The sequence below is a fragment of the Phoxinus phoxinus genome (genome assembly GCF_949152265.1).
Source record: "Phoxinus phoxinus genome assembly, chromosome: 3".
Taxonomy (NCBI): Eukaryota; Metazoa; Chordata; class Actinopteri; order Cypriniformes; family Leuciscidae; genus Phoxinus; species Phoxinus phoxinus.
This window is the reverse complement of record NC_136878.1, coordinates 1,888,662-1,960,750: the sequence shown is the minus strand read 5'-3', so window position 1 is coordinate 1,960,750 and position 72,089 is coordinate 1,888,662. Positions and strand designations below refer to the sequence as shown.

Genomic DNA, 72,089 nt, shown 5'->3' with positions numbered 1-72,089 from the left:
AGCAGACATAAGGAAGTACTGGACTTACAGAGAAGAACTTACCTGTTCCGATGGGTTACTCTTCAAGAACTGGAGAATAGTAGTTCCACAAAGCTTGAGAGCAGACATGCTTAAAAGAGTTCATGAATCACATCTTGGCACTTAGGCCTTTTTTGGCCGTTATGCGGTTTATGAACACTTAATCTACTTGTGGTTGTTTTAAAATAAACATTCCTGCGCGACAGAAATCCATGTCCGCGCGCGTCTGTGCATGTTTCCTAGCGACTGCAGCGCGCGCACATCTGAGCACACCGAAACGCTATTGAGCTATGAAAACATGATGAAACAAAAGTTTGTACATAATACAAATAAACGTATTTTTATTCATTATTTGCTTCTATTGTATTCCAATTTTTTGGCCTTCAAACACCTTAAAATGCACATATGTAGGTCCGAGAAATCCAAAATTTCTCGGGGGAGCATGCCCGCGAACCCCCCTAAGCTGCCTAACGACCCACCCTGTTTTATAAACAAACGCCCCTGCCTGCAGAACTGTATAGCACGGGGAATAAACTGTACCGTCTTTGATTGTGTGTCAGTATCCCCACCCCGCCGCCGCCGCCAGCACCCCCTGTCGAAAATGACTTCCCGCGCGCCTGCTGTAACGCCAATTAGGGACAAGGAAGAACAGGTCAAAAGGTCGAGATGGGGAAGACTGATTAGACCACCAAAGCTCTATTCTCCATGAAAGCATTAAAGAGAAGTTAAAGAAGAAAGAGATGTTTATAGTTAATGGGTTATGACATCAAGACTGATTTAAGTTATAGCGTGTAATTGAGAAAATAATTATAATAGTAAATGTGTTGTTTAAACTTTTCTTTAAGGGGATTTATTTCTTAAGAGGGGAGATGTGATATATGGGAATTGTATTATTATTCCTTACCTGAGGATGGCGCTCTCCGTCTAAAGACATGGTGGGTTGTAACCTGTAAAAGGGGAGAATAACAAAGTTCAGTAAAGATACCAGTCGCATGAAACCTGTGTCTCCGTGTATCATTCTAAACGTGAATCCAATAAACATCACAGTTATAGTTAACTTGAAAAAAAAAAAATGGTTTAGTTTTTTTTGTTAACTATAACACCCCCTGGTAAGATGTTTTGTATACAGATTTTTTAGAATGTAATTACTTGAAATAAATAAATTAAACATTATCTGAAATAAAATAAAATATTAAAACTTAAACTTTCAGCTAGTTGGGGGAATGTTTCTCATTTTTCTCTGTACTAAACTATTTAGTTAAACTAACTAAATAACTAAAACTGAAATAAAAATAATAATAAAAGACATACTATAACTAATAAAAACGCACAACACAATAATCAAACAGAAAATTAAAATGGAAAATAAAAAAACTAGCATCTCAATTATATTAAAATAACAGTGTGTAACACGTTTTGTTTCAACATCTGTAACTTTTCTGTATTCATCTGCTGAAAATTAAATTCCATAAATGTTTGTTTAAAATGTTAATTTGTTAACACTTTTCAATAAGGTCTCATTAATTATTTTGGTTAATGCATTAACTAACATTACAGGTTTTTACATTCACTAGGACACATTTCTCTATACTTAGGTTACTTTTTCAAAACTCTTCACAAAGTTCTCCTAACCAACTTTCAGCTTCACAACAGTTAATTTCAAGGCAAGGCAAGGCAAGTTTATTTATATGGCACATTTCATACACAATGGTAATTCAAAGTGCTTTACATAGAAGAAATTAAAATAATCAAAATAAATGAGAATATTTAAAACAGTTTAGAATAAAAAATTAAATTAAATACAGTGCAAACAGTCGGACGCACAGTAGCACAGTGCTCATTCAGTAAATGCAAAGCTAAACAGAAGTGTTTTGAGTCTGGATTTGAATGTGGCTACTGTAGGAGCACACCTGATCTCTTCTGGAAGCTGGTTCCAGCATAATAGCTAAAAGCGGACTCTCCTTGCTTTGAGTGAACCCTTGGTATTTCTAGTTGATGTGATCCTAATGATCTGAGTGATCTGTTGGGTTTATATTCAGTGAGCATATCTGCAATGTATTGAGGTCCTAGGCCATTAAATGATTTATATACCATTAATAATACTTTATAATCAATCCTAAATGTGACTGGGAGCCAGTGTAAAGACCTGAGGACTGGTGTGATATGTTCATATTTTCTGGTTCTGCTCAGGATCCTGGCGGCAGCGTTCTGTACGAGCTGCAACTGTCTTGTGGTCTTTTTGGGAAGGCCAGTAAGGAGTCCATTACAGTAATCCACCCTGCTGGTGATGAAAGCATGCACAATTTTCTCTAAGTCCTGACTGGAAACAAAGCCTCTAATTCTTGCAATATTTTTCAGATGATAGTATGCTGATTTAGTTATTGCTTTGACATGACTACTGAAGCTAAGGTCTGACTCTAGAGACACACCAAGATTCCTGACTTGATTTTTAGTTGTTTGACCTCTAGAGTTAAGGTATGCATTCACCTTGAGAACTTCATCTTTGTTTCCAAACGCAATGACTTCAGTTTTGTCTTTGTTTAACTGAAGAAAGTTTTGGCACATCCAACTGTTGACTTCATCAATGCATTGGAACAGGGAGTCAATGGGGCTGTAATCGTTAGGCGATAGGGCTAAGTAGATCTGTGTGTCGTCTGCATAGCTGTGGTAAGAGATTTGGTTCTTTCTCATTATTTGGCTCATTGGGAGCATGTACAGGTTGAATAGGAGTGGCGCAAGAATTGAGCCTTGAGGAACTCCGCATGTCATGGATGTCCACTCAGACTTATGGTCTCCTATACTCACATAATAACCTCTCTCTTCTAAGTATGACCTGAACCATTTTAGGACTATCCCAGAAAGCCCCACCCAGTTTTCCAGCCTGTCAAGAAGTATGTTGTGATCGACAGTGTCAAAAGCAGCACTGAGGTCGAGTAGCACCAGCACTGATATTTTGCCTGTATCAGTATTTAAGCGAATATCGTTAATTATCTTTATGAGCGCTGTCTCTGTGCTGTGATGCGATCGGAAACCAGATTGAAAATTGTCAAAGTATCCATTCGAGCTTAAGAATTTGTTCAGCTGATTGAAAACAACTTTTTCAATGATCTTGCCAATGAAAGGAAGATTTGAGATCGGTCTATAATTGCTTAATATAGTCTTATCCAGATTGCTCTTTTTCAGGAGTGGTTTGACAACTGCAGTTTTCAGGGAGTTTGGAAAACTTCCAGAGAGAAGTGAGTAATTTACCACTTCTAGGAGATCTGCTTCTAAGCCGTTTAACACACTTTTGAAGAAAGATGTGGGAAGAGCGTCAAGGGCGCAGGTTGATGTTTTAAGGTGCTGTACGGTTTCTTCCAAAATGTTGCCATCAATTTCTTTGAAATCAGACATAGTAACTACTTTCTCAGGTTGTGGTCTGATCTGTCTGACCCCAGTGCAACTCAGGGATGTGCTGATCACCTTTCTGATATTATTGATTTTCTCAGAGAAGAAAGAAGCGAACTCACTGCACTTGCTGTCTGAGAGCATTTCACTGGGAATCTGGCTCGGGGGGTTTGTCAGTCTCTCTACAGTAGCAAAAAAGAGTGCGTGTGTTGTTTAAGTTGCTGTTAATAATATTTGAGAAGAAAGTCTGTCTAGCTTTGCCTAGTTCCATATTGAAAGCATGGATGGTGTCTTTGTAGATGTTATAATGGACTACAAGTTTTGTCTTCCGCCACATGCGCTCTGCTTTTCTGCATTGTCTTTTCATATTTTGCACTGCTGTTGAGTTTCTCCAGGGTGCTTTTTGTCTACCACTCTTCCTGACTTTCACAGGAGCAATATCATCAATTACACTTTTAACTTTTGAGTTAAAAGAATCAAGGAGAAAATCAACAGAGTCAGCAGATATGCTTGGTGTTAAAGATATAGCCTTCATAAATAGTACACTAGTGTTCTCATTTAAGCATCTCTTCTTGACAGACACCGATCTAGCTTCAATGGCAGGAGAGATCAATATATCAAAGAAAATACAGAAATGATCAGACAGTGCTACATCCTTAATAACAATCGATGAAATGTGTAGACCCTTACTGATAAGTAAATCTAGAGTGTGTCCACGATTGTGTGTCGGTCCATGTACATGCTGAGTCAGATCAAAAGTTTTTAAAACAGTTTTGATTTCTTTTGCCATATTGTTTTCTGCATTGTCTATGTGGATGTTGAAATCTCCGGCAATAGCAAAACAGTCAAACTCTGAGGAAATGGTTGATAACAGTTCTGTAAAATCCTCAGCAAAGGCTGAAGAGTATTTTGGAGGCCTGTAAACAATGATTAGTAAAATGCGTGGAGCACCTCATTGACTAGAAGTGATTTATTTTTAAGTGAGCAGATGTTTAAGAGTGCTAACTTTACAGTCTTACTTTTTGTCCGCACAGCAGTCTTAGTTTGGCGTGTAATAGGCACCAGATTAGATGGGTTTGCTGTACGGCTTTTGAAGGCCTTAGACTTTCTATCATGTAATCGAACAGCAATAGAGAAAGATACAGGCACACAGGGTTCCCGCTTGTTCTGTAAACATTTGAGAAAGTTACTGTTATCATAGCGGGGACCCGACACATATCACTGAGAGCTGGTATCGGTTGTTTTTAGTTCACCTCGAGCAGAAGGAGGAGGGTGTGAGCCCTGTCGTTGTGGCAAGAGCCCGAAGAACTCTTGCAGGAGGAGGGGGAGGGCGAGCGGGGCCAGCTGGCTTTGGTGGATGTGGGGCCTGCCGTTTTTTGGTTGATATCTGGGGGCTTGCAAAAGAGTGGGATAGTTTGGTTCCAGCGTATACCAGTTTTTCCATTCTCTCTGAGTGTAACAAACTTGGCTTGCAACTCAAATAAACCAGCAGTTACTTAAAGTTCAGGACACTCACAGAGCATGAATGAATAATGAAAAAACTGAGTCATTACTTGAAATCAAACAAAGATAGGCCTAAACAGGTTGACCAACAAAGTATATTGATAACTCAATAGTCAAATCAGAGAGATGAACACTTATCCAATAGTCCTTGATCAAATAGTCCATGTATTGTCCTTGTGCGTGAATCCTTAATCCTTGAGCCCCAAAAAGTGAATCAAAAATGTCCAGAAAAAATGGTAATAATCCTCCAAAAGTGATGAAAATAGCAAAAAACCCAAGTCTCCCTTTGAACCTCAATGGGTTATAAATCCATGAACAATTTCAATGGAGAAAGCTATCCATACTAGTCTGCCTGGTTCAAACAGGTTCACCTCACATGTCTCTGGTTCCCCTCTGGCTTGGCCTTTTCTCTAAACAAGGCCTTCCTTCCTGCAAGGAGCTCTCCTGTCAAAATAAAAGTCCATTTTGCCAACCACAGGATGTTTCTGCACCAAACATAAAAGTCTTACATACAAAAGATAGAGAACTAGAGGCCTGACCCCAATTAAATCATACCCATACTTATTTTACCGTATTTTATCCTCATTCACATTTGTGAACTAAAGTATGTGTACTTCTCTTAGCCTTGATATAGAGGTGTCACATGAGAAGCACAGAAGTGGAGATGCTGGAGATAGAGATAGCATGTTTCACATCCAACATGCACTAAAACTACCAAAACACTTTATACATAACTCAAATCAAGCCATTCTTCCTGAACACTATGAGGTTTCCAACGAACATACACACTTTCTCAATCATAAAACACACACCTAAAAAACACTAACATCAGGAAGCATTTTCTTTTAATTTCTTCACAAAACAAGAATAACACTCTCTACTGCTTAGAATTCACTGCAATTTATGTTACTTGGTCATGTTTACATTACAGAACTAAATTATTCCCAAGTTTTTTAATACATTAAATACCTTATATATTAAATGTACATTAAATCATTTTACAGGTTTTTTTTCCAGTTGCTAACAAGCATTGTTCAATACTGAAGCCACATGTTCAAAACTCTTCATACAGTTTTGGCCAAACCTCCAAAACTCACTCAGACCAACAAAACACTTCATATATGTCTCAAAATAAGCTTGTTCCACCATAACACTGGCAACAATTCTCATTCAGAAAACATGCATTTCATTCAAAACACACTGACCTAAAAACACAGGGAGCATTTCATAAATCATGGACTTTATCTTTAAAGTTTGTATGATTTTTCACATAAATCAGTGTTTCATTATTGGATAAGAATAAGATCTTTTTACTGACTGTATTAAGGCATAAAGAATGAATGAGAAATGCAGCAATTCGTTTTTTTCTATATCTTTACATATATTAATTTACTTGAGGAAAAAGAAAAAGTTGAAACAAGAACAAGAAAGTCCTAAAGCAATAATAATTACAAACAAACAAACATCATGTCTAGTATAATGGCGTATGTGTGTAACCCCCCCACCCGGGTCCTTCTCACCCCGCTTCGTGCGTGTCTCGAACCCGGGTCTCCAGCATGAGTCAGGCGTTCTAACTAGGAGGCTAAAGACTGCAGCCTCTAGCGTCTGTCGCTAGAGTGCCTATTGAGATCAGAGGAGTGAGGTTTACTCGCACAGCGACTACTAGCTGGCCTCCGTTACACCCACCCCGCTAAACCTCACTCCCATCCGGGTCACGGCACCAATGTAACCCCTACACCCGGGTACTTCTCACCCCGCTTCGTGCGTGTCTCGAACCCGGGTCTCCGGCATGAGAGTCAGGCGTTCTAACAAGGAGGCTAAAGACTGCAACCTCTAGCCTCCGTTACATATGCAGTATTGGGTTCTCTCCGTGTTGATGTTTGTTTCCTCTGGGTTTATCCCACAATCCAAAGACATACAGGACAGGTGAACTGGAGACTCTAAGTGAGTGTGAATATGTGTGTGTGTGTGTGTGTGTGTGCGTCATGTTACAAGTATGCCTTTTTGTCAGGGTTCTGTCACTTTAATTAGTTTATTTCTTTTAGTGCTCGTTTCCGCTGCGATCAGTGGCGCGGATACAGTGTTTTCTCTTGTGGCTCGCGCACACCGCACTGTCTTCACTCGGATGCACGCTTCGTTCCGGTGAAATCACAAAATATAATGCACACAAACGTGTCCCTGCTTGATATACAACCACTGATGAGCATAATCTGTTTTGATGAGGAAAAAGAACAGTACGAATGCGGATTAGAAGCCAGAACCTCTGACACGCTTGAGGAAAGTTCAAGTTCAGCAGTTCAGCAGCTGCCAGTGTCTCTATAGCATGCAGTGTTTATCGTGCAATTTATACGCGAAAATTAGTTTTTACGTGCATATGATACGCACTTCATTGCGTGTAATACACACACATCCCACACCACTAATTCTACCCAAACGTATAATACACACGCACCCCACACCACTACCAAACCTACCCTAACCAACCCATGCGTATCCTATGCACGTAAAAACTAATTTTCGCGTATAATTTACACGATAAACACACTGCGTGCTAAAGAGACGCATTTAGTGTGATCGCGTCGCGACATCACAGTTGATGAACAGCAGCCGTTCCTCTTCGGGTCAGTCTAGTAGGCCTATTTTAATGCCAACTGCAAATCTTATATCAAGTAGGCTAGCAAACACCGTTGCCATTCAACAGCGAGTGTGACAACGTGTGCAAAATGTTTTAACGAAGTTCCAACACTTCTTTATACAAGGCTATACTGTGTGTGTTAAATATTTCTGCTCAGTGTCAGATATTTCTCTGCTTAAAGTAAAAGTCATAATATGTGAAGACAAAATGTTTATCTTAACTTAAGTGTTTTACATCAGTAGCCTATTAAAGTGACAGTGTTAAATATATTGTTGGACTGATTGAACTGAGTTTTGCTTAAAAAAGGATTATTTTTTTCTCTGTCTCTGAACTTTTGATATTGTGCTATAAGAGTGTTAATTTGTTGATTTGAGTAACACATTTGTGAATTGCTGTGCTTTTTGAAACAATATCCTTTTTTTAGCATTCAGGTGTATTTTAATCTCTTGAAGTGGGTTATTTTATATTTATGTTTTCCATTTACCTTCATTTATGATTATTTGATTTGTGATTACAGGAAACATTAGGTATATACAACACATTCACTTACAGCATTAATTTGCTCTTTACTACACTTTTTCATATGTTTTTTTAATTTTCAAACACTACAGTCTACACACAGTGTATTGCACACTACATACACACAGTGTATTGCACATCCGAGAATATGGAAAGAATTGGAAGAGAAATGCAGGGGCTCCATGAAACCACCCCTCATCGACCACCTCCTCTTCCCCAAGTATCACTAAGGCAGCCAATCCAGGCCACCCCATGGTTACCAGTAAAGCAGGACAAAAACCAACAGTATGAAATAAGCATGCCTGTTGATGTGATTATTGAAACTGTGTCCCAGCCGAATGATAACCCCCAACAGTCTGTCAGGCCGAAGACGAGGCAGCTAGCGGCACATACAGAGAACGTGCCCCTCTCTGCAGTGAGCTGGCACCAGTTGGGCACGTGCCCCAGCGGTTCTGTGCAACATCAGCCCTCAGCTCATGCCCAAGCCTCAGATAACCCATTCTATGGACTTCCAACCACCATGCACATGTCTTCAGTTAGCCCACACCGATCTAATGTGCCGACTGTTTCGTCCCGAACTAACATGAATGCCAATGTCACTACCATTCAGGCTTCACCAAACGTGGCCAACGGAATGCCAACTGACATGTCCCCTTCTCCAAATGACCCATACCTGACCCCAGTGTTGACTGCGCCGCCTAAAGCCTACATTTCTACTTATCAAGGTATGATGCAGGCACCCGATATGCACAATTCTCCATATAGCATGCACTCTCCTGCTGCAATGGCTGTTTCACCCCAAACCAACTTGCCTGGTCATCCAACAGCCACTCAGGTTCCTCCATCCTTCTTTTATGGTGTGCCACATGCCATGTACTCAAAACCACCTGACACACTCCAGCCCCGAGTGCCTCCTGTCTTGTCTGGAACCAACTTTTTGCAGAAAACAGACTCCGTTCAAACATACCGAAATTCCAATGATCGTCAGCACGCCTTACATTCTAACTGTGCCGTTGTGCCGTCCTCCTCACCTCCTGTATATGCTTCTATGACAGTGCCAGTGTCTCATGGTTCACATATGTATGCACAACAACCCATTTCAGTGCAAAGACCTCAGACTGCACCTCCGCATGTGGCTCATCAGCAAGACGCATACATCCATGCCTCTGCAATGAGCACGCCACGGACCAGCTTTACACAGACACATCAAGTTCGAAATGTGCTCGAAATCAGCGGTGGTCCGGATTGCAGGGTACTTATTGAAGACTGGATAAGAGAAATGCAGTACCTCCTTGATGCTGGAGGAATGCCCGCAAACCTGTCCTTTGCTACTGTAGTGCGACATTTGAGTGGTGAAGCCAGGAGGCTGGTTCTGAATCTCCCTCCTAATGAGCAGACTGCCGGCAGAGCTTTTGAAGAACTACGAGCTGAGTATAGTGATATGCAGACATCACTGGACCCATTAGCTGATTTCTATGAGAGATACCAGCCCGATCTCATCCCAAGGCGTCATATACTGACGCTTTGACAAATCGTCTACATCCAACGCACATGGCACCCTTTAGCGATTCAATACGAGACGCAGATAGAAATGGGCCAGAAGGCGCCTCCTAGCGGTCTAACCCTAACACTACCCCAGACCTAAACCCTACCATAACTGTGCGTGTCATATTGACGCTAAAGGGTGCCATGTGCGTTGGATGTAGACGATTTGTCAAAAGTGTCAGTATATGATGCCCTAGGATGAGAATGCGTTGGAGATACCAGCGCCCTGGTGAATCAGCGTGTTCATACGCGATTGCTCTGGAGGCCACTTTACGTTCGGTGGAAGATGCACAGTATGGGAGCCAGCCTTTACCAGACCGGGACGGCAAACTGACTTGTCAGTTCATGAGAGGATTGAGTGACGAAGAGGTTTTTCACAGGATAGCGCCAATGAAGCCTAGACTTCTAAGTTTTCGTGAACTTCAAGCGGAAATTCGTAACCTTGCTCGGGAGACAAGGAAGTTTCAGACACAGCCAAAGGCCAAAAAAACTTACACCCAGGCCCAGTTTACAGCAGTGAGTGGTAACCAGAGTGGTGAAAAGCCGAGAACAGAGAAAGGAAATGGGCAGAACACAGATCTTACTGAACTCACAGCCATGGTGAAGAAACTGATGGACAGTCAAGAGGATCAGATCAACAGGTTGACGCAGCTGGAGGCTAGAGTGGGAGCATCACCACGGACTGTGCTTCCTCCCACCCAGAGACCTCAAGAGAGTAATGACACTGCAGTAAGGGGCGTAGTGTACTATCGTTGTGGAAAACCAGGACACATCGCACGGTTGTGTCGGACAGTAATGACTGATGAGGCAGCCCAAGCTGAAAATGGAGCAGCGTCCAGGCAGGATTTAAATGCGTAGGGCCTGTGGTTACCGGGGCAACCACAGGCATGCAGCAGAGTCCCCAGCAACATGAAACGGGCAGGTCAAAACCAGCTGATACCCCGCTGGTAGGTCCCTGTAATGAAGGGGTGGTTGGAGTGAATGGAGAAATGTGTAAGGCTCTCATTGACTCTGGCTCTCAAGTAACTACAATTACTTATGAGTTCTGGCGACAACATCCTCTCCCTATGTACTCAGGAATTGCTGCCCTCAGACATCCCCATTGAAGGTGCCGCTGGCCAACCAGTATCTTATGTTGGTGTGCTTTGTATGAACCTCAAGTTTTACGGGAAGGGTCTATTCAAATGTTCCTGCTTTTGTTGTCCCTGTAACAGAGTACCGATCCAGTGTTCCATTGCTCATTGGGACTAATGTAATAAGGGTTTCCATGGTCAGATGTTATGGATGGAGAGCATGAACAAGATGGGAGTCAGTTGAAAGAGAATGTGAGTGAAAAGGAGAAGCATGGGGAGCAGACGCCGTTGGAAGTCTCCAATCCTGAGCGGCCAGAGAGGAGATATCCTGAGCGGAAAAGACGCCCACCAAACAGACTCTCCTTGGAGATACATGTCCTCCAAAATGAAAGTGACGAGGAGAAGGTAGAGAGAGGAAGGAAAGTGTAAGAAAAGGCCAGAGCAAAGAAGGAGCTCTACATTAGCAATACATATAAACACACACCCCACACAGACACTTTATAGAGAATCATAAGATTTAGACTTAGACTTAATTTTCGTTTTTTAGTGATGACTGGGACGGCATCATTTAAAGAGGGGGTGGATGTAGGGAAGATGTAAAATGTTTCGTTGTGTGAGTGAGCCCTTCTTCACATGGGTGGAGCTGTTGTTTAATTCAGTTACATTTCCTTGTGGAAAGATGATGCTGTGTGCTTTATAGTGGCTGATGCAGATAAAGAGCCAAATAAAAGAAAGCTTCACTGCTGTGACGACCACGATCTTGGTGTCCTCCTCATTCTTCAATCGCATAAACACAACGCAGAGACATTTGGGGGAGCACACCGACGAAGAGGGCTACATATATAAAAAATATAAAAATTGAAAAAAAAAAAAATGACCGGAAAAAAAACCATCATGTTATGCCAACCTTTTAGAGAGGGTGACTTATCACTAATCCAAGATATCAACATATTTTTACTAATAGTTAAGTAAAAAAGTCGTTGCTTTTTAATTTACATGTGACTTTAAATTACAATATTTGACTCAATTCAACAGCTTTATTATGTGACAGTCTCATAAACAACAGGTGTAATCTCCTGTGCATTTGAAGAAGAGAATGAAGGGGATTTATAAAGTGTGATATGTAAGCTGTGTAAGAGACTGTCTTCTTCCGAAAACCGAGCACATATGTCGTTTGTACATGCAGAGTATTACGACCTACTGTGACGTTTATAAAATGCAGCGCCCCCTAGCAGTCTTATAGTTTCAAGCAGTATTATATATATATATTCAGGAGGCCTATCTCCACTTGGTGTTTGTGAGTTTTTAAGATTTTAACTGTTGTCTAGGTCATAAATGGTTTAATAATTTATGATTACCATAACATGTGAATGCTCTTTATTTTCTAATAGTGAAAGTGAATTGGTGACTGTTTATTATCAATAACTTTTGTTTATAATCTTAACGATGGGGGGGTTGTAATATCTATGTGTTGTAATACCGTGACGTAATATCTATGTGCTGGTGATGTTTTCTCCTCTCTCTCTCTTTCATGCAGTAAGATAAAAATACATGTCATATTTTTATGGTTATACCTGGCCATACATTTGCACTTCCTGGGGCAGATTAGAGCTAAACGCTTCTTTTTTAGTGGAAATAAAAAAATACAATATCATGTGAAATATTGTAAGTATTTGTGGGTTTTATTAATTCAATTTTCAAAATGCTCCTCTCAAGAACACTGAGTGAATAAGAGAAACTGGTATGTAATGATGTGAAGTTGAGATGAACTAGATTTCAGTTCATATAATAGTGTAAAAATACATTCTGTATATTACGAAATGTTTTAAAATTACATTCATTTCGACAGTCAGTACAGTCTTAAAATTAAGAAATCAATGTCATTCACACTTTATACTGTTTTTTTAATGTTTATTGTTTCAGCATAAAACATTTTTAGTAAAGTGAATTGAATGTGGTGTTCATATAACTTCATAAACACACTGACACAGGCTCTGAGGGTTTGAATATTGAGTTTAATATTGAGGAATGAAACAGTTTTCAATAGTTCCTCTATACAGTATGGCAGATCATTGTGTGTCTGTTATTATATCAGACCGACTATTTTCCGCATGCGGTTGAAAGGGTTACGAAGGGTTCCAGAGGCTGACTTTCGGATTTAGCGTACTGGAATCCTTTCACAGTTTGGCAAATGTCTTCAGTCCCTCCACCAGGACATACCATCGCAAAAACGTGCTTATCATCTCCGACCTTCACCTGAGAGAGAGAGAGAGAGAGAGAGAGAGAGAGAAAGATAAAGCCTGTTCACATAAAGATCTAAACACATTCATTTTCCATGACAGCAATCATATTTCTACGAGTTCTGCTACAGTGACCATTGCAGAGTAGATTTGAGTGTCCAGTAATACTACAAAGTTGAGAAGGTCTGTTTAGGACACACTGTCACGGTTGGCTTGTTGATAGGAAACATACAAATTGTACCAGAAGTATTCCATAAAAAAAATACTCATTTACCTTGAGCAGATAGTGTCCACCACACTTTGGCTCAGACCTATAGGTCTTAGGAATGAAAACATCAAACTGGTCTCCAGTCTTCTTCTCCAAGTCTGACTTAATCTGAATAAACAAATGCACATTTTATATACATCTATATTATTATTATATTATTACTTTAAAAAGATTTCCTTTATTGGTCTAGTGAGGTACGTCTATCATTCAGATATCAGAAAACTCATGTGAAATGTTTTGTGACTTTAAGTGAAAAGTAAAACAGTTCTTTAAAAAATAAAACATAATTTCGCCAACACATTTTACAGCATCAAACTAGATCATTTTACTAGGCTGTGTTTTAACAAAAACTGCATTTACTACAAGAGTGATTTTCTGTCTCCTACCTGAATGCAGATCTTCTTCACCTCTTCAGTGACCGGCGCCTCTGGGGTCCATTCTTCTGCCTTTGCTGCAGTCATTGTGCTGGGGATCAAAGCTGGATAATAAACCGTATTATCAGGCAGTGTGTCTCACAGATTGATTCTGATCCACTATTTATGCAGCCAAAATCGCATGACGTCAGTCGTCATTGTAATTCCATGTGATCACATCAAGGAGACTGAATGAACAGGCGGAGTGTCACTTTGGGGTGTTGTGTAATATTCAGAAAAAACTGAACAGAAAAGAAGATATTCTGAAGAACATTGGGAACCAGTTGAACCAATATTAGTGCCAATTGTACAAAAATATAACTGACACTTTTTGTTTTATGTTCCACAGAAGGAGTCACACAACTTTGAAACAACATGCGTGCGACATGCGTGCGACAGAATTGATGAATAAATAAAAAAAGCAAACTTAAAAGAATCAGTGTTTTCAGATCATACATTTATAGAGTAAGAATTAAAAACTGTTTTTTTGTGTGTACAGATACAGTATGTGTGTGCGGATCATCTGATCATGATCTCCTGAAAGTGCGTATCTATACGACGAATGTTATTTCTCGTGCCATCTACACGCCAAAAATAGTTTTGTTAGGCAGTTTTTGCGTGCTTATAATACGCACTTTATGGCGTGTAATACGCACGCACTCCGCACCCCTAATCCTAGCCAAGCTTTTTCAGTGTGTAGCATATGCACGCAAAAAACAACAAAAAAATTTTTTTTGACGATTTGGCCTACTGAAAATTATATATATATATACAAACTTAAAGTTAATATTTTAAATATACTTTATATAGTATGTAATATCAATGTACTAGTGCTATACTATTTCAATACTGCTTGAAACTATAAGACTGCTAGGGGGCGCTGCATTTTATAAACGTCACAGTAGGTCGTAATGCTCTGCATGTACAAACGACATATGTGCTCGGTTTTCGGAAGAAGACAGTCTCTTACACAGCTTACATATCACACTTTATAAATCCCCTTCATTCTCTTCTTCAAATGCACAGGAGATTACACCTGTTGTTTATGAGACTGTCACATAATAAAGCTGTTGAATTGAGTCAAATATTGTAATTTAAAGTCACATGTAAATTAAAAAGCAACGACTTTTTTACTTAACTATTAGTAAAAATATGTTGATATCTTGGATTAGTGATAAGTCACCCTCTCTAAAAGGTTGGCATAACATGATGGTTTTTTTTTCCGGTCATTTTTTTTTTTGTTCAATTTTTATATTTTTTATATATGTAGCCCTCTTCGTCGGTGTGCTCCCCCAAATGTCTCTGCGTTGTGTTTATGCGATTGAAGAATGAGGAGGACACCAAGATCGTGGTCGTCACAGCAGTGAAGCTTTCTTTTATTTGGCTCTTTATCTGCATCAGCCACTATGTTTGTGTGGGGTGTGTGTTTATATGTATTGCTAATGTAGAGCTCCTTCTTTGCTCTGGCCTTTTCTTACACTTTCCTTCCTCTCTCTACCTTCTCCTCATCACTTTCATTTTGGAGGACATGTATCTCCAAGGAGAGTCTGTTTGGTGGGCGTCTTTTCCGCTCAGGATATCTCCTCTCTGGCCGCTCAGGATTGGAGACTTCCAACGGCGTCTGCTCCCCATGCTTCTCCTTTTCACTCACATTCTCTTTCAACTGACTCCCATCCTGTTCATGCTCTCCATCCATAACATCTGACCATGGAAACCCTTATTACATTAGTCCCAATGAGCAATGGAACACTGGATCGGTACTCTGTTACAGGGACAACAAAAGCAGGAACATTTGAATAGACCCTTCCCGTAAAACTTGAGGTTCACACAAAGCACACCAACATAAGATACTGGTTGGCCAGCGGCACCTTCAATGGGGATGTCTGAGGGCAGCAATTCCTGAGTACATAGGGAGAGGATGTTGTCGCCATAACTCATAAGTAATTGTAGTTACTTGAGAGCCAGAGTCAATGAGAGCCTTACACATTTCTCCATTCACTCCAACCACCCCTTCATTACAGGGACCTACCAGCGGGGTATCAGCTGGTTTTGACCTGCCCGTTTCATGTTGCTGGGGACTCTGCTGCATGCCTGTGGTTGCCCCGGTAACCACAGGCCCTACGCATTTAAATCCTGCCTGGACGCTGCTCCATTTTCAGCTTGGGCTGCCTCATCAGTCATTACTGTCCGACACAACCGTGCGATGTGTCCTGGTTTTCCACAACGATAGTACACTACGCCCCTTACTGCAGTGTCATTACTCTCTTGAGGTCTCTGGGTGGGAGGAAGCACAGTCCGTGGTGATGCTCCCACTCTAGCCTCCAGCTGCGTCAACCTGTTGATCTGATCCTCTTGACTGTCCATCAGTTTCTTCACCATGGCTGTGAGTTCAGTAAGATCTGTGTTCTGCCCATTTCCTTTCTCTGTTCTCGGCTTTTCACCACTCTGGTTACCACTCACTGCTGTAAACTGGGCCTGGGTGTAAGTTTTTTTGGCCTTTGGCTGTGTCTGAAACTTCCTTGTCTCCCGAGCAAGGTTACGAATTTCCGCTTGAAGATCACAAAAACTTAGAAGTCTAGGCTTCATCGGCACTATCCTGTGAAAAACCTCTTCGTCACTCAATCCTCTCATGAACTGACGAGTCAGTTTGCCGTCCCGGTCTGGTAAAGGCTGTCGCAACGATCATTTGTTATTAAATTAGGGGCCGCTAAGACGACACCATTCTCTCTACACAGACTTTAAACGCGAACCTGTGAGAAACGCTGATGGCGCTCACGTGCGCATTAAAAATTGGTTCTATAGTTATGTGTGTTTGAATATGTGCGCAGGTTTGGAATGACCTACAAACCAAGCCTAAACAAAGTAATGATGCCTTATAAAAATTTTATACAGAATTTTATTTTATTTAAATTTAATAACAAATGATCGTTGCGACAGAAGCGAATCAATCAAAACTAACTTTTGTACCATCTAACCTTGTACACTGCCAATTGTACCAAGACATCTTTTTGGCCCCAATGTTTCTGAGGTATCGGAGAAGATAATGAAGTTGTCAGAAGCCACATGACAACGGACTCCGGTTCCACGGGCACCACCTTTTAGGATACTACTGGCCATGTGACAGATTCTGATTTGAATGTGTTTTCGTCAGTTTTGAAAGCTGTGTGTTATCATTAGCAATACAAAATATTGTAACAAAGGTCCACTGGAGGTGAGCTTGAAGAAGACGTGTGCAGTTTTATTTAGCATAAACGTGAAAAAAATACAAAATTAAGAAATACCTGACTTGAAACTTGATTTGAAAACATGAACTAACAAAACTCAACAACAGCGGTTTACAGGAAACAATACAAGACAAGAAACTGTGGAAACATGAGCTCAATATATACAGAGAGGCTGAATCTGAAATCGCCCCCTAAACCCTCATTCACTCTTCCCTACGTTAGTCCACTAATACTGTTCACTTGAAGGAGTGAATGAAAACAAGTGAGCGAATTCGGACAGCCGTTGAGCGTAGCATCAGTTGTAGTCTACACTCGTTATTGCAGTGCATTGTGGGATTGAATAAGTGCACTCAATATAACTTCCACTATGGTTTCGGACACCATTACAAATGGCTGTCCCTTCATATAGCGCCCTATTTGAGGGTCTAGGGGGCGATTTCAGCCAGAGACTAAAGACTTGACAAGACACACCTGTGAACATGATTAAACAATGAACCAATGACAACATAGGACACATGACAAGGGGGGCACGTGGCAGGATCACACAGGGCAAGGGAATCACATGACAAGACAGGAAACATGACTGTGATTAAACTGCTAAATAAAACGTGAAACAAAAAACAGAACTAGACATTGACAGTGTTCTTGGATTTTGGGAAATGTGGTCATTAAATGCATTTTGTGGGAAAGCAATGTAATATGATTCACAGATTGATCCTGTTTCGCTGAATGTGTGAAGAGTTTTGGAAATGGAACAACAGATTATATGTTAGCAATGAAAATAAAAAATAAAAAAATACTGCCATTCCAAGCCAAGAAGGTTGAACTTTGTCGCCCTCTTGTGGACATCAAATGCTTTGTATCATTTCATCTTCACGTTTTGTCCTTTATATAGGCCTACATTATATATAATATATCATCCCAGCATCATTTATCTACTGCACATGTTGGTATGTTGTGCTGAGAAGTCAAATTCAAGTTGTGGTTCCCTCTCTGATTCAGATCCAGATTCATAGCTTAAAAATGTTTTTTGAATGTTTTTATGCAATTTTCCTATGTTCGTATTATTATTAACATTTTTTTATGGATTTTTTTTTTGGTTTTTATTGCCCCACTGTATTTTTCTAGTATTTATTACTACTTTGCCTCTTTTTTCAAAACTTTACACACAAATCCAAGAATTACACACTCAAAATGCATTTCTTGCTAAATGAAGCACTGCATTCAAAATATCACAAACACATCTCAAAAGCAAACATTTGTCTTACGTTGCAAACACCTTTGCCATAATATTATATTTTGGATATATCATATACACACAGTTATACAATATTTTAATCAACAATCATAGTTATAATTCAGTCTGTGATATGGTTGATCAGCTGCATTAAATCAAACAGTGAGGACTTTGCTGCCTAGTTTCAGAACGCTGCGCACCTCTGATATTTATCATTCATTATTTGTGCATTTGTATGGCCTGACGAATCTGCTCCACCAGATTGTCTCTGTTGTTTGTGATGTTTTTTCCAGCGACCTCCATCAGTTTTGTGATCATCTCAGCGCTGTAAGAACCTTGATAGGTCTTATATTTTTTCCTCCACTTCTCAATATCATCTGAAGAAACATTAACACACTTAAATCAGAACACAGTTGATATGTCAGTTTTATTCAGGACATTAAAGATCATAACTTGCCTCCACAGTTGACCACATTAAAGAGAGGGATGTGTATCACGGTTGGGGTGTTTTGGCCTTTGAACACATAGAAGTCCTTCGGTTTCTTTACGTCCTCTTCAGGAATGTTGACCTCAGGGAAAGGGATCTTTAGTTTCTTGGACGTCTCAGCAGCTTTAGTCACTGTCTGTGGTAGAAAAGCATCACATTATTGTTTGATTAAAAGGGTTGGACAGACTGTTATTAATAAATATGGTTAGATAAAAACCCATGCACTTATTTTAAAATTTTAGGACAAATTTTAGGTTAGTGTGACCATGGTCTCTATGAATGTCATGAGGGGGGAAAGCAGCATTATGTCCCTTTTTACAAGATATAATATAAGTGTCAGGTGTCCCCAGAATGTGTCTGAGGTTTCAGCTCAAAATACCCCACAGATCATATGCTATACCATGTTGTAATATGCTGATTTTTGAGTGAAAGGAAAATATGCTGTTTTTGTGCATGTATCTTTAAATGCAAATGAGCTGCCCCGCCCCTTCCAGAATAGGGCGGAGCCTGTACAGCTCCTGCAAAAAAAATCTAAACATCTGTTTGGTTTTGTTTATATCTCTATCGCAGTCACGCTCACGCGACATTGCAGTTCTCGTGAGTATTAAACTAAGTTCTCTTTCATGTCTCATTGCGCTACTGTTCGGACGCTCTTGCTTACTGCTCCGCGCTTTGCTCTATCGCTTTTATATTTTATCTCCTTTTATCACCTAATTTTAACTTCAGCAAATCAGCACAGTGCTCAAACTTGGATTACTACAAAAAAGCAGAATTATTTTATTCGACCAGCCTCCCACTGAAAGCTTACTTTCCAGGGAAGAGAAAACAACTGCCTACATTCATAAGGATAAGAGAAAATGCCTCTTCTGGAATCTACTTGCTGCACTAACTGCCACAGACTTTTACAAAGGATTGCAGTTCTTGAAGAAAGTTACTTGCGGGACCACCAAACCAGACGTAACACACAACAGAGCTCCGTCATGGACGCCCTCAGCATACAGCTGGTGAGTCTCATGAATCTAGTGCTCCTCGACAGGCCATACTGAGTGTAGAGAAACAAGCCGATCGACTTACAAATCGATGGCACAATCAGGGAGTGAGACCCAAAGGCACTCGAGACATCAGATTGTCACGAGTATCACATATTGCCGCAGTAGCATCCTCTACCCCAGATACGGCTCTGACAAGGATTGCAAACACTGGTCTCCTACCACCGCCTATACATCTTGAGAACAGATTTGAAGTATTAAAGTAACACCAAGTAGCTTTTGCTCTCGGGGTCCCCCTACAGTGGTGAAACAGTATTGTCTTCTACTACTGTCGTAAAATCTGTCATGGTTACAGCAGGGGATACATGTGCATTTGTTGACAAGCCGATACCCCCGAACTCTGCAGAAGGAGTTTTCACGTCTTGGGTTCAGACTGCCTGTGTTGCGTGTGAAATGTCTTCATCCCAGGTACAGTGGAATATATTTCAGCATATCATGTGAATATAATTTCAGGGGTTTTATGTTTTTCAAACGCCAAAAGATCGCGTAGCTCACGTTTACAAGCCAGCGTCAAGAATGTGATCGAACACAGAGATGTCTTATCAATCACAAGTTCAGTATGGCGTACCACAAGGCTCAGTACTAGGACCGCTGCTGTTCACTCTGTACATGCTACCATTAGGAGATATCATTAGGAAACATGGAATTAGCTTTCACTGTTATGCTGACGATACTCAGCTGTATATTTCTTCAAAACCTAACGAAACCTACCAATTCACAAAATTAACGGAATGCATAGCTGATATAAAAAATTGGATGACTAGTAATTTCCTACTACTAAATTCTGAAAAAACGGAGATTCTAATTATTGGACAGAAAACTTCCACACGTAATAACCTAGAGTACTGTCTAACACTTGATGGCTGCTCTGTTAAGTCTTCGTCGTCAGTTAGGAACATGGGTGTGATCTTTGATACCAATCTTTCATTTGAAAGTCACGTGTCTAGTATCTGTAAAACCGCATTTTTCCATCTTAAAAATATATCTAAATTACGCCATATGCTCTCATTGACAAATGCGGAACAATTAGTTCATGTGTTTATGACCTCAAGGCTAGATTATTGTAATGCTCTACTGGGTGGTTGCCCTGCACGCTTAATAAACAAACTACAGCTGGTCCAAAACGCAGCAGCTCGAGTTTTTACCAGAACCAGGAAGTATGACCATATTAGCCCCGTTCTGTCAACACTGCATTGGCTGCCTATTAAACATCGTATAAATTTTAAAATATCGCTGATTACTTACAAAGCACTAAATGGTTTAGCTCCGCAGTACTTGAGCGAGCTCTTAACGCATTATAGTCCTTCACGTCTATTGCGATCTCAAAATTCCGGCCAGTTGATAATACCTAGAATATCAAAATCGACTTCTGGCGGTAGATCCTTTTCCTATTTAGCACCAAACCTTTAGAACAATCTTCCTAACATTGTCCGGGAAGCAGACACACTCTGTCAGTTCAAAGCTAGAGACACATCTCTTTGACCTAGCATTCAATTAATGCATTATAGACTTCTATAACTCAATGTTAGGCTGCATAGATTAGGTCAGCCGGAACTGGGAACACTTCCCTTAAATCCTGATGTACTCGTTACATCATAAGAAGAATGGCATCTACGCTAATTTTAGTGTCTTTGTTTATCCCAAAGGTTTTGTGGAAATTTCGCGTATCTCCCCCGTAGTGATAAAATAAAATTCTGTATCAAATTTATAGGCAGGACAAGTAGTTTGTATAGGCTTGGTTTGTAGAGAATTACAAACATGCGCACATATATTCAAACGCACATAACTATAGAATTAATTCTTGATGCGCACGTGAACTACAACGGTGTCGTCTTAGCGGCCCCTAATTTAATAACAAATGATCCTTTCGACGGAAAATAACATTATTCAAGAACCGCTATACAGCCAAAACAATCTGTTACCTTAAATTATACGTTTATCTCTGTAAAGCAGCTTTGAAACAATCTACATTGTTAAAAGCGCTGTATAAATGAAGATGACTTGACTTGACAGAATCAGCCAGTAGCTAACACTGATGCTAACTGGCGCTCAAGGTCGAGCAGACAGTGGCACTCAGCTCAGAGCGCAGCCGAGCCCAGGACTCTGATAGTGGGTGACTCCATAGTCAGAAACATTAGTAGCAGGGACACAACTACGTGCTGCCTTCCACAAGCAACAACTTCTGATGTAAACAGGGAACTTGAGAACATTCTGATGAAACATAAGACTGCAAATCGAATCGAGCAGTCAGAACTCCTTAAGAAGGATTTCAATTAACTTTTTGAAACGCTTAAAAGACTGAAAGTTTAAACATTCATCAGTGGACCACTCCCAGCAAGAGGAACAAACAGGTTTTCACGGTTGCTTGGGTTTAATACATGGCTGCAAAAAACCTGCAATATAAACGGAGTGAACTTCATTGACAACTTCTTCTTTTCTGGAGTCAGAGGCAACTGTTCCAACAGGACGGCCACCACCCAAACAAACTTGGTTCAAGAGTGCTAAAGGACTATATCTACTTCTCCCTCAATCATCCTTCTACAGTGTGTACCAATCCACTCAACCTGAATGGCACACACGCACCTGGATACAGTATGAATGACCACAGGACTTCACTCCAGCACCTGAATGGACATGCGGTTGACACGTCACACAAGGACAATGATAACACCACTCAGCCACAACAACCTCTGCTCACGGACATTGACTCCCTGTTCCAATGCATTGATGAAGTAAACAGTTGGATGTGCCAAAAATTTCTTCAGTTAAACAAAGACAAAACTGAAGTCATTGCGTTTGGAAACAAAGATGAAGTTCTCAAGGTGAACGCATACCTTCACTCTAGAGGTCAAACAACTAAACATCAAGTCAGGAATCTTGGTGTGTCTCTAGAGTCAGACCTTAGCTTCAGTAGTCATGTCAAAGCAATAACAAAATCAGCATTCTATCATCTGAAAAATATTGCAAGAATTAGATGCTTTGTTTTCAGTCAAGACTTAGAAAAACTTGTGCATGCTTTCATCACCAGCAGGGTGGATTATTGTAATGGACTCCTCACTGGCCTTCCCAAAAAGACCATAAGACAGTTGCAGCTCGTACAGAACCAGAACATATGAACACATCACACCAGTCCTCAGGTCTTTACACTGGCTCCCGATTGATTTTAAAGTATTATTACTGGTATATAAATCATCTAATGGCCTAGGACCTCAATACATTGCAGATATGCTCACTGAATATAAACCCAACAGATCTCTCAGATCATTAGGATCACATCAACTAGAAATACCAAGGGTTCACTCAAAGCAAGGAGAGTCTGCTTTTAGCTATTATGCTGGAACCAAAACCAGCTTCCAGAAGAGATCAGGTGTGCTCCTACAGTAGCCACATTCAAATCCAGACTCAAAACACTTCTGTTTAGCTTTGCATTTACTGAATTTTATTTTTTATTCTAAACTGTTTTAATTATTCTTATTTCTTTTGATTATTTTAATTTCTTCTATGTAAATCACTTTGAATTACCATTGTGTATGAAATGTGCTATAAACTTGCCTTGCCTTAAACTGTCAAATATACACAAGGTTATGTCAAAATCACACAGAGTTCACAAACACCAGCTGGTTATATTCGTGAACGTAAACAGTAAACAGCAGGGAAAGAAACCACATGGGTATATTAGAGCTCTGTATTAAAGTGACAGCAGTGTAATATACAGTACCTACAGCGATATATGCTATTATGAATCAAACAACAAAAGAAAAACAGAAAATCCCTCACTGCTCTTGACTGAATAACTTTAGTAGCTTTAATAAGAATATGTTTCTTACTTGAATACTGCTGATAAATGCTCTGGTGAGGAGATGAATATGGCGGACTGTGTACAGATCACTGAGGGCGGGTCTATGCTAATAGGGCGGAGTCAGTCAGCTGCTGTGGACGGGGCCTATGGCTCACTGAGGGCGGGGTCTATGCTAATAGGGTTGAGTCCGTCACCCGTCGTGGGCGGGGCCTAAGAATATGTGACGTCACTTTGCATAGAAACTGCAAACTGCTTAAGACACTGCTTAAATTATGATTTTTCCTTTAAATGAACTATGAGTGAATTCTCTGTGCGTATAATACCTTGAAAGGTTCAGTTTCACTGAAATCCAGTGAAATGATGAGGTCGATGTTTCTCTCTTCTCTCAGCACTGAAAAGTAGGGTGAGTTGATAAGCAGTCCAGCGTCTATATAGTCTCTCGTCTCACTTTTCAGAAGAGCTGCGGGCACTGCTTCATCTGAGAGATCACAGCATTATTATATTATTCACAATTAATTTCCAGTTAACATCTGTCTCTGAGTTTCTGTTTTAACCTTTCATGTTGTGAAGAAAGTCATATTTCCTGCCCCAGATCCACTGTTTCATGCATCCAAAAATACTCGCCCAAAGATCTGTAAAACAAATACAGTGGTTCTTAAATTCAGTAAATATTCTAATGTTGTTTTAAATTCTGTGTACGGTTTTAGTTGACTATTATGGTTCTTTAGAGAAAGTTTTTGATGCTTCATTATAGTTTTTTTTTTTTTTTTTAGCTTTAAAGTACATCATTGGAAGTCCAAAGGTTCTTCTGTGGCATCAGTCCGGTTCCCTTTCGTCCTGGGAACTCCGACGTGTCGTCGGGGGAGTTCCCTGACGAATTGGGATCACGCTAGGGAGCCAATTGCCTTCGAGAGAATTAAAAACGAGCCAATGGACAAGATTTGCATTCCGCGACCCACCTACCAGCGCGGGTATAAAAGGCGGAAGTAAACATTGCATCAGTGCTTTTAGCTTCGGAGCCATCCAGTGTGTCTCTCTGTGAGCTGCTGTTCTTTGCCTCTGGTTAAAATAAATAATCAACGAGTCCTCTTTCTGGAAAGAAGATCCTCTGGTGCTGGTGTGACGGCGCTTCAGCGACCATCGCTTCACGCTGCTGGCTGACATTTCGTCCTCTTTAAAAAAAAAAAAAGGGCCGTTGTCACGGCTGGTAGTGGGTGAGTGCAACACACTGGCTTGCAGTTTCCCCGTTGTGTCTGCCGCGGTGGTTGCTGTGTGCCTCGGCACATGAACGGAGGGCGTTTTTTCCTTTTCTAAAAGAGCATCACGGGTGTTTCGCATCCTTTTCAGGATGTCATCTCAACTGTGCGTTTCTGGATGCGGTCGACTTCTCCCTCAGGAAGATGGTCATAAACACTGCCTTTCGTGTATGGGCTTAAGGCACGCTGAGAAAGCATTTGTGAACGAGTCATGTTCTCATTGTGGGAACATGACTCTGGCGATGCTGCATTCTAGACTAAGATCCCTGAAATATGGGGGAGTCCCTTCAGCGATTCCCCGATCTAGTTCGTCTGCCGGTTCAGTTCGGCAGGCGGCTACTTCCATGAATCCTGTTGGTGACCGGATGAGGATCACAGTGCAGAACGTCCCGTCTGGTGAAAGATCCTCACGGGCTTCTCACTCCTCTAGTAGCTCGTTGCCATTGGCTGTTCCGGTGGAGCTGGCGGAGCCGCTGTCTCCCTCGGGGAGCTGCCTGAGGACCAGATGTCGATCGCGGCATCGGAGGGAGAGCGGTCATCTTCCGATGATGACTCAAGCGGGACTACCCCCTTCGCGTGTGGTGGCTTCGGCTGAGCCGGATCCGGAGATGGCTGCTATGCTCGAACGGGCGGCCGCGAGTGTCAGGCTCGCGTGGAACCCTCCACCGGGTCCCAAACCTTCGCGGCTGGATGATTGGTCTCTTGGAGCGGGCCGTGTTGTTGCCCCACAGACCTCCGGTACCATTCTTCCCGGAAGTGTTGAGGAAGTCTTGGCTGGACCCTCTGGCGACCAGACGAAGACAACCTCGCCCCTCCTCCCTCACCACTCTCGATGGCGGAGCGGCGCACGGGTACGAGAGAATCCCCCCAGTGGAGCGGTCTGTCGCAATGCAGCTGTGTCCGAAGACCGCTTCCTCCTGGCGGTGTGCCCCTTCACTCCCCTCCCGTGCCTGTAGGTTTACATGGCGTGTGGAGATGCCGCTTCCGCCCTGCATGCTATGGCGTTGCTGCAGGTCCACCAGGCCAAGGCACTCCATGACATGCAGGGGGGTGGTCCCGACCCAGGATTGCTGCAGGAGCTGCAAGCGGCGACGGACTTCGTCCTCCGGGCGCCCTCCCGCGTCCGCCCCTCCTCCCAGGCAGCAGTCTAACCCTGGGGGGCGGAAGTCTGGCCATAAGAAGGCTGCCCAGCCCGCTCAGACCCAGCTCGCGGATAGCAGTGACGCAGCCTCACCTGCAACGTCACTCCGGTCTGCAGTTTGGCTCGGAGGCGCAGAGACTAGGACTCGAGGAGTCAGGGCCTCGATCCTCGTCTCTCCCCCTCCCTTCGCCACGGGGAAGCCCGCAGCAGAAGACCCACAGGCCCTCTCTGCCGTCTGCCCCTCGGTGGAAGCAGGTTGGTGTCAAGTTCCATACCCAGACAGGTTCCCTGCCTGCCTCCTCACTGCCCCTCCGCGGGTACGCCGGCGGTTCGGGTGGGCTCGTTGGGATGGTCTCTAGAAGCCTGGTTAGGGCTTCCGGGTCTGTCCCGATGGCTCATCCGCACCGTCCGGTTCGGCTATGCCGAAGGGGACCCATGTTGGGGCACGCTTCCCTCCCCCCCTCAGCGGGTCTTGCGGAACAGCAGTGTGATTCCTAGCTAGTTCCCACAACTTATCCAAGAAACTGCTGCAGGGTAGCTTAGCTAGGCGCTGGAAGTGGCCAGCATCATGGCGTTTTATTAGGAATCCCAATTCGTCAGGGAACTCCCCAGACGACACGTCGGAGTTCTCAGGACGAAATGGAACGTCTCGGTTACGTATGTAACCCACGTTCCCTGAGTACAGGGAACGGAGATGTGTCGTCCCTTCGCCATGTTGCTGTCCCTTCGTGGGGGACTGGACACTGTTCGGCTCCTCAGCTAAAAGCACTGATGCAATGTTTACTTCCGCCTTTTATACCCGCGCTGGTAGGTGGGTCGCGGAATGCAAATCTTGCATGCCAATGTCCATTGGCTCGTTTTTAATTCTCTAGAAGGCAATTGGCTCCCTAGCGTGATCCCAATTTGTCAGGGAACTCCCCCCGACGACACGTCTCTGTTCCCTGTACTAAGAGAACGAGGGTTAAATACGTTACCGAGACGTTTTGTTGAAGCTAATTGGAAGCTTTATGGAATCAACACATTTCAGTTTATGTGGCTAGAAAATTAAAAATTCAGTACATTATACAAATCAACACATTGTACAGAAAGTTAAACCTACCAAAAGGCCATAAATGACTCAAACCATTAAACAAATCCACAGTGTATTGTTTCATATACTGTTTTGCAACTTCTTTATCAGTGAGATTCAGTTTTTTCTTTTGAAAACTCAGCTGATGTTTGCCTCCAGTGAGCTCTGTGAAAAGAGGAGAACATGATTGAGTTATTTTAATCTGATGCAGGTTTGTGTATCTTGTTGAGTTTTTGTTGGCCAAAATGTATGTATTACCGTTTCATCAATTAGTTTGTAGTTTGTTTTGCAGTTTAAATGTTGCTGAAAAGCCATTAAAGATACATTTTCTAGCACACTTTTGGAAAATCTTACCGTTCAGCTTAGTTCTGATGGATTTATCATGAGCAGACGGATCTTTGCCATTCAAAACCGAGAGATTCATGTCCACGAGATCCATGAGCACCTGGTGACATTCGTCTATGGGAGGGGGGTTTGAATCTTCTGAAAACACACATTGAACAGACATGCCCATGAACAAAATGTCTTGAATGCAAGTATTTCCATCCCCAAATCTTTGACATTCAGTTATCAGGTGATAATCATCATTATGGCTCACTTTTATTTTTCATCATTTAATGCACAATGAAGTGCCTTGAAACACTTGCGTGAAACTTCATTAGCCCCAATGGAAAGCATATTTACACTGTTTGAATCGTTCCCTATCCCCTGTATTGTGCACTATGTGCCATTCATCATATAGAAGATAGTAAATGTGTGAACAACAAGTGACCGATTTCAGCCGCAGTTTCAGCATCCGTTTATAATGTAGGGGGTGGAGCTTCAGATTCTAGAGAGCATTTGATTGGACAGAAAATCTGATGAAAAGCTGAAGTGCAGAGTGATGTCATCAAAATAATTTATCCTTATTGGCACCTTAAATGTGAATTCTGTCATTGTTTTGGAGCTTATAGATAACTGTAAGGCTAACATATTCATACTAAATGCAAAAAGACTTCAATTTTGATTTCATGGGGACTTTAAAGAGTTTACAATTTTACTCCGCAAGCATTCATGAACAGATCATTAGACACAAAATAAAGATCAACTTATCAATAAATACAAGCTGTAACGCCTTACCTTTCCCCAGTTCCTCAACCATCTCCATTTCAATTAGTGGTACATGTTTTAAGAACTCTGTGGAGGGAAAATCAAATGGATTTAAAGTTTAATTGATGACTGTCAGCTTTTTAAACAGAACTGAATCTTCAGAACAAATGAAGTTGCACCTTTTATTTTTTCCAAGAGTAATTTCTTTTCCTCGTCTTCATTAGCTGAAGTGCTGCCGCACAGAGCTGCGGAAAACAAATTTAAGTGTAAGTGCTTACAATAAACAAAAATTTATAAATAAAAAAAAATGTAATTAAAAATGTGTAATACAACCACCAGCTGGAGTGCCTATGATCTCCACTAGAGGACTCCCTGCTTTCCCATCATGAATTTCAATTCCCATAACCCATTGCTGAGACTCATTATTGTTTGATCATAACTTCCACCTGTGTCTCATTATCTGGTTAAAGTCCCTGTAAAGACAATTCTGAAAAAAAATTCTAAACACATTATAAATGTTAGAAATGTATTGCTAAAACATATTACAAAGACTGTGAACTGCGAAGTACTGAATTGTGGAGTTAGACCGTTAAACAGTTTTTCACCATTCCTATTTTCCGGATTTTTTGGGCGGGGCTAAAACGGGGGCTCGATGACGTACTGGAGCCCCTGAGCTCCTGGACACGCCCCTACTTGATGACGCACTGGAGCCCCTGAGGCTGGCCGCTCACTAACAATATAAACAGAGCCCAATCGCATCAGTTTGGCGCTCAATCGCGAGTTACTGTCAGTACTATTATTACTACAGCCTACAGTTTGCTAGTTAGCTATGCCTTCGTCACGGAAATGCGTACTACCTGGATGCAATCATGTACGAAACAGATCGGTGTCCTTATTCAAATTTCCTAAAAACGATCACATCAAGAAGAGGTGGATTAATTTTGTGAAGAGCCACCTTGATGGAGAGCTGAGGAGGATCACCACCAAAACCCGCCTCTGTAGTGATCCTTTTACACGGGATAGTTTTATAAACTTTCGTCGGAGACAACTGGGACGCTCTGATAATCCGCTGTTACTGGTGAATGTGGCCGAACCGACTATCTCCCGCCTCGGCCGTCATCCTCCCGTCGCGCCGACACCTGGTGCCATCCTCGGCAGTGCGTGCCCACCAATGAGGGTATGGCTGCCTTGTGTGCTTATGTTATAATTATAGTAGGTAGTCCACAGTAAGTACTAAATTCTGCAACCCTCTAACGTGATTTTTTTTGTTAATTTATATGATCAATATGATTCCTTAGCCAAGTAATTTAAACTATTATCTGTTCACAAAGCAGTCCCTTAGTTCCGACCACAAAAGAGACCGAGTCTTTCATGCATAAAGTCACTCGAGAAGTTGGATGTCAGTCAGACAGGTTTCAGCGCAGCCGGCGGACACGCCCCCAGCGGACACGCCCCCAGCGTTTGAGAGCAGAGACCACTGCTCATTTTTTCAAGATTTTGATAGCTTATTTTATGTACTTGCCGGCTTTTTTTATCATTCAAATTTGGCTGGGTGGCTAATAACACATTTTTCTGTGATATGACAAACTCAGAACACATGCTTAATTTTGACTTTACAGGGACTTTAAACTCTGCCTATAAGCCCTGTATTTTCACACACTGTAGGTGCCAGGTTTGGGTTGATGTCTTTTATTTTGAAATTTGTTTTGGTTTACGTCACTTGTTACAGGTGCATATATCACCTGTTAGTTTGTCGGTGGTGGGCATGTAGGAAGGGGGTGAGTAGCTGGGACGCTCACTTTCTGTTGAACGTTTTCGTTTTCGTTTTCATTTAATTTAGTTTTATTTTATTTCATTTGTTTTGCTTACTTTACCGTCATCATTCATCATCTGTTCACTTCAATGTTACAATAAATCACCTGGACTGCAATGGAAACGCGTCATCTTTTACTCCCTCTACTCAGCCTCTTAGCGGTTACTGGCTGCCGCTATATTTAGTCAACAGAAATGGCTCGCTGTTGGATTTGATTACGTGGATTGGAAAGGATTTCTTCGCACACCGCATGTGAAACGCCGACGCACACTTTGAAGTGAGATCGCGCTTCTGTATCCTGACGGCAGAAGAGGTATGTGCGCGGTTCTGCTATGTTTGGCTGCAGCATTGCTGTTTATTTGAATGAGAAGACGCTATGGTCGCGGGCCGTGCAGTGTTTGTGTGCCGCTAATTGGATGGAATGCGTTTGTGGAATGAAGTCGAGTTTACTATGCACTCGTAATCGCGCTGTGGTGCTGCGCCCATTCATGAAGTTGTTGGCTTGATCTGCGCGTTGAATTACGGCGCTGTTTGGATTACTGGGATTGCGTGGTGTGTGAAATGGACGCAGATGAGTCTGCGCACGCTGCTGTGAGCAGCAAAAGAGAGCCTAAGCTTACGGCAAAGGCATTGGCGCTTAAAATTGAGGCATTGCAAAAGGATCGCAAGGCTAAGGTGAATCAAATGAAGAGCTTGATTGTATCACTGAAAGATCTCATGGAATGTGATGAAAATGCTTTGCAAGTGTCTTCAATGGTGGAATCTTTAAAATGTTTGAAAGATGATGCATTTGTGTTGCACAAAGAAGTACTTCCTTTTCTTCCTCCTGATGAACAAAACAAACAAAATGAGTGGTTTGATGCTGTTTCTAAGCACAATGATGGATTTGTGGAAGATGTTGAACGATGGTTGAATGAAGCTAGGAATCTGAGGCAACATGCAATAAGTGAACCAAATTCTACTCAATGTGATGCAAACCTTTGCCCGTCACTTTCTGTCATTCATGATTCAAGAGCAATGGATAATTTTGCTAAACCTCAACTGAGTGATGATTCTAATATTCCATCTTCTGCTGAACCAGTTTCATCATCTCATAATGTGCATGTTCCAAGTGAATATCCGAACGGTGATCTAGACGATGGTGATGTGCAGAATCAAATACAACCAACTGATAGTGTCTCTAACGTGAGCAGAAAAACGACAACAACTCAAGGATCTCGAACCAGTCGATCTTCCATTGTATCTGCTCATCTTAAAGTTAAGGCCGAAATGGCAGCCTTGTTGGCACATCAAAAAATGCTGTCACGGAAACATGTATTGGATAAGGAAGAGGAGGATTTGAAGAGGAGAAAAGAACAAATGGAACTGGACACTAAAATTGCTGTATCCATGGCCAAGATGAAAGTGTATAGCGACGTGAGATCAGAAAAAAGTGATTGTACAAATTCTTCTGATGCCAGTGCGTTAAGGGCAAGAAATACTGGAACCAGTTCTCTTAACCCAAATGTGGATCCATTTTTACCTTCAAGTTCACATTCAATGCCACTACAGCCACCTGTATCTTATACACCAGCTCAAGCAGCACCAGAGAATCCTATGCGTTTTCCAATTCCGTCAGCTCGACAACAGCAACAGATTGTAAATTCTAACACAAGGTTGACACATTCTACATTACCCAGTATCAGTCATGATGGTGGACATGGACATAGACCTGGAATGCAGGGTGCACATGGATCAAGATTACAGGATGGTTTGGAAGGAGGAAGTATCCTTAAGCTTATTGACAAACAAAATGAAATTGCTGCCTTATTAGTTCAGCAACACAACTTATCTTCACTTCCACCAAGGGAGGTCCCATTCTTTGATGGAGATCCATTGCGTTATCACGACTTTATGCGAACATTCGAAGAGGTGGTGGAAAAGAAAGCAAGTGGCCATGCAGATTGCTTGCATTTCTTGGAGCAGTACACTCGAGGGCAACCTAAGGATCTAGTTCGAAGCTGTCAACTGATGATTCCTTCACAAGGGTATATAAAGGCTAAGGCTTTGCTCAAGGAGCATTTTGGCAATGAGGTACGTATAGCCTCAGCTTACATGAAAAGAGCGCTCTCATGGCAAGCGATAAGACCTGAGGATGCAAAGGCTCTGCAGGACTACAGCTTATTTCTCAGGAGTTGTTGCAATGCTATGCAAAATATTTGTTACATGAATGAGTTGAATCTTGCCTCTAATATGAAAATTGTTCTTGCAAAACTTCCTTATAAGCTCAGAGAAAGATGGAGAATGGTGGCATATGATTTGCAGGAAAGACGTAACCATCCAGCTTGCTTTTCTGATATTGTGGACTTCATAGAAAGACAGGTGAAAATCGTCACCGATCCGGTGTTTGGAAACATTCAAGATGCCCTGCCTATTGGAGGTAGAAACCTGAATACCAAATCGCCTCAAAAACCTAGAAGTAGTTTTGCCACCACAGTCAACGCAACTGGTGCAAAGGAGTGTGTTGGGAAGGCTAAAACCTGTCTCTTCTGTGATGGAGCGCATGCATTGGACTTCTGTAAAAGGCTTGTTGAAAGATCTCATGCAGAAAAGATGAATTTCCTGACGCAAAAGAGGATTTGTTTCGGTTGCTTATGTATAGGACATTTCAGCCGTGATTGTAAAGAGAGAAGTATATGCAGAATATGTCATCTCAAACACCCAAGTCTTCTTCATATTTTTCCATCAGAAAGAAGGGCCATTCAGTATAAAGATGAGCCAAAGTCAACCGTGGGAAGTGGTTTAGTGTCGCTCCAGTCCAGTGCTCTTACTGGGGCTGGTAAAGAAAATTGTGCATTGTCTATCGTTCCTGTATGTGTGAAATCAAAGAAAGGAAGTAAAGTTGTGAACACCTATGCTTTTCTGGACTCTGGGAGCTCTGCATCTTTCTGCACAGAGAGTTTGATGTCCAAGCTCAATCTCTCAGCAAAGAAAGTTAACATTCTAATGAGAACCATGAGTCAGGACAAATCCGTTTGCTGTTATCTTCTGAAGGATCTGGAAGTGTCAGGATTGAATCAAGAGCATTACTGTGCTTTGCCAGAGATATACACGCAGAAGACCATGCCTGTAAGTAAGACCAACATCGCCACACAAAATGATCTTGCTTGTTGGCCTCATTTAAGTAATTTATGCTTGCCTTCAATTGATGCTGATGTGGAGTTGTTGATTGGTGCAAATGTGCCAGAGGCTTTGGAGCCATGGCAGATTATTCGCTGTCAAGACAGTGGACCATATGCCATTAAGACCATGTTTGGTTGGGCAGTTAATGGACCAATCAAGCGACAGGAAGAGTATGCTGTTAAGGAAGATTCTCACGTGACTGTCAATAGGATCACAGTTATGAAACTGGATGAGTTATGGGAGCAACAGTTCAAGGGTGACTTTCCTGAATGTGCTCAGGAAGAACAGCAAGGATTGTCAATGGAAGATCATCAATTCATGGATTTTGTTTCTCAGTCAGCAAGACTGACCAATCGGCATTATTACATTGGTCTTCCACTTAAAAACAAAAAGGTAGTCATGCCCAAGAATAGAGCAATCGTGGAACAACGTGCTCTGAATCTTCGAAGAAGGCTTCAAAGAAACGCTTCTTTTCATACTGACTATACTACCTTTATGGAGAGTGTCATCGCTAAAGGCCATGCTGAAAAGGTTCCCACAGCTGAACTGGAACGACTTGATGGACGCTTATGGTACATACCTCACCATGGTGTGTACCATCCTAAAAAGCAAAAGATCAGAGTGGTATTTGATTGCGGAGCATCATATCAAGGAACATCATTGAATGATCATCTTTTGCAAGGTCCAGATTTAACAAGTTCGCTGGTGAGTGTTCTTGTGCGTTTCAGAATGGAGTACGTTGCCATGATGGCTGACATAGAAACGATGTTTCATCAGGTTAAGGTAAATCCTTATGATTGTGATCTCTTGAGGTTTCTTTGGTGGCCTGGAGGAAACATTGATGCCAATCTGGAAGAATACAGAATGGTTGTGCATTTATTTGGAGCAACTTCATCTCCAAGTTGCTCTAGCTATGCATTGAGAAAGTGTGCAGAGGACCATAAGGATCTGTATGATGCCAAGACCGTGGACATTGTCTTTAATAACTTCTATGTAGACGACTGTCTTGTCTCTGTGCCTACAGATTCAGAAGCTGTTCTATTGTACCAGAAGCTCACAGAAATGTGCGCTAAAGGTGGATTCCGATTAACCAAATGGATAAGTAACAGCCGCACTGTGTTAAATGCCATCCCTGAAGAAGACAGAGACAAGAAAGTTAAGAACTTGGATTTGGAACATGACACGCTACCTCTGGAAAGAGCATTAGGTGTGCAGTGGTGTGCTGAGTCTGATGTCTTCAAGTTCAAGGTGACCATCAAGGAGAGACCTCTTACTCGAAGAGGAATTCTTTCTATCATTAGTTCCATCTACGACCCTCTTGGCTTTCTGTCTCCTGTGATTCTACGAGCCAAAATGATACTTCAAGATCTGTGTCATGAAAAAATTGGATGGGACAGCACTATTCCAACAGTGTACATTCAGCGATGGACGAGTTGGTTGGAGAAACTTCATGAATTGGAGAAATTTGAGGTCCGCAGGTGTTTAAAGCCGGAAAAGTTTGGAGAAGTTATATCTGCCCAATTGCATCACTTTTCGGACGCCAGTGAGAAGGGTTATGGCATGGTGTCGTATTTACTACTTCATAATAATCAACAATGTGCCCATTCCTTTCTTTTAATGAGTAAAGCAAGAGTGACACCTTTACGACCTATCACTATCCCTCGTCTGGAGCTCACAGCGGCCACACTTGCTGGTCGCATGGACAAGTTGTGGAAGAGAGAGCTGAAGATGAAACTTCAGGATTCGGTGTTTTGGACCGACAGCACCTCTGTCCTCAAGTACATCCAAAATGAGACTTCTAGATTCAAATGCTTTGTAGCCAATCGAGTTGCTGAAATTCGAAGTGTTTCTGAGATCAGACAATGGAGGTATGTGAATTCTTCCAGTAATCCAGCTGACCTAGCATCCAGAGGTCTAAAGGTTGATTCATTCTTAAAGAACCAGATATGGATTTCTGGTCCTCCATTTCTTGTTCAACCACAAGAGTTGTGGCCTGTGGATCCTACTGATGTAGGTGTGATGTCGTCTTGTGACCCAGAAGTAAAAAAGAGTGTTCTGGTGAATACTGTGCAAGTTCATCAAGAGTATGATTTTATGCCATACTTTAAATGCTACTCTTCATGGATGCAATTAAAAAAGGGCGTAGCTTGGATCCTTCGACTCAGGAACATACTAATTGATCTCAGCAAGGAAAGGAAAAGGTTGATGACTACTTACTCTGATATGGACAAGTTGCAACGAGAGATTGTTGTTAAGAAAGAGATACAAAAGTTTAAATCCCATGCGTCTGCAAAATTGTTGTCTACTGATGAGCTGGAAAGAGCTGAATTGGAGATTATCCGTCTTTGCCAAAAGAAGAGATATTCTGAGGAACTGGCTAGTCTACGGAAAGATGGATTGGTGAAACGAAATAGTGAACTCTATAGACTTAACCCTGTGCTTCACTCAGATGTCATCAGAGTTGGTGGGCGTCTGGACAAGGCTATGATGCCTGAAGAGGTTAAGCATCCGGTAATACTGGCCAAGGATCTACACATTTCAGATTTGATTTTGCAGCAAATTCATCATGACATTGGACACTGTGGGCGTAATTATATGCTGGCTAATTTGCGGCAGAGATATTGGATCCCTGGTGCTAGCACGGCTATAAGGAGAATTTTGTCCAAGTGTGTAGTCTGCAGACGTCTTCATGGAATCCCGGGTCATCAGCAGATGGCAGATTTGCCACAAGATAGGGTTACACCTGACAAACCGCCATTCACGCATGTTGGACTGGACTGCTTCGGTCCCTTTGAAGTCAAACGGGGAAGGAGTGTTGTAAAACGTTATGGAGTGATATTCACATGTTTGACTATAAGAGCGGTTCACCTTGAAATGGCAAATTCACTTGATACAGACTCTTTCATCCATTCCTTAAGAAGGTTTATTGCACGTCGAGGACAAGTTGTCGAAATCCGTTCAGACAATGGTACAAACTTTGTTGGTGCCCAACGTGAACTGCAGCAGGCTATGACAAACTGGAATCATAATCAGATCAACTCATTTCTGCTTCAAAAAGGGATTAAGTGGAACTTTAATCCCCCGGCTGGTTCGCACTTTGGAGGAATTTGGGAACGCCTTATAAGATCAGTAAGGAAGATTTTAAATTCTATCCTTAGAGGACAAAGTTTAGACGAGGAAGGTCTTTACACACTACTTTGTGAAGTTGAATCAATCCTTAATAATCGTCCAATATCAAGAGCATCTCTGGATGTTAATGATTTGGAAGCCCTTACTCCTAATCATCTTCTCCTCTTGAAAACACAGCCGTCTTTATCACCTGGACTGTTTAAAAGGGAGGATTTGTATTCTCGACGACGTTGGCGACAGGTCCAATACATGGCGGATCTATTTTGGAAGAGATGGATTGGGGAGTATCTACTTGCACTACAAGAACGCCAGAAGTGGCTGGTGAAGAAACGCAATTTTCAAGTGGGAGATATTGTGCTTGTAGTGGATGATACTGCTCCAAGGAGCTCATGGATAATGGGCAAGATTGTTCAGATCACACAGGATAAAAAGGGATTGACACGGCAAGTAAGAATCAAGACCAAGAGTTCCTGCTTGACCAGACCCATTACTAAAGTTTGCCTTCTTCTGGAAACGGAGGACTTTTAACTCTTCTATGACCGACTGACTGATTGACTGACTGACTTATGAGAGCTCTCAAATGACTTACTGTAGACTTTGACTAAAGACCGTTTGATGGACATGTTTTACTTCAGTTGATTACGGACACTGTTCACACATTGAAGAATTGGACATTTACACATTCACATGTGTATACATTGTTTATTTGTGAAATAAGATTTAGCGATTTCTATGTTTGTAGGTAAATATTCAGTGATGTATATTTTGTGTGATTGTGTTGTATTGTTATGATTATTACAGTCTTGGGGTGTAATAATCAGGGGCTGGAATGTAGGTGCCAGGTTTGGGTTGATGTCTTTTATTTTGAAATTTGTTTTGGTTTACGTCACTTGTTACAGGTGCATATATCACCTGTTAGTTTGTCGGTGGTGGGCATGTAGGAAGGGGGTGAGTAGCTGGGACGCTCACTTTCTGTTGAACGTTTTCGTTTTCGTTTTCATTTAATTTAGTTTTATTTTATTTCATTTGTTTTGCTTACTTTACCGTCATCATTCATCATCTGTTCACTTCAATGTTACAATAAATCACCTGGACTGCAATGGAAACGCGTCATCTTTTACTCCCTCTACTCAGCCTCTTAGCGGTTACTGGCTGCCGCTATACACACTCATTGCAAAGTCTTGTATGTGTTACACTGTATTTGTGTTATTTTGTCTCATTGTTTTGATCTTCTGCTTGTCTGGATTTTCCTATGTCATGGACTCTGTTGGATCTGGATTGTTGTGGTTTTGACCCTCGGGTTTACGATTGTGGATTGTGGAGCTGCGTTTGGATCATCACCCAATTGCATGTATGTAACACTGATGAATAAAATTGTCCTCTAAGTTCTTCATGTTAAAGTAGTGATGAACTGAGAAATCAAATTTTCCTTGAGCTTTTGACATTTAAGAGGTCATCATACTATAAGAATGTCCTGTAAATTTCAGAAACTGAAAACTTCCTTGTTAGTCCAATAAAAGCTTTTATTGACACCAGGCACAGCGAATGACAGGTTTTTCAAAGTGGGGATCTATGAAATCAAAGGGTATCAAACACCGCCTCCGCAGAAGAAGATTGACGCCTACTTTAACACTGCCTGTTTAGCCCCGCCTACCGATTCATGCATTACATGAAACTCATTATAATATGCAAAACTGTTATCCAATCATAGCAGGGGGCGTTTACTTCCAAGTCAATGTGGTACGCCCATAAAAATCGAGTGTTTCAGGAGCTAGGCTCAAAACCAGGGTAGAAAATAGCCTATTACTTATTCATTTTGATGTTTTAAATGTAAAAACCAAGCGAACATCATAAGTTGACCTCAGACAACAATATAAAAAAAAATTAAAAGCCAGTTCATGATCCTTTTGAGCAAAAATTATCTTTCCTTTAAATCACTGTGTAATGAAAAGGTTTATTTTGAGAAACAGCCAAGTGTATTGAAATAGCTTTTTAAATGATTTTTCAACATTTCTAATTGTAATATATTTCAATTTTGAAATATTGTTTTGACGGACTGATCTCCAGATCAATCCCAGATACTATTGATCTATTTTACACTATTGTATGTTGATATTGTAAATATGAATAAACTCTCCTGTCACAGAGTTTGTTACCTTGCAGGTACAGCATGTCAATCTCAGGCTGGTTCTTGATCTTACGGCCATTCTCAAACTTGCTGCCAAAGCTGGAGGTTTCCACAAACGCTCCAGTGAGGGAATAACCGGCTTCACATGGAGTGATCTCAAACCAGGGGTCTGCAGACAGAAACCCGTCCATATAACAGCTGCCACAAAAACATTAACTCTGTTTTTTTTTCTCTCTCTCACACACATACACACACACACACTGTCACGGAGTCACTCACACCATCCACTCAACCATCTGCTCCTGTTCCATCCACTCGTTCACAATCACCGGAGTTCTAATCAACTGCACACCATCATTAACCACCAGTATATCTAGCCTGCACTCACTTCAGTTCTCTGTCTGGTCTCGTCACTGTTACACAGACTCTACCCGGTCTTCCTGTTATACCACTTGCCTGTTTCTCGTCTGCATTGGAAAATTCGTTTTCAGTTCATGGTCTGCCGTCTTGGATGTCCTGTTGCCTCTCATCACCCGTGTTCATCGTCAGCTAAGTCCCAGATAATCTGGCTCACCATATCACCTGTTGTGTGTCGTGTCTACTCAGTTCTGTTCAATAAGCATTCTTTACACATCTGTCTGATCCCTTCTGTGTTGTGACAGAAGACCAGACCACATCATGCAGAACACCGAGAGCACAAGCACGGACCCGTTTGTCTAATTGGTAAATGCCATTCGAGACTCACTTCCACAACCACCTTCCGCTGCTGCCTCTGCCAGTCCCATGGCCCGCCCAGCGACATTCACCAGCAAGGCGGAGGATTGCAGCGGGTTCCTCCTTCAATGTGCCCTGTATTTCAAAATGCAACCCCAACTCTTCCCCATGGAGCGCGCTCAAGTAGTATTCATGACCTCCATGCTCTCCGGTCGCGCTCTACAGTGGGCACAGGCGTTGTGGCATTCCAACTCCCCCGTGACTGTCTCAGTATCAGGTTTCACCGATCACATGAAGGAAGTCTTCCGACAAGCCACTTCAAATATCTCCGTTCACAATCAACTGTTTAATCTTCATCACGGTACAGAATCAGTCAGTCAATATGCAATAACCTTTCGTACTCTAGCAGCCTATAGCGGTTTGAACGAAACCGCTCTACTCACCACCTTCCGACATGGTTTGAACCCAGACATTCGTCAGCTGATGGTCGTCTATGATGACGCCATGGGAATCGAAAAATTCATCCAGAAAACCGTCCTGGAAAACCGACTGTTAGCATGCTCACCACAACAAAACCCGTTGTATCCTCTGCCCGCTACAACATCTGTTGCCCTTCCAGCACCAGAGCCCATGCAGTTGGACTCCAACCATCTCACCTCTGCGGAGCATCAGTGAAGGTTCACTAACCATCTCTCTGTCTCTATTGTGGGGGAGAGGGACATATTCTCCATAACTGTCTACCATCCGACCACCACACCCAGCGTTGAGTACCGTCCATCTTCCGCCCAAAATTACCTCTCTGGTTCGAACTCTGTTCCTCATCGACTGCAGCTGCGAGTGGACTGGAATTCAGGGGAGGTTTTTCAATGGGGAGAATCCTGCTTCCAACACTGTTTATCCACCATCGTCAAGCCCAGCTCTCCTTCTTGACTCCGTTCTGATCCTGATTCAGCCATCTCCCAGTGCCCCACCACCTTTGAAAGCCCTGAGACGGAACGCAAGTTGGAAATCCCCCCTGAATACCAGGCGTTCCAGGATGTGTTCAGCAAGCGATTGGTGACGCAATTACCACCACATTGGCCATGGGACTGCGCCATCGACCTGCTACCTGGGGCGACCTTGCCCAAGGGGAGGGTGTACCCGTTGTCCATCCCGGAGCAGAAGGCCATGGAGGAGTACATCAGAGAGGCTCTCCAACAGGCGTTCATCCGTCCATCGACATCCCCTGCCCCAGCTTTTTCTTCGTCGGCAAGAAGACTGGAGGCTTGCGGCCGTGTTTCGACTACCAGATCCTGAACTCACAAACCATCAAATTCAGCTATCCCCTTCCTCTGGTCCCAGCAGCCTTGGAACAACTTCGTGGAGCTCGCATCTTCTCTAAACTTGACCTCCGAAGTGCCTATAATTTGATCTGTATCCGCAAGGGAGATGAGTGGAAGACCGCCTTTGTAACCCCCTCGGGGCACAATGAGTACCAGGTCATGCCGTACGGGCTATCCAGTTCACCAGCTGTCTTCCAGAATTATATGAACAAAATCTTCAGAGACTTTCTCAACCAGTTCGTCATCGTCTATATTGACGACATCTTGATCTACTCCAGAACTCTATCTGAACATCAACATGTGAAACAGGTACTCCAACGTCTACAAGAACACCAGTTGTACCTAAAGTTTGCGAGTTCCACACCTCCTCAGTCCACTTCCTGGGTTATATTATCGACCACCACGGCATCCAAATGGAACAGAGGACGGAGGACTCCATCAACAACTGGCCACAACCCACTACTATCAAGGAACTCCAGAGATTGCTGGGTTTTGCCAACTTCTACCGTCGATTCGTCAAAAACTACAGCTTCATCAGTTCCTCGCTCACATCTCTCCTGAAAAACCGTCCCAAGTCTCTGTCCTGGACACATCTTGCCCACACCTCCTTCGAAGACCTCAAGACAGCATTCGCCCCCGCTCTAGTCCTCCGTCATCCAAATCCGGAACTCCTATTTGTCGTTGAGGTCGATGCAACCACCACTGGAGTCGGGGCGGTGCTGTCTCAGCGCAGGGTTAGCCTCTACGCCTCCATCCATGTGCCTTCTCTAAAAAGCTGTCCTAGGCGGAGCAGCATTATGACATCAAGAATCGTGAACTCCTCGCGATCAAGTTGGCCTTAGAGGAGTGGAGACACTGGCTGGAGGGAGCAACTCACCCATTCGAGGTCATCACAGACCACCGGAACCTCGAATATCTGAAATAAGCCCAACGACTCAACCCTCGTCAAGCCTGATGGGATTTGTTCTTCACAAGGTTCGACTTCGTAGTCCCCTACGAAGTAAGCCAGGGAGTAAGAATTGTAAAGCAGATGCTCTCTCCAGTCTCCATCATCCAGATCCTGAACCCGTTACGCCTGAAACCAAATTCTCCCTCCAGCCATGATTGTCAGTCCCATCCAATGGGCCAGCCATCAATGAACAGATCCGTCAAGCCACCTTAACCGAACCTGCTCCGCCGTGAGGTCCTGAGGAACATACTTTTGTACCATCTACCCTTCATCTGTCCCTCATGGACTCCGCACACAACTCTCCGGGCTCTGGACACCCAGGTAGCCAGCGAACCCTCTCGCTCCTCAACCAATGCTACTGGTGGCCCTCTATGGCCCAGGGTATCTCCCGATTTGTCAAGGGATGCTCAGTCTGTGCCATCAGCAACACTCCCCGTCGACTCCCAGAAGGAAAACTCACGCCACTACTTATTCCCAACCGTCCCTGGTCCCATCTGGGAATCGATTTCATGACAGATCTTTCTCAGTCCAACTCTCACACTTGCATTTTCATCATCGTGGATCGGTTCTCCAAATCCTGTAAGCTCCTCCCCCTCAAGGGACTCCCTACTGCCTTGGAGGCCGCAGAGACTCTATTTCAGTTTGTATTCCGTCATTTTGGTCTCCCAGAAGATATTGTCTCAGACAGAGGTCCCCAATTCATCTCCCGTGTCTGGCAAGCATTCTTCAAGCTCCTCTGCATCACCAAGAGGTGTTAATGAGGCCAGCAGGGGGTGCTCACCCTGTGGTCTGTGTGGGTCCTAACGCCCCAGTGTAGTGATGGGGACACTATACTGTCAAAGAGCACTCGGATGAGACGTTAAACCGAGGTCGTGACTCTCCGTGGTCATTAAAAATCCCAGGATGTCCTTCGAATAAGAGTGGCGGTGTAACCCCGGCATCCAGGCCAAATTTGCCCATTGGCCTCGGTCCATCATGGCCTCCTAATCATCCCCATATATACTGATTGGCTTCATCGCTGTCTCCTCTCCACCAGTAAGCTGGTGTGTGGTGGGCGTTCTGGCGCAATATGGCTGCCGTCGCATCATCCAGGTGGATGCTGCACATTGGTGGTGGTGGTTGAGGAGATTCCCCCCTTCTGTGAAGCGCTTTGAGGTCCCAGAAAACTCCTTACTCCATTCCAGTGCGTGGTAGGTTACCAGCCACCTCTCTTCCCCTGGTCCAGCGAACCATCTGAGGTTCCAGCTGTCAACCACTGGTTCCAGCAGAGCGAGAGGGTGTGGGACTCAGCTCACGTCCATCTCCAGCAGGCAGTGCGGAGACGCAAGGATCAAGCCGACGTACCACGGGGAGGTACCACGCCGCTATATCACCCGGGACAGTTGGTGTGGCTGTCCACCCGGGACATCTGTCTCCGCCTGCCCTGCCGGAAGCTGAGTCCCCGCTATATGGGTCCCTTCAAGCTGTAGAGGCAGCTCAACGATACATACATATTGTCTGGAACACCCTCCACACTTTAGGATCTCACCTTCATTTCATGCGTCACTCCTTAAGGATTACACTGACCCTTTATCTCCCCCCACAGAACCCGGTGATGGAGAAGATGGCGTACCTCCTCCTCCAGACCTTGCAGAAAATAACACCATCTACCGGGTCAACACCATCCTTGACTACCGACGACGCAGGACGCACCTCGAATCCCTCATCGACTGGGAAGGCTACTGCCCAGAGGAGCATTTCTGGGTCGCCAGAAATGACATCCTGGACCCCACATTGCTAACCCAGTTCCACCTGGATCATCCTGATCATCCGGCACCCATAGGTCGAGGACGTCCTCGTCGCCGGAATCTCCGGTCATCAGGAGCCGCCCGTGGAGGAGGGGGTACTGTCACGGAGTCACTCACACCATCCACTCAACCATCTGCACCTGTTCCACTCAATCGTTCACAATCACCAGAGTTCTAATCACCTGTTCACCATCATTAACCACCAGTATATCTAGCCTGCACTCACTTCAGTTCTCTGTCTGGTCTCGTCACTGTTACACAGACTCTACCCGTTCTTCCTGTGATACCACTTGCCTGTTTCTCGTCTGCATTGGAATATTCGTCTTCAGTTCATGGTCTGCCGTCTTGGATGTTCTGTTGCCTATCTCATCACCCGTGTTCATCGTCAGCTAAGTCCCAGATAATCTGGCTCACCATATCACCTGTTGCGTGTCGTGTCTACTCGGTTCTGTTCAATAAAATGTATCATTCTTTACACCATCTGTCTGATCCCTTCTGTGTTGTGAGACACACACACACACACACACACACACACAGACCTGCATCTTTGTTCTGTTTGCTTTGCTTGTCGATCGCGGTGTAGATGGGAAACGGGTCTTTACTCTTCTGGTCCCACTGATCTGAGAGTGTGTGTTCATCTATCTGAAGAGGAAAAAATATTTTTGCAGCTGTTATTTATGTTGGAGAGACCTGGGACATTTTTTTTTTCAGTCACAAGCTCAAGTAAAAAAAGTAAAAAAATAAACCTGTTAGGAACTCTTTTTTTTTTTTTACAAATCCTAAATTCAGATTTCCAATGGTCTCAGACTTTTGAACCACAATGCATGTGGATTTGCAGTAGTTTAATCAGAAGAATGTTACAGTATTGCAGTGGTTCCCAAACTTTTTAGATTAGTGTACCCCCTCTCTTCCACTTAAACTGCAGTCATACCTTTTCCATCAAGGGACAAGGTGAAACTAATATATTATGTAGACTCACTACATGCAAGTGAGATATTTCAAGCCTTTATTTTGTTATAATTTCCATGATTATGGCTTAAAGCTTATGTTACCAAAATAAGAATATTGTGAAAAGGTTTTCATAGCTGTAAGCCATAATCATCAAAATTATAACAAATAAAGGCTTGAAATATCTCACTTTGCATGTAATGAGTCTATATAATATATTAGTTTCACCTTTTAAGTTGAAGAATTACTGAAATAAATGAACTTTTGCAGTTGCATTTCCCAGTTCATTTTTTTTGTTCTTTATAAATAACTTTATAAAATACATAGTTTTAAATTAATGTTTAATGGCAATTTAAATATGCAATGATGATAAAAATGAAGTGATGCTTTTAAATGTAAAACTAAAACTGCAGGTAGGTGGCAGTAAGTCACTGTCTTAATGAGGAAGTCATTCATTCATTCTGTAACAAAGCAGCTGTATTTATGAATGAATCATTGACTCTCACGATTCTTTCAAATACGCATACAAAATGCAGAGTCTTGCCGTTCAATTAATTCAACCCTACCTTAAAATAACTTAAAATACCTTAAAATATCATTAAAACCGATGATGCATTTCTAACTGGCAAAATACTGTAAATAGATGGCATCCAATCAAATAACCTTATCTTTTGCAGACAGTTTGGGAACCACTGCAGTATTGTACAGTAAAAAATAACACTTTTTAAGACTGAATAGTTTTGACTGAATTTTTTACAGACCTCTTTCACAGTTGCCGTAACGAACATCACTGCCCAGACGTCAGTCAAGCTGAATATGTCTTTCTCTTTGTAATATTTCTTCAGTTTGGCAATTGCATCTCCCCAGCTGACTGCAGGACCGCAGAGTCTCTGGATGATCTTGTCTTTCACAGTCTCTAGTTTGGTGGACCAGTCTGACTCCTGATATAAGGAGGCCATACACCTTCAGAGGAACAACACATGCTCTCATTTATGGCATTCAACCCGTGTGTGTGTGTGTGTGTGTGTGTGTGTGTGTGTGTGTGTGTGTGTGTGTGTGAGAGTGTGTGAGTGTGTGAGTGTGTGTGTGTGTGTGTGTGTGTGTGTGTGTGTGTGTGTGTGTGTGTGTGTGTGTGTGTGTGTGTGTGTGTGTGTGTGTGTGTGTGTGTGTGTGTGTGTGTGTGTGTGTGTGTGTGTGTGTGTGTGTGTGTGTGTGTGTACCAGGTGGATCCAGAGACTCCGCTCAGGTAAAGCACACAGTCCAGAAGACCTGCTTTCTGGAGTTGATCCAGGGATCCCAGCAAACCCACCATGGCTCTTGATCCTCCTCCAGATCCCAGTAATGCAATGTTTGGCACTTTGTACTGAAATGCAAATGGTTTAAATGGCCAAACAATTTATGTTAGTAATAATAATAATAATTCATTACATTTATATAGCCCTTTTCTCGGCACTCAAAGCGCTTTTACATAGAAGTGGGGGATCTCCTCAACCACCACCAATGTGCAGCATCACCTGGATGATGCGACGGCAGCCATATTGCGCCAGAACGCCCACCACACACCAGCTTACTGGTCTCCAGAGTGAGACAGAGACAGAGTGATGAAGCCAATCATTATATGGGGATGATGAGGAGGCCATGATGGACAGAGGCCAATGGGCAAATTTGGCCCGGATGCTGGTGTTACACCCCTACTCTTTTTCGAAAGACATCCTGGGATTTTTTGTGACCACAGGGGTCACCAAATTTTTTTCTCTGGGGGCCATATTATCGTTCCTGACTGTGAAGGGGGGGCCGGGGCTGGGTCAGCTATATAACATAGAATTGTATGACCCAGACTAAAATGACCACCAGCAGGCCTCATTGTGTAGTAGAGATTACTAGCCTGGCACAGCCATCCCCACTACTATGTCCAGGCACAGCCATCCTCCGAATCCTATCTTCTCTTGCTTGCCCTCGCAAGCTAGCATACCCTTTGTGGCGGGTTTCGTGGTGACGACGCAGATTATATTCTTTGAAAACCGCCACACTTTCTTTACATATGATACAAACTGCACGGCCCTTACACTGACCAAAAAAATAATCGTTGGTCCACTGTTCTTTGAAAACTCTGCACTCTCTATCAACTTTTCATTTAACGCTAGCCATTTTGCTGTCCTGAACACTGACAGTTATCTGACAGTTCTCTGCGCGTGCGTTATCTGTCACTGCTTGATCTCGAGCATGTCAGGTGATGAAAATTCGGAAAATTCTAAAAAATTTAACTGAAAAAAATCTACAAAATACCAGATGCAGACATGTTATTATTTTCCAAAAAGCAATAAAAAAAAAGGCCATTACGACTTTTGGGGGTTGCCTCATAGGGCCGGTTCAAGTAGTGGGGGGCAGAGGGGCTGGGGGGCCAGTCAAAGGGGGGTTGTGGGCCTGAGTCGGCCCGCGGGCCTTAGTTTAGTGACCCATGCCACAGAGAGTCAGGACCTCGGTTTTATGTCTCATGGGTAAAACCCTCTTAAGGACGGTGCTCTTTGACAATATACTGTCCCCATCACTACACTGGGCCGTTAGGACCCGCACAGACCACAGGGTGAGCGCCCCCTGCTGGCCTCACTAACACCTCTACCAGCAGCAACCTGGTTTTCCCAGGAGTCTCCCATCCAGGTACTGACCAGACTCAGCCCCGCTTAGCTTCGGTGGGCTACCAGTCTTGGGCTACAGGGTGATATGGCTGCTGGTCAGCTACAACACCATTTATAAATATCCAGGCAGATAAAGTATAGTATTACCTCACTGCAGCGTATCTTAAGTTTCTTCAGGCTTTGTAGAACATCTTTTCTCCTTCTGGCTACAAACTCCTCCTCGTTCTTATTCAGAGAGTGTCCGATTCTCACCGAACCACTGCGGAGACAGACAGACAGACCAGTGCTGAGTTTATACGGCTATTTTATTTATTTTTGAAAAGTTATTGTCAGAATTATCCAGTTTGTAGATGTTAGTTGTGATGCAATACGGTACTAATAATGAAGTGCACAGATTTAATCATAGGAGTGTGAGCAGAATAACCTTTCCTGGGGTTTAGATCCTCCCATCTATAAAACAACAGAGTCAAACATTAAAGTTGAAATCTATTATTCCAAAACTAACAGAGAAAATCCATTGAAAATCTACTTTACAGTTATTTTGATAAAATGAGTCATACCCCAAATGTCAATTATTAAGCCACAGTTTTGTGTTGGTAACTTTAAAACATATACTCACTGTTCTTGTATAGTATAAAATCCTGAGACTTCACCGACAGCCGTCGACTCTCAGATCAGACAGAAGAGGCTCTTTTATACGTATAGGACTCTGAAACTGAAGTCTAGATGTGTTGAGGAACCTGAACTTCAGAGATTAGAATGGTTTCAATGTAATTTCCATGGGTGTGGAGCAGGCACGAGCACAGGTAGGGCTCAACCTGTGCAGAGCACATGCCCTTTTTGCCCTTACACTCTGAAGTGCCCTTTTATTTTTTTTTATTTTTTATTTTTTAAATCAATGCTATTGGTCACCCTTTACATCTGTTTTACAAATATTTAGCCAATGAAAGTTCTTAAAAAGAGCTGTGTAAATCTTGTCCTGCTAACTCCGCCCCCTCTATCGTGACTGAATGAACTTAAGTTCCGCAGCAGATGAACGAAGTTTTGCACAGGTAAACAAAGATCTTGTTGTTTGAATAAGTACTAAACACTATGTCTATGAACGCTCATATTTTATTTATTTGATGTCTGACTGAGACATGTGGGACCTGAGAGAGAGGTCTAGCATTTGCCATCTCGTCATATAGATCACATAGCCTACACTTAAATAGCCTGTGCATACAGTAGCGTTTCATCTTTTATAAAATTATATTTTGGCCAAATGTATTTTACAACAGGAAAAACCCAGCGCCCATATAGCTACAGCAAACTAGTTTGCAACCTGTGGATGAAAATGTAATGTGATGGCGCCCGCGCCGTTTTAATGACATTTGCACACATTTGCTGGTCAAAAACCCCGTAGCTGCATTTGAGTTTGACTTTTGTAAAATGTTAACAATATATTGATAAGTAATAGGACCTACAACAACATAGCCTATAATTTGTTTATTACCATCGGAAAATCCTAAGCACGGTGCGCCCCCGCGCTGTTTCGCACTGGAACTACACACAGCGTCTGAGTGATCCTCGTCACCTACGTACTAACATATATTTCTAAGACATATCTTCTTTGATTTATGATTGCTGACACACTTCATTTATTAATATTCAATCATGTTATGGTAATAATATTCAATTATGGTTAATTCAAGGCTGTTAATATGCACGAATTTAGCTATCTATTTTTTTAATCTATAGTAGGATATTCTCCGCTCGTCCTCACATGTATAAATCTAGTAAAACATGTTTTTTTAGGGCTTTAGCTAAAGAAGCCCTGAAACCCTGTATATCTATATTATCTTCTTATTATGTTTTTTTATTAATAGTGAATAAATGTAAAGCAAAAAAAAAAAATTTGTGTTATTGAATTTGTCATGAAGATGTGGTGTTTCTTCCTTTTATTTAGGCTTACTAAATAATTTTAATATAACAAAATTTGAATAAAAGGGAGGGGGGTGTCCAGTTTCAACACATGCTCCTCAAAAGGTCTGTGCACGGCCCTGGCCCGTGTTATGTGTTTGAACTATATGGAGGTGAGCATCAGAAACAGATTAAATTAAATTAAAAATTATTTTCTCAAGGAAAAATACCTTTTTGGTTGGTTTTGCTGTGTTGTGGAGACATTACCTCTGCATCTAAATAAAGTGTGAAAAGTGTGTTTTACAGCTTTTCTCAATCGATTTAACACACTGGTCACACTTTATAACAGGTGTAAAATGTTCTTAAATAAGGAAATAAGTGCAATGTAGTTATTGTGTTGAAGTATTGAGGTGGGATACAGGTCAGACAGGTTTGTGGGTGTGATCAGGGAAGGATCAACTAGATGTTGTTGCTCTAGTAATTAGATCCAGTAATTACAACAGAGAGAAAAACAGGATTTTCTAATTATAATTAGAAAATCCACAGGTTCAAAGTTGATGAAACACCTGCAAACTCATTCACATAATGCATATAAAATAATAATACATATAATGTTCATTTTCTATGTGATTTTACTTGCTTGTACTGTACATATTTATATTTGACACGTTTATGATTTTGGTGTGTGATTTTGGCTTATATGTGGCTAATCATTGATGTTTGTGTGTAGAGTTACTATAAAAAAAAAAACACATTTTTAGAAGAGTTAAAATAGTTTTGCATGAAGTGTTTGCTTTTGCAAGAGACGTGTGACGTTTTTGATAATAGGCTATTAACAGATGCAACTTTTGATTTTAATAATGTATTAGTAAACGTATTAAATGCTTTAGAAGCACTGATCATTGTTAGTTTATGTCATGTAACATTTGCAAATAAATCACTCTTTCTAATACAAGTTTAGGCCGTTATTGCAAATCTCATGCACTCTTTTTGCAAAACTCTACTCACGTATTCTTTCAAAACCCGAATGTTAAAGCTACAATATGTAAATTTTTTTTCGCCGCTAGGGGTCGCTAACCTCTGACAATAACAAAGGCGTAGCTTGATGACGCATACGCGGAATTACGGAACTTGTTGTCATGCCGATGGTTTTAATAATCTTTATGGATGAGTGAATACATTGATGTTTTTATTATGACTGTGGTGTGACGCGAGTGCTAATGAGAGACAGATATCAGCGCCACACGCGAGTGTAAGGAATATAAGGATATAAAGGAATAAGTTGAACTACCCGCAAGTGCTGAATTAATACTCACACAGGTCAGTTTATTAGACGAATGAAACTGCGCTGCTTCACTCGCTCTACACTATCACACTAAACTACATTTGAGTGTGTTAAAGTTATAATGTTATTCTGTGTGCTAGTTTGTTGGCTATATGAGACTAGCAGTAAGCTAGATCAACATTAGAATAACATACAGATCATATTCTAACAGTTCATCATGTCATCATGGAGCTGTATAGCATTGATTAGTTTTATGTACTGTACATGAGCTCACCTGTCTAATAAAGTATGCAATAGCTCTTTATCGAGCTATTGACTCTGTCGAGTCGAAGTTTGTCACGGACGTGAATATTTTAATGGCCTCAAGTAACACTTTTAGTGTCTAAGCATTTTTTTTAACTGTACAATACGTGTAATTGTGTTTTAAAATAAGCTACTCAGTACTTTGTTATTGTGAATTATTCTTAATTTATTTATTCTCTTTAATATAATTTTTCCTTTCTAAAAAAAAAAAAAGCCTGCTTAATTTCAGAAGCTCTTCCAGGTTTGTGAAATCACACACACAGAGGAGCATTTTCAAGCTCACTCCGGTGTGCAACATTACAGTGCGATACGTTTTGTTTTGTTTGGTGGGTGTGTCAAAAATGTCCGCCCACTCAATAGCTTGTTTGAGATTATGTTTGAGATGCGCCTCGCCTGAACTGGAGGCGAGAGTCGGCGGCTGCAGTGATGAGGAGGAGTGGGTTCACTGACTGAACTTCTCTCTTCTCGCAGTGGATCAGCAACCGGCGAGATATCGCGGGATTCACGCAGTGTTGCTAAAAAACTGAATGTAGCCTAATTTAAGTTCTGTTGCTTTTATATAAAAATAAATATAATGAACAAGACCTCCAAAGTGAGAGCGGGGCACACATATGTTAAAATTGTCTAACCAGTAACAACTGAAAGGATAAGATCTCAACTAATCAACAGATAGCCTACATTTAAAGTCCGCGTGAACCGGAAGTTGCAAACGACTTTTCTGTTGTGACGCATTTGCGAGTGAAAGGGAATATTGAACAGAGGGTTTTACTTTAGCGCTCCTCCTCTCCATCTCTCGCCCACAGCAGAGTAACGGGTTGAGGGTTTAAACAACCCAAGTCGTCAAGCCTATGTCATCAGAAAAATAACCAATCCAGACCCGGAAGTAACTTTTCAGACTTTGATTAAAGATAACTTCAGCAAACAATTTTTTTCCGTGTATTAACTTGCACGGATTAATTGTTCACCACAAGACTAGTAATATCCGCTAACAAAGTAAATAGGGTCAATTTTGATTTCATGCCGACTTTAATGTTCATATATGATTCCTAAAAATGTTTTATTCATCATGTTGTGCACTTGTTCCAACCAGCCCCAGTATTGGGGTTAGTTGGCACATGCAATGGGGTTGGATGGCACAGATGCTATAGTTACAAAGAATGAGGAGACAAATATAAAGAACTATAATATAAATATAAAGAAAGAGCATTTAATTCCAACCAGAAGCAGAAAAACATTCAACAGAATTTCTGCCCATTTTTAACCAAACCAAATGCAAATACAGTTATTATAGTATATGTGTGTGTTTGTGTATGAGTGGCACTGAAGACAAACTTCCCCAGGCCGGTGTAATGAGCAGATCCAAGAGCAGCAGTTTTATTAAATAAACTCCAAAGTGAACAACTTTACACTTATGTAAGACTCGGGAACAGGACACAGGAACAGCCAACATACACGTTAAGAACTCACCAAGACTCTGTGTGTGTGTGTGTGTGTGTGTGTGTGTGTGCATGCGTGCGTGCGTGCGTGCGAGCGAGCGAGCGTGTGTGAGTGAGTGAGTGTGTGTGAGAGAGAGAGAGAGAGAGAGAGAGAGAGAGAGAGAGAGAGAGAGAGAGAGATGAGTGGCACTGAAGACAAACTTCCCCAGGCTGGCTATTCTCTTAAGACGCTAAATGCCCCAGACAGTTATTATATTTATGAATATACAACAAGTAATAGTATTATTATAATATGATGATGTATATATATATATTATAGTATATAGATATACTGTATATTACATATAGGCCTACTATATATTACATATTATATACTGTAATACAATATTCATTATTTTTAACATACGTAAATTGTGTGTGTGAGTTTGTGTGTGTGTAGTATTAGCAATAACATAAATAATGCAGTATGCTGTTAGGCTAACTAGCATGTCAACATGTCTGTAGTCAGATGAGTCACAGTTCTGGCAGATGTAGACTGAAGCCAAACTTCCCTAGGTCGGCTATTCCCATGACTCTAAACAAACCAGACAGTATTCCTCTTCATCTTCATCAGACTCAGATGATGATCTCCTTTTCCGATTGTTTTTAGGAGCTTTGGATGGAGCTTTCAGTTGTGGCTTCTTCTTTTTTCTTTTTTTGAAGAGTCTCTTCTATGTTGCTGGCTTTTGTTCCTCTACTTGTCGCTCGACTGGTGTGTCTATCAGGATGGCGGCCTTCCTCTTCCTCCTGACGGCACCACCAACTTTCCCAGGCCCAGCCTTAGGGAATGGGCGCAGCTCTTCTGGGGTTTGGTGACGTCTCCCAGTACGAGCAGAAAAACCACTTGGTCCGGGCACAGCACTGTCAAGGTCAGGGTGAAGCTGTGGCACAGCATTGTCTGTGTCAGGGTGCAGCTCAGCAGGGACAGCAACGAGATTGGCATTTGTGACTGGGTTTGGCCGGTCTGTAACATAAGATGGGGCGAAGGCCTCTTCTGGAAAAACATCCCTGTTATATGGGGAAAATTCGAGTCACCCTGAATCCTGGTTGGATGTTATTTGGGGTTGCAGCCAATGGGTATGCTGTGGCAACGATTCCCAGCACATCATATATATATAAAAATGGTTTTGCCAGGGTTGTTCAGCATCCATGAGTCACAGGTGTTGATATACACAATGCGATTCAGAGGCTGTAGCTGATGGGAGCGGTGTGGGCAGAATGATAGCATGACTACACCATTTTCTTTTGGCATAGTTCAAGCCACAGACAGAGAGATGGGACTCATGGTTGTCAAGCAAAATGAGACATGGCTTCTCTTTTTTGCATTTTGTATTCTCCACAAAATGCTTCAGGAATTCAACAAAGTGTTCTCCTTCATCCATCCTGACGGGTTTGCACTTCCTTTGCAACCAGTAGGTCCGTTCAGAATGAGGTTTTCCCTGAAATTTACCCTGGGGAAGACAAAATATGGAGGAAGGCTATTCCCTGTGGCTGAAACTGCGCAGGCAAGGTTTAATGAGCGACCCTCGTTCTGCAGTGTTACGAACCCCACTATTAAAGGATAATTCCGGTATTTAGCACTTTGAGTCTATTTTCTAGTTTGTTTTGGATGAACTAGAGTAGTGGACACAGAGATGTTGACGATGGGTCCTGTCTCGACTTTTTGACTCTTTTATAATCACCTTTGACCGCTTCAGAGTGGCTGTCGACCGGCATGCACAAACATGTCCTTAAAACAACCCTTAACGTTCGTTTTCAAAACTGTGCAACTCACCGTGTGGTTACATTTACACCTGGTCACATAAATGTGTTTTTGTCCGGTTTCGTCTGGAATGCGACCCAGACCTATAGTAGTCTACTTTCTATAAATTCAAGAAAACTTGCATTCTCAGACCTTGAATTAAAACCATAAATATTGGCCATAATAATAAATGTTAAATTGAGATCAATGACATTATACACAAAAAAACGTCCATATGAATCACACCTTTAAATGCATTCATTAGTTCAGTTCCATGGGAAAACCAAAGGTCATTACCCCATTGTGATCTCCAGAATTTTACATCATTGACAGATGAATGGGATTCTTGGATAAGGCTTCCAACAATAAAGCTTGCCGTATACCCCTGACATTTAATGAAAACAAAGACAACAACGTCAGATAGAAATAATATAAAAAGAACCGTAGAAACAAATATGATCAAATATGAAGTCAATTGCTTAGGGCACAAAGGGAACTCCCAAACATGCACTTAAACTAAAGTCAATGTTAAGTGAACCAACTTCTCATATAACAACTTGACAAGTTCCAAATAAAGTTTTAAACTATAGCCTACTTTAAAGGATATTAAGGCACAAGAACCAGTGCATGGGCAGACAAAAGATCCTGGGTTAGTTAGCAGCAAAACGACAAACTTGGATAGCCATCAAGGTGGAAGAATGATTTCTTTGCCTTCAACAAAAGCACGGCCTTTTCTCCTGCATCTCTTGCACTTTTAACTGCAGGCCAGAGCTTCTTTCTTTCTGTCTTCCTCACAGAAATCTTCAGCCTTAATATCACGCAGGTACGAGTTCCTTCCATCCAAACTGCGTCACGGTGCGCTCTGCTGGAGAATTGAAGAATTACAGGCCTCGGCTTGTCAGTTTGCATCCTTGATCCCAAGTGATGAACATTATCGATCACATCTGGAAGCTTGACCTTTCCCTCGGGGAACACCTCCAGACAAATGTGAATGACTTCAGCTCGTCAGTTCAAGGCAAGTCACCTTTATTTATATAGCGCTTTTACAATACAGATTGTAGGCTATCAAAGCAGCTTCACAGTGATAACATGAAAATAATACATCAAAGTTTGTTTCTAGAAGAAAATTGAATATTAAATGTCCCCCACTAAGCCAAAAGCCAAGGCAACAGCAGCAAGGAACCAAAACTCCATCAGTGACAGAATGGAGAAATAAACCTTGGGAGAACCCAGACTCAGTCGGGGACCAGTTCTCCTCTGGCCAACAAACCAACAGTGTATGATTATGATTCAGGAGCATTACAGGCATACCGGTCAACACTCCCGTTTTCCCCGGGAGTCTCCCGTATTTCACACCCATCTCCCGCCCCCCCTCCCGCTTTGTCCTTTCTCCCGTGAAACTCCCGTAATTTGTATTCCCAAACGTCATTTGTAACTTTAATAAGGATTAATCTATGTATAATTTAACATTTATGGAGTGCAAACTGTTTGAGAACGTTATTAAATTTCTGTATATTTCCTACCTTTTAGACAAATATTTAAAATATACTGCCTTTGTTGTTTCTACATTAATTTGGAGATAAATGTGAAATAAATGTGAAATTATGACATTATAAAATATATTAAAAACATAAGGTTTTTATCGTGAGTAATCACAGAATTTTTTTATTTCTAACCAAGCCATAACGGGGGAAAGCTTGATTTTCAAATCTACAGTTAGGAAGATTGTTCCAAAGTTTTGGTGCTAAATAGGAGAAGGATCTACCGCCAGCAGCTTTATTTTTCGTTAATTTAGCCACAGTTTCAAATAAATATCTAGGGTTTTGTTTATTTTCTTCTAATAGGTTTGAAAAATAAGCAGATCTGGCAGCTTTTAAGGCCTGTAAGCAATCATGCTCTCTTTCCATGAAATGCGAAATACCCCTAGTTTTATTTTCTTCCAGTTGCGCTCTATTTTTCTGGCTGCTCTCTTAAAGGCCTGAGTGTGTACAACGGCGTTGGACTATTTTCCTTAATCTTCTTTAAGCGCAAAGGAGCAACTGTGTCGAAAGTGTTGGAAAAGAGAGAGTCAAAAGTTTCTGACGCAATATCGAGTTCTTCCATGCTATCTGGGATGCTGAGATGATGAAACTGATCAGGAATATTATTAATAAAGCAATCTTTAGTGGCAGAAGTGATAGGTCTAATTTGATAGATTGATAGATTTGTAACACAGAGTCGGCTTTGCAGCCTTGGGTAAATTAAGTATACACGAGACTAGATAATGATCTAAGATGTCATCGCTCTGCTATAGAATTTCAACGGCATCAACATCTATTCCATGTGATAATATTAGATCTAGAGTATGATTACAATGAGTAGGTCCTCACGCGAGTCTTTAAATGCCAATCCCAAGGCATATTTTTCGTTATCTACATGTATATTAAAATCCCCAACCATTAGTACTTTATCTGCAGCCAGTACTAACTCTGATAGAAAGTCCGCAAATTCTTTGATAAAGTCTGTATGGTGCCCTGGTGGCCAGTATACAGTAGCCAGCACAAATCTCAAACGTGATTTATCATTTACACTAGATAGTGTTACATAAGCACCAACACTTCAAAATAATTATATTTAAAACTAGACTTGTCAGTAATTCTGAAGATATTTCTATAAATTACAGCAACACCTCCTCCTTTGCCTTTCATTCTGCCTTTTTGTATATCCTAATTCGGGGAACAGACACAGTCTCTGTATGATGATATCGAGGTGAAAGAGTCTATGTGATGGGATTTAACTGACCTGGGTGACGTGAGGCCGCTAGCAGACGGTCGGTTTAGCCAGTCTATCTGATTCCTGACCTGATCTGCAATTCAAGTTTGAGCTCTAAGACTATATGCCATATTACTAGAGAGAAGAGCAGCACCATCCCAGTAGGGATGAATACCATCTCTTTTCAACAGGTCAGGTCTGTCCCAAAAACTTTTCCAATTGTCTATGAATTCTATCTTATTTTGCGGACACCACTTAGACAGCCAGCCAATGAGTGAACACAATCTACTAACTATCTCATCACTCCTGCGAACAGGAAGGGGGCCAGAGCAAATTACAGTGCTTGACATTGTACTTGCGAGTTCACACACCTCTTTAACGTTATCTAGTTTGATGATCTCCGACTGGCGAAGTCAAACATCATTAGTGCCGACATGAATAATAATCTTAGAGAATTTACGATTACCATTAGCCAGCACTTTTACATTTTCTTTTATGTCAGGCTCTCTGGCTGCCGGCAAACATGTGACTATGGTGTCTGGTGTCTCTATTTTCACATTCCGTGTGATCAGTGTTGGGAGTAACGCGTAACAAAAGTAATGCATTACAGTCATATTTTACTCAGTACATGTTCAGTAACACTTGCGTTACAACACACTTTTTGCCCAAAATGTAATTGTTAAAAAAAAATTACGCGAAACATTAACAAATGAAAAATGCAAGTAAGTTATTACCTGTTCGTGGTCAGTCAATAGCCACATGTGGCTTTAGAATGTTAAGTTCTACTTCTGTAGTTATTTTGTGTAAGTTTCTAATTGACCGTTCGCCAAGACCTGCTCCCTTGTTGCTATGTCCGACGCAGTGAAATATACATCGCGGAGCAGAGAGGACACTGACAACCAGAGGTGGACAAAGTACACAACTTCCTTACTTGAGTAAAAGTACAGATACTACTGGTAAAATATTACTCCGTTACAAGTAAAAGTTGTAAAGACCGGTGTTTACTTAAGTAAAAGTACAGAAGTACTCATTTTTAAAAGTACTTAAGTATAAAAGTAAATGTCAATTCATTGTTTTATTATTGTTGCATTGTTGCATGTAATAACCAATTTACAGTACCTTATGCCTCTGAATCTCTGCCTGCCTATCCTCATATCAATATCACATTTATTTCTATAACACAGTTCCACTAGTGAGATTGAATAAGTGTACTCAACGTCCACAATGGTTTCGAGACACCCAAATGGCTGTTCCCAGTTTTTTGGCTTTTAGTATGAATATTTTAGACTTACTGTTATTTAATAAGCTAGTGTGCTCCAAAACAATGACAAATTTTGCATTTTAAAGACCAAACCCAACGTTGAAAATTAAAATCATGTTGATGTCAGAATCCAATGTCAGATTGACGTTAATCTCCAACGTTGGACAGACGTTGTAATGTGGTTGAAAATCGGTTGACCTCAGAAACCAACATCAGTCGAGTTCTGGCGTCAACCAGACTTTCATTTCCAACCAAAATGCAACCCAAATCATCCCTGACGTTATACTTTCTACTCAAGGCCCTTGACAGAAATGTAGTGGAGTAAAAAGTACGATATTTGTCTTTCAAATGTAGTGAAGTTAAAGTAAAAGTTTCCAGAAAAAATAATACTCAAGTAAAGTACAGATACTCCAAAAGTGTACTTAAGTACAGTACTTAAGTAAATGTACTTTGTTACTGTCCACCTCTGCTGACAACGCGCTGACAGACAGGACAGAGCAGGTTACATTTAATATGAAACAAAGTCTCAACTTTCATATTTCGTCATTTTATGAGAAATTGAAACAATAAATACCGTTTTGTGGCTCTTTAATGTGTGACAGATCGCTGTGTCGCCTCAGTTAAAGCTGCTCGTGAACCTGATCATCTCTTCCTTCTATTATTTACAGCATCAAATAAACATGAATGAACATCAGAAGGAATGTTGTTTTAACCGCGGAAAGGCGTCAGTACACTTCAAATCCTCCAACGTTAATCTACTAACTCTCCTGACTGCTTTGTTGGACAGAAATGGCGGATTTGGTGGATGGTGGATTATGATTGATCCGATCGCCTGTCAATCAATCTACCTGCGAAAGGTCAATTGACTGCTGTCGAGATGATTTTCATTCCTCACCTAACGTTAGCGGATGCCTTTTCAGATGAGTGTGCATTGCACTTATACTTTTGTTGTACTTCAGGACAGACTTACTTTGAAAGTGACATTTTTACAAGCTTCATCTTTAGTGAAGTATTTCCACACACTTGATGGTGACAACAAGTCACATGATCAACCCAACTAGTCGACGTCAAGCTTAAAGCGTCACGGCATTGCATTAAGGTCGACTAATCGGTTCAACCCCTAGTGTGTGTGTGTATGAGAGAGGGCGCACCAAATACTGTATGTCCAAAATACTAGAAAAAAAAAAAAAGGTAAAATATAAAGGGTTATGAGTTTGAACACTTGAACTCTGGTTTGTCCAATCAGCATCCAGGATAACAACTATCAGTTTCATAATAATGAGCATTTGTGCTGTTTGATATCAAATGACCAGGACAAAACCTTATTTTAAGACAACGATTTATTAATACATTTATTGGAACAGAGGCAAAGTAATACATAGTTGTAATTCAGTCTCTTATGGTTGATCAGCTGCATTAAAACAAACATAGAGGACTTTCCCACCTAGTTTCAGAACGCTGCACACCACTGATATTTATCATTCATTATTTGTGCATTTTTATGGCCAGACAGATCTGCTCCAGCAGATTATCTTTGTTGTTTGTGATGTTTTTTCCAGCGACCTCCATCAGATCAGTGATCATCTCAGCGCTGTAAGGACCTTGAAACGTGTGATATTTTTTCCTCCACTTCTCAATATCATCTGATGAAACATTAACACACTTAAATCAGAACACAGTTGATATTTCAGTTTTATTCAGGACATTGTAAGATCATAACTTGCCTCCACAGTTGACCACATTAAAGAGAGGGATGTGTATCACGGTTGGAGTGTTTTGGCCTTTGAACACATAGAAGTCCTTCGGTTTCTTTACGTCCTCTTCAGGAATGTTGACCTCAGGGAAAGGGATCTTTAGTTTCTTGGACGTCTCAGCAGCTTTCTTCACTGTCTGTAGTGGAAAAGCATCACATTATTGTTTGATTAAAAGGGTAGGACAGACTGTTATAAATAAATATGGTTACATGAAAACCCATGCACTTATATTTAAATTTTAGGGCACATTTTAGGTTAGTGTGACCATGGTCACTATGAATGTCATGAGGGGGGAAAGCAGCATTATGCCCCTTTTTACAATATGTAATATAAGTGTCAGGTGTCCCCAGAATGTGTCTGAAGTTTCAGATCAAAATACCCCACAGATCATTTTTTATACCATGTTGTAAATGCTGATTTTTGAGTGGATGGAAAATATGCTGTTTTTGTGCATGTATCTTTAAATGCAAATGAGCTGCCCCGCCCCTTTCAGAAGAGGGCGGAGCCTGTCCAGCTCCTGCAAAAAAATCTGTTTGGTTTTGATTATATCTCTATCGCGGTCACGCTCACGTGACATTGCAGTTCTCGTGAGTATTAAACCAAGTTCTCTTTCATGTCTCATTGCACTTAAACTGTGTTTTTGACATAACCTTGTGTGTATTTGACAGAGTTCACAAACGCAGTTGGTTATATCCGTGAACGTAAACAGCAGGGAAAGAAACTGCATGGGTATATTAGATCGTGAAAGCAGTGTAATATACAGTACCTACTGCGATATATGCTGTCAATATGAATCAAACAACAAAAGAAAAACAGAAAATCCCTCACTGCTCTGGACTGAATAACTTTAGCAGCTTAAGAATGTTTCTTACTTGAATACTGCTGTTAAATGCTCTGGTGAGGAGATAAACATGGCGGACTCTGTACAGATCACTGAGGGGCGGGGTCTATGCTAATAGGGCGGAGTCAGTCAGCTGCTGTGGGCGGGGCCTATGGCTCACTGAGCGCGGGGTCTATGCTAATAGGGTTGAGTCCGTCACCCGTCGTGGGCGGGGCCTAAGTATATGTGACGTCACATTGCATAGAAACTGCAAACGGCTTACTGAAACACTGCTTAAATTATGATTTCTTAAGGGGTTTTCCTTTAAATGAGTGAATTCTCTGTGCGTATAATACCTTGAAAGGTTCAGTTTCACTGAAATCCAGTGAAATGATGAGGTCGATGTCTCTCTCTTCTCTCAGCACTGAGAAGTAGGGTGAGTTGATAAGCAGTCCAGCGTCTATATAGTCTCTCATCTCACTTTTCAGAAGAGCTGCGGGCACTGCTTTATCTGAGAAATCACAGCATTATTATATTATTCACAATTAATTTCCAGTTAGCATCTGTCTATGAGTTTCTGTTCTCACCTTTCATGTTGTGAAGAAAGTTATATTTCCTGCCCCAGATCCACTGCTTCATGCTATCAAAAATACTCGCCCAAAGATCTGTAAAACAAATACAGTGGTTCTTAAATTCAGTAAATATTCTGATGTATGTTTTAGTTTTTTCTTATGGTTCTTTGGAGAACGTTTTTGATGTTTAATTATGGTTTAATCTTTAAAGTACATCATTGGAAGTCTAAAGGTTCTTCTGTGGCGTCAGTCTGTTAAAACTGGTTTTGTTGAAGCTAATTGGAAGATTTATGGAATCAACACATTTCAGTTTATGTGGCTAGAAAATAAAAAAATCAGTACATTATACAAATCAACACATTGTACAGAAAGTTCAACCTACCAAAAGACAAGAAATGACTCAAACCATTAAACAAATCCACAGTGTATTGTTTCATATACTGTTTTACAGCTTCTTTATCAGTGAGATTCAGTTTTTTCTTTTGAAAACTCAGCTGATGTTTGCCTTCAGTGAGCTCTGTGAAAAGAGGAGAACATGATGGAGTTATTTTAATCTGATGCAGGTTTGTGTATCTTGTTGAGTTTTTGTTGGCCAAAATTGATGCATTACTGTTTCATCAATTAGCTTGTAGTTTGTTTTACTGTTTAAATGTTGCTGAAAAGCCATTAAAGATACATTTTCTAGCACACTTTTGGAAAATGTTACCGTTCAGCTTAGTTCTGATGGATTTATCGTGAACAGACGGATCTTTGCCATTCAAAACCGAGAGATTCATGTCCACGAGATCCATGAGCACCTGGTGACATTCGTCTATGGGAGGAGAGTTTGTATTTCTATTTTCTGAAGAAACACACATTAAACAAACATGAACACACTTAAAAATGGTCAGGTGATCATTCACAGGTGATAATCATCATTATGGCTTACTTTTATTTTTCATCATTAAATGCCCAATGAAGTGCCTTGAAACACTTGCGTGAAACCAGACTTCATTCGCCCCAATGGATATTTCCACTGTCTGAATCGTTCCCTATCCCCTATATTGTGCACTATGTGCCATTCATCATATAGAATATAGTAAGTGTGTGAACAAGTGACCGATTTCAGCCGCAGTTTCAGCATCCGTTTATAATATAGGGGGCGGAGCTTCAGATTCTAGAGAGCATTTGATTGGACAGAAAATCTGATGAAAAGCTTAAGTGCAATGTGATGTCATCAAAATCATTTATCCTTATTGACAGAATTGAGAGATTGTACGTTTTAACAGATAATATATTTAAAAGCGAATTCTGTCATAGTTTTAGAGCTTATAGATAACTGTAAAGCTAACATATTCATACTAAATGCCAAAAAACTTCCATTTCGATTTCATGGGGACTTTAAAGAGTTTACATTTTTAATCCGCAAGCATTCATGAACAGATCATTATGTTGCGTTCACACCAAACGCGAATAGAGCGTCTGGCGCGAGTGATTTCAATGTTAAGTCAATGTAAAGATGCGTTTCCGCGCGTCTGGAGGTCCTGCGGCACGAATTAGGCATTTGGCGCGGTAGATGCAAATTGACGCGCGAATGAGGCGGATTGAGTGTTTGGCACGATACACGCGAGTGGTGCTTTGTGCATTCACGCGTTTGACGCGAATTCGCGTCTGATGCCAGAGTTGAATTTTTTTTTACTTTGGCGTCAATTCGCGCAGCGTTAACCAATCGGAGCCTGCTCGCTGCGGTCACGTGGTGAAGTGACGTGATAAACGGGGGCAGGCCCGCTTTTCAGTTTATGTCATTTGAAATGTTTGGCCTCAATACATTATTTTGTAATATGACTAAATGCCCGCGTAGGAGGAGGAATGACATTGTTCAGTCATGTTAACTATGAATGTGACACTGAACACTTGCAGTCATATATTTCTGAATGAGATGAAGAAAAACTCACAATTAAAGAAGTCGTTTGACCAACGTTATAACAAGTCATTACTGTATTTTAACTTGTTTCATATAATAGAACCGAAGCTATAGATTGTGAATTTAAACATTGCTGGTTTACCAGCGGCAGACGTCAGGAGGACTAGCCAAGGTAAGGCGGGTTACATGAGCGCTGAGCGCCCGGTGATCGCCTGGATCAGAACCGCCTAGCACTTGCCCCTCCCACAAGAAGCAGATTTCGCTTTGGATGCGCGAATGCATTCAAAATGTTCAAGCGTCAAACTAGACGCGATAGACGCTTGGTGTGAATGCAGTATTAGACACAAAATAAAGATCAACTTATCAATAAATAAAACCTGTAATGCTTTACCTTTCTCCATTTCCTCAACCATCTCCATTTCGATTAGTGGCACATGTTTTAAGAACTCTGTGGGGGCAAAAAAATCAAATGGATTTAAAGTTTAATTGATGACTGTCAGCTTTTTAAACAGAACTGAATGTTCAGAACAAATGAAGGTGCACCTTTTATTTTTTCCAAGAGTAATTTCTTTTCCTCGTCTTCATTAGCTAAAGCGCTGCCGCACAGAGCTGCGGAAAACACATGTATAAATGAATAAAACATTTATTAAAAATGTGTAATACAACCACCAGCTGGAGTGCCTATGATCTCCACTAGAGGACTCCCTGCTTTCCCATCATGAATTTAAATTCCCATAACCCATTGCTGGGACTCATTGTTTGATCATCACTTCCACCTGTGTCTCATTATCTGGTTAAACTCTGCCTATAAGCCCTGTATTTTCACACACTCATTGCAAAGTCTTGTATGCGTTACACTGTATTTGTGTTATTTCTGGTCTTTCGTCTCATTGTTTTGATCTTCTGCTTGTCTGGATTTTCCTGTGTCATGGACTCTTTATCTGGATTGTTGTGGATTTGACCCTCAGGTTTACGATTGTGGATTTCCCTCAATAAAGCTGCGTTTGGATCATCACCAACTCTCGGAGTACGTAACACTGATGAATATAATTGTCATCCAAGTTCTTATTGTTAAGCAGAAATTATCTTTCCTTTAAATTACTGTGTAATGAAAAAGTTTGTTGATGGTTTTTGAGAAACAGCCCCGTAGTGGGTTGATGAAATTGTTTTTTAAATTATTTCTAATTTTAATATTTCAGTTTTGACAGACTGATCTCCAGATCAATCTACTATTGATCTGTTTTACACTATTGTATGTTGATATTGTAAATATGAATAAACTCTCCTGTCACAGAGTTTGTTACCTTGCAGGTACAGCATGTCAATCTCAGGATGGTCCTCGATCTTACGGCCATTTTCAAACTTGCTGCCAAAGTTGGATGTTTCCACAAACGCTCCAGTGAGGGAATAACCGGCTTCATATGGAGTGAACTCAAACCAGGGGTCTGCAGACAGAAACATCCATAAAACAGCTGACACACATGAACTCTGTCTTTCTCTCTCTCCCTCTCTCACACACATGAACTCTGTCTTTCTTTCTCTCTCACACACACACACCTGCATCTTTGTTCTGTTTGCATTGCTTGTCGATCGCTGTGTAGATGGGAAACGGGTCTTTATTGTGTCGGCCTCGCTGATCTGAGAGTGTGTGTTCGTCGATCTGAAGAGGAAAAATATTTCTGCAGCTGTTATTTATCATGTTGGTGATGGAGAGACCAATTTAAGCAGTCACAAGCTCAAGTGAAAAGTTAGAAAAAAAACTGCTAGGAACTTTAACAAAAACAAAAAAAAAATCTTATTTTCAATATGGTCTCAGACTTTCGGACCACGCCGCATGTAGATTAGCAGTAATTTGTAATCAGAAGAACGTTACAGTATTGTGTCCTCTGTGCTTCAGGTTCCTTGGCCATTATAAACACTTAAGACTTAAACCTTTTTAAGACTGAATGTGAGCACCTCACTAAGATCATATCATACATCATTGAGTGTTGTATTATGAATAGTTACAGACCTCTTTCACAGCTGCCGTAACGAACATCACTGCCCAGACGTCAGTCAAGCTGAATATGTCTTTCTCATAATAATATTTCTTCAGTTTGGCAATTGCATCTCCCCAGCTGACGGCAGGACCGCTGAGTCTCTGGATGATCTTGTCTTTCACAGTCTCTAGTTTGGTGGACCAGTCTGACTCCTGATATAAGGAGGCCATACACCTTCAGAGGAACAACATATGCTCTCATTAATGACATTCAACCCGTGTGTGTGTGTGTGTGTGTGTGTGTGTGTGTGTGTGTGTGTGTGTGTGTGTGTGTGTGTGTGTGTGCAGTGGTTAAATTGGCTTTTATAGGCAGGGGGAGCCCTTATTTATGGTGAATGGTCATTCAAAATCACGTGGTAAAATGACTTATTGTGTTTTTACAGCAAAGGGGCTCTTTTTCCTGTATTAATGTGTACGGTAGAGTTGAGTAGTTATTCAAACAAAAATAAATATTTACAATTCACTTTATTATTATTTTTTACCTTTAAATGTTAACAGGAAAGTTAGGCAACGGATTTCACCCTCGGAAAAATGTATGAAATTGAACATGTTTGAAAATATTGTTTGGCAAATATGTAGGCTAAAACATCTTTTTAAACTTTTTAATCTTTTTAAAGAAAATTGGATTTAAGAGAATCAGGGCCAATTTATTTGGCAGTTTATGTTGTTTGGTGTAATCACAGGGCAATACGCAAGTTTTTATAAATAAAAAGTTTTAAAAAATGCCCCGGGGTTCGGGGGCATAGATGTTACATTTCAAACAACCCAGCAAACACAGAACGTTCCCATATGGTTACTTTTTTGGGAACCAACCAAGAACATTATAGGAACGTTCCCTGTAGGTTATTTTTAGATTCTATTTTTATAACCTAAGGAGAACGTTCCCAGAACGTTCCCCCAACCTTAAGGGAACGTTCTATTTACATTAAGAAAACTTTCCTGGATAACCAATAGGGAACGTAATGGGAACGTTCTGGGAACCTAAAATAGTTAGCTGGGAAACGCCAATGCAATCATTCAGAAGCATATGAGCAATCAATCAAATATCGGTTTCAGCTACTTTTATTCTTTCCTATTAATCAATATTTTTGGACTAATCTGTTAATTTAGTCAATGGTCTGCTCACTCATAAAGACAGTCACTTGTCTCCGCCTTCTGATTTAATGATGCAGTTGCAAGAGGCAAACGCGAACAAGCGGAGTGATACAAACAGTGAAAAGTCGAACACATTCGAGGTAACGTTATACAAATAGCTATATTTATAGAATAATAATGGGAATATATTTAATAGGGTGCTTGTGTTAAATTAAGCTAGGCTATCCATTGTCTTTGATCAAACTAATTATTTCTGTCAGTCATTTAAAACTTCTATCGAAAAACGGCTCACTACGACCGTTAAAAGAAAAATTCAGATGGCACTTAGAGGTGTGTGTGTGTGTGTGTGTGTGTGTGTGTGTGTGTGTGTGTGTGTGTGGTGGTTAAATTGGCTTTTATAGGGAGGGGGAGCCCTTATTTACGGTGAATGGTCATCACTCAAATTCCAAAGGGGCTGTTTGTATCAATGTGTAAGGTAGCCTAGAGTTGATTAGTTATTCAAACAAAGATCAATACTTCACAATTCATTTACTTCATTATTATTTTTTGCGCAGGTTTTTATAGATACAAACGGGGGGAAAGTGATCCTAGGGGGGTTCGGGGGCATAGATGTTACATTTCAAACGCAAATGCAATCATTCTGTGTCCAGACCAGAGGCAAATTAGCAGTTAGTATTAGCATCAAAGTTCAGTTTCAGCTAGCCTACTTTTTCTTTCCTAAATGAATCAATATTGGTGGACTACTCGGTTCATTTAATCAATGGTTCAATTACTCACTCATAAAGAGTGAGTTCTGGCTTAATGATGCAAGTTGCGCAAACGCGAACAAGCGGAGTGATACAAACAGTGAAAAGTCGAACACATTCGAGGTAACGTTATACAAATAGCTATATTTATAGAATAATAATGGGAATATATTTAATAGGGTGCTTGTGTTGTTAAATTAAGCTTATAGTATCCACTGTCTTTGATCAAACTAATTATTTCTGTCGGTCATTTAAAACTTCTATCGAAAAACAGCTGTTATCTCTCACTACGACCGTTAACTGAAGTGAAGGGTCGCGTTGGGATTCGCGCTCCCGTGAACATAATCCCGCTTGCTTTGATTAGACTCAAACATTTTGACATTGACGAGCGGTGTTTGAGCGCTGAAGCAGCTCAGATGAGAAGGTCAGTTATCGTCGCGATGGGCGAATCATTGCAGCACCAAATTAGAGTTAATATTAGCCAATTATTTCACAACTTTCATTAGGGCTACACTCAACTAAATGTATATATTTCTTGCTGAAGGAGACGGAGCTGAGCTGAGCTCCGACTGGGTGTGTTGTGGACCCGAGGAACACCTATAGGCTCCGGCTCAACCTGTGTATGTGTGTGTGTGTGTGTGTGTGTGTGTGTGTGTGTGTGTAGCCTACGTACCAGGTGGATCCAGAGACTCCGCTCAGGTAAAGCACACAGTCCAGAAGACCTGCTTTCTGGAGTTGATCCAGGGATCCCAGCAAACCCACCATGGCTCTTTCTGCTCCTCCAGATCCCAGTAATGCAATGTTTGGCACTTTGTTCTGAAATGCACATGGTTTAAATGATCAAACTGATGTTCATCAGCTAAAACACCATTTATAAATATTCCAGGCAGATAAACGAAGTATAATATTACCTCACTGCAGCGTATCTTAACTTTCTTCAGGCTTTGTAGAACATCTTTTCTCCTTCTGGCTACAAACTCCTCCTCGTTCTTATTCAGAGAGTGTCCGATTCTCACCGAACCACTGCAGCGACAGACAGACCAGTGCTGAGTTTATACGGCTATTTTACTTATTTTTGAAAAGTTAGTGTCAGAATTATCCAGTTTGTAGATGTTAATTGTGATGCAATACAATACGGTACTAATAATGAAGTGCACAGATTTAGGAGTGTGAGCAGAATTACCTTTCCTGGGGTTTAGATCCTCCCATCTATAAAACAACAGAGTCAAACATTAAAGTTGAAATCTATTATTCCAAAACTAACAGAGAAAATCCATTGAAAATCAACTGTACAGTTCTTTTGATAAAATGAGTCATACCTCAAAAGTAAATTATTAAGCCACAGTTTTGTGTTGGTAACTTTAAAACATATACTCACTGTTCTTGTATATAGTATAAAATCCTGAGACTTCACCGACAGCCGTCGTCTCTCAGATCAGACAGAAGAGGCTCTTTTATACGTATAGGACTCTGAAACTGAAGTCTAGATGTGTTGAGGAACCTGAACTCCAGATGTTAGAACGTTTTCAATGTAATTTCCATGGGTGGGGTTTATATATCACGTCTGAATGCAAAGCTTATATGTGTTTGAACTATATGGAGTTTTTCAATTCCCATAATCCATTGCTGGGACTCATTATTGTTTGATCATCACTTCCACCTGTGTCTCATTATCTGGTTAAACAGTTTTTCTCGATTGCTTTGAAACTCGTATTCTCAAAAACAGTAAACACAAATCCATAACGTCTCACCCAATTCCCCAAACAACCTATGTTCAGGTTAAAATGAAGCTCTACACTCAAAAGCATTCACTCTTGCTGAAAAACCCAACTTTGCCCTCAGACATCACACACAAGCCCTCACAAACACACAGGGAAGGGAAGGATCAACAGTAATTAGATGTGATTACAGAGATAAATTACAGCTGTAATTACATGCATTATTTAAAAAAGAAAAAGGTTTATTTTCTAAAACTTCACAGGTTCAAATTTGAAGAAACACCTGTTTGAAACAACAGGATTCAAAACATCTTACCAGGGTTGTTATAGTAAAAAACAAAAAAAAACAAAAAAACATTGTCATTACTTGAAATAAATAAAATTAACATGAACTGAAATAAAAAATAATAAAAAATTACTTCTGCTAGCAACATTTCTTTAATTTAGTTTGACTTGATGTATTGAAATAACAAACTATAACTGGAAGAAAAAAGAAAGAAAAAACACAATACAATAAAGAAAGAAAGTTAAAATGGAAAATATATATAAAAAAATATAAATTTTACTAAAAAACTAGTAAATTATACTAAAATAACACTGTGTAACACATTTTGTTTCAACATCTGTAACATCCAGCCTTTCATATTCCCATATTTATCAGCTGCAAATTAAAATCCATAAATGTTTGTTTAAAATGTGTTTATTTGGTAACACTTTACAATAAGGTCTCATTCATTCATGTTGATTAATGCATTACGTATAAAGCCACAATCATTTCCCGATTACAGCCAACGATCATGTGTGAGAACACTTGTACATAATTCGTTGACTTAATCAAAACTCAATGTTTTCAGAAACAAATGCATTTTTCACCCTTGCATTTCTGTTTATTTTGTAATACTGAACATGCATATACAAGTCAAGTCAACTTTATTTCTAAAGCTTTACACAATACAGATTATTTCAAATTTGCAGAATAAATGGTAAAATGGTAAATGGTAAATTTCTCTTTATTATTCTCATTGATCTTTTACATTTTCCTAAGGTTTCCGGGTTGAACAACATCTGGATACAGTGTGAAGAGGAATAAATCAAAAGTTCAGGCAGTTATTGCAAATCTCATGCACTCTTTTTGCAGATCTCTCTGGGAACACCCGCATATTAATGAGATTGTCTGGTAATGATATTCATGTCTCTGTTTGAGAACAGGATGGTTCTCGATGGCCCACTCACACTATACATCATACAGTATCACTCCGGTGCCATTTGCATATTACTGAGATCAGGAAGAAATGTCTCTATGATGATCAAGCTCTTTTTAGGGAAGGAGCATATTCTAATACACATCTTTGAGTGGAAGCTGTGGCAGACTCATGTCTTACACTTTGTATTTTGCAGATTTATTGTGTGAACTCACTGTAACATGCTTTTCATTTGTATTCTTTGACCTTCTTTTGGGTTTTGCATTTGGACTACTGTATTTTTACAGTATGCAAGTGCCAAATATACAGACATTCAATACAATATCCAACACAATACTATACTTGCAGTGAATACCCAACAATTTATGGGTCCCAGAACGTTCTCGGAACGTTAGTTTTTGGTTGCGGGAACGTTCCCTTAAGGTTAGGGTTTGGTTAGGTTTTGGTTCCCATGGAAAGTTTTTAATTACATTGCAAGTTGCAACCTTTAGGGGGAACGTTCCCCTAACGTTATTTTTTTACATTCCCCTACCCTTTAAAGCCACACAGCGGAACTTTTGCGGAACTTTCACGTCTAGCGCCCCTATAGGCCACAAACGCCGCAGCACTGTCGCAAAAGTCTAGAAGACATCCACTTAATAAATGGACGGCCGTAAAGCGATACTTTTTCCAGGTCACATGACCTGGCCAACGACGGTCCGTCTTTTCCAAACTTACATAGGCGGTATTTCAAGAGGGCTGCCCCGCTCGGAGCATTAATAGTGTCAAACGCTGTATATTGGCCTGAGGAATCATTTAAAATAACTCGTATGTGTCAACTCTTTAGGTCACAAAGTCCACAGTGTGGCTTTAAAAAAACTTTAACAACAATGGTACCAATTTTATTATACTTTAAACTGTCTGTGCATGAGCAAGATTGAATTAGCAGGAATGAATGAATGAATGAACGAAAAAATGAACGAACGAACGAATAGGCAAACTTGATGGGATTTAAATATAATAATACTTTAATATACAAGATAAAATTAACAAAATACAAAAAATATAAAAGGCCTAAAAATATAATACAAGAATCAGAATCAGTTTTAGTTTTATACAGTTTTAGTAACAACTATACAAATAAGACATAATATCAATACAAGTACAAATAAGAGTGGGATGAAGAGTGCAAAGTAATAGTGCAAATGTAGTGTGCAAGAGGCATACTGGAATGATAAAGTATGTAATGTTTAGGTGAATGGTCAAAGTGGCAAAAATACAATTGCTTTAATAACAAAATACAAAACAGAAATATAAATATATAAAAAAGGAGAGAGCTCCATGGTTTTGAAGGCTCAGTCCTTCTCAGCTGGCCTAAAAAGAAAGAAACAATAACGTTTGATATGACAAACTAAGTATGAAGACATAGACAAAAGCAAGCTATAGTCTACAGTAACTGAGCATTTTGCGAAAAGTTTGTTTGACTATTGAGTGTAAAGCTGATAATGTGCCTGCAGTTTAGAAGACTTGGTCTGAAGATTATGAGTTTCATGGCCTCAAGTAACACTTTTAGTGTCTAAGCAATTAAAAAATATGTAAACTACGTTTAATACCCTTAATAACTAGCCTACATTTTGTGTTTTAAACTAGGCTACTCAGTACTTTTTATTGATTGAGTACACAATGTTCATATTCTCACAATGGCAGTGAATTATTTATAATTCATTGATTCTCTTTATTATTCTCATTGATCTTTTACATTTTCCTAAGGTTTCCGGGTTGAACAACATCTGGATACGGTGTGAAACGGGGTTTGAGATGCGTTTTCTCTTGTTTGGTTGATTATGATTTCACGTTTCTAACTTTAGTGTAATGTTGCTGTTTGATCATAAACAACATCTGCAAAGTTATAACACTCAAAGTTCAAAGCAAAGGAAGATATTTGCTTTTAAAGAAATGGCTTTTTAAAGCTACATTGTGTAGGATTTTCTCCCATCTAGCGGTGAAATTGTATATGACTAGTCAAGGGAAGTCACCTTTATTTATATGGTGCTTTTTACAATACAGATTGTATCAAAGCAGCTTCACAGTGATAACATGAAAATAATAAAACAAAGTTTGTTTCTAGAAGAAAATGTAATATTAAATGTCCCCCACTAAGCCAAAAGCCAAGGCAAAAGTGGCAAGGAACCAAAACTCCATCAGTGACAGAATGGAGAAATAAACCTTGGGAGAACCCAGGCTCAGTCGGGGGCCAGTTCTCCTCTGGCCAACAAACCAACAGTGTATGATTAGCCGCGTTACTGTCGGGCAGGGCCGGGCCGTGCTAGTGCGTGCCAGGGCCAGTCGCGTTTCCACTGTCACTTCCGGGGCTTGATCGGGGCCAACGGCCAGGATTTCTGGCCCGTCGAATACCTTGGGCCAAAGCGGGCCAGCACGGGCTAGAGGAGTGGTTACGGAAAGAGGCGAGTTTCCCTGAGTCGGGAGACGGGAGCACCGGATGATTCTGTCAGCATTTAAGACTTTTAAAATAATTTAACTCACTTTCATGTTTGAATGCCTTCTGTTTGTGATCCGATCATGTGGATTCTGATCAACGTATAGCAAGCCCGTAGGCGGGGGGGGGGGGGGGGGGGGGGGGGGGGTTCGGGTGGTTCGAACGAACCTCACTGCCTAAGGTCCAAAATTTAAGTCTTTTTTTTTTTTTTTTCATGTGATTATTGTCATCATTGTTTTAATCAATGTTTGTGACAAATATTCTGGGTTGCTGTTTCAACTTAATATGATATTAATATGATATACGGCACACACACACACGTCCAGATAGCTTCGCACCGAGCGCACGTCAGAAACAGAGGACATGGTGTGTGTGTTCATCTGAGCCTCATTGGTCCGTCACTGCCCGTCAATGTCAGAATAATTGAGATGACCAATCAAATCAAAGTAGGCGGGCTTTATGTTCACAGAAGTGGCTGAGCGCGAATTTTAGCATCAGCGCGAGGCGCAC

The 72,089-nt window shown here is 41.1% G+C and overlaps 3 protein-coding genes across 4 annotated transcripts; all 3 read right to left on the bottom strand.

Annotated features, from left to right (window-relative positions):
* Positions 1–12,663: 12,663 nt before the first annotated feature.
* LOC306996032 (cystatin-B-like) lies at positions 12,664–13,779 on the bottom strand. Its single transcript, XM_079608119.1, has 3 exons — positions 13,575–13,779; positions 13,195–13,296; positions 12,664–12,936 (listed from the first exon to the last, which is right to left on the bottom strand). The coding sequence occupies exons 1-3, from the start codon at positions 13,647–13,649 to the stop codon at positions 12,781–12,783; spliced, it is 333 nt and encodes a 110-aa protein (XP_079464245.1). The 5' UTR covers positions 13,650–13,779; the 3' UTR covers positions 12,664–12,780.
* Positions 13,780–17,933: 4,154 nt separating this feature from the next.
* LOC306994767 (cytosolic phospholipase A2 gamma-like) lies at positions 17,934–52,730 on the bottom strand (the record flags this gene model as incomplete). The annotated part of the gene is made up of 16 exons (XM_079605560.1): positions 17,934–18,439; positions 18,520–18,685; positions 23,721–23,875; positions 23,952–24,029; positions 26,894–27,028; positions 27,218–27,346; positions 27,983–28,039; positions 28,132–28,197; positions 38,213–38,353; positions 43,496–43,594; positions 44,662–44,867; positions 45,125–45,267; positions 46,688–46,799; positions 46,965–46,990; positions 52,201–52,496; positions 52,634–52,730. The coding sequence occupies 16 exons, from the start codon at positions 52,728–52,730 to the stop codon at positions 18,282–18,284; spliced, it is 2,064 nt and encodes a 687-aa protein (XP_079461686.1). The 3' UTR covers positions 17,934–18,281.
* A 5,826-nt stretch (positions 52,731–58,556) lies between these two features.
* On the bottom strand, positions 58,557–68,050 carry LOC306995783 (cytosolic phospholipase A2 gamma-like). Of its 2 annotated transcripts, none has more exons than XM_079607681.1 (15): positions 67,562–68,050; positions 67,367–67,392; positions 67,095–67,206; positions 66,857–66,999; positions 64,316–64,517; positions 63,862–63,964; positions 63,609–63,749; positions 62,848–62,913; positions 62,696–62,752; positions 61,108–61,242; positions 60,784–60,918; positions 60,417–60,494; positions 60,186–60,340; positions 58,980–59,145; positions 58,557–58,898 (listed from the first exon to the last, which is right to left on the bottom strand). In XM_079607681.1, the coding sequence occupies exons 2-15, from the start codon at positions 67,390–67,392 to the stop codon at positions 58,741–58,743; spliced, it is 1,677 nt and encodes a 558-aa protein (XP_079463807.1). In that variant the 5' UTR covers positions 67,562–68,050; the 3' UTR covers positions 58,557–58,740. The 2 variants fall into 2 exon arrangements, with proteins under 2 accessions (XP_079463807.1, XP_079463808.1); XM_079607682.1 differs by having other exon boundaries at positions 58,585–58,898; positions 61,108–61,212; positions 67,562–67,753.
* Positions 68,051–72,089: the final 4,039 nt, after the last annotated feature.

What these genes read in the sequence shown, in the direction of transcription:
- LOC306996032 (XM_079608119.1), bottom strand. Translation starts at nt 13,649, where the DNA reads ATGACTGCAGCAAAGGCAGAAGAATGGACCCCAGAGGCGCCGGTCACT. An exon ending in TGAAGAAGATCTGCATTCAG is followed by an intron (nt 13,297 to 13,574) that starts GTAGGAGACAGA and finishes TTGTTTATTCAG; the next exon opens with ATTAAGTCAGACTTGGAGAA. An exon ending in GTGGACACTATCTGCTCAAG is followed by an intron (nt 12,937 to 13,194) that starts GTAAATGAGTAT and finishes TCTCTCTCTCAG; the next exon opens with GTGAAGGTCGGAGATGATAA.
- LOC306995783 (XM_079607681.1), bottom strand. Translation starts at nt 67,392, where the DNA reads ATGGGAGGATCTAAACCCCAGGAAAG. An exon ending in TGACATGCTGTACCTGCAAG is followed by an intron (nt 62,914 to 63,608) that starts GTAACAAACTCT and finishes TGTTTTCCGCAG; the next exon opens with CTCTGTGCGGCAGCGCTTTA. An exon ending in GGTTGAGGAAATGGAGAAAG is followed by an intron (nt 61,243 to 62,695) that starts GTAAAGCATTAC and finishes GTGTTTCTTCAG; the next exon opens with AAAATAGAAATACAAACTCT.